At 43.1% G+C, this 64,201-nt stretch overlaps 4 protein-coding genes and 1 long non-coding RNA gene across 7 annotated transcripts in view; 2 read left to right on the top strand and 3 right to left on the bottom strand.

Annotated features, from left to right (window-relative positions):
• Nucleotides 1–4,590: 4,590 nt before the first annotated feature.
• LOC118372344 (uncharacterized) lies at nucleotides 4,591–14,176 on the bottom strand. The gene is made up of 5 exons (XR_004823201.2): nucleotides 14,101–14,176; nucleotides 9,653–9,828; nucleotides 9,394–9,529; nucleotides 5,235–5,389; nucleotides 4,591–4,892 (listed from the first exon to the last, which is right to left on the bottom strand). It is a non-coding gene; the product is annotated as an uncharacterized LOC118372344 (long non-coding RNA).
• Nucleotides 14,177–14,387: 211 nt separating this feature from the next.
• LOC118372342 (F-box only protein 30-like) lies at nucleotides 14,388–19,045 on the top strand. 3 transcript variants are annotated; one of them, XM_035758192.2, is made up of 3 exons: nucleotides 14,388–14,516; nucleotides 15,279–17,809; nucleotides 18,126–19,045. In XM_035758192.2, exons 2-3 carry the CDS (start codon nucleotides 15,305–15,307, stop codon nucleotides 18,324–18,326), a joined length of 2,706 nt encoding a protein of 901 aa, XP_035614085.1. In that variant the 5' UTR covers nucleotides 14,388–14,516; nucleotides 15,279–15,304; the 3' UTR covers nucleotides 18,327–19,045. The 3 variants fall into 3 exon arrangements, with proteins under 3 accessions (XP_035614085.1, XP_035614084.1, XP_035614083.2); XM_035758191.2 differs by having other exon boundaries at nucleotides 14,455–14,643; XM_035758190.2 differs by lacking the exon at nucleotides 14,388–14,516 and adding an exon at nucleotides 14,683–14,842.
• LOC118372343 (hydroperoxide isomerase ALOXE3) lies at nucleotides 19,006–27,669 on the bottom strand. Its single transcript, XM_035758193.2, has 14 exons — nucleotides 27,392–27,669; nucleotides 26,307–26,511; nucleotides 26,053–26,134; nucleotides 25,086–25,208; nucleotides 24,775–24,878; nucleotides 24,346–24,518; nucleotides 23,849–23,992; nucleotides 22,854–23,057; nucleotides 21,837–21,923; nucleotides 21,538–21,707; nucleotides 21,291–21,412; nucleotides 21,096–21,196; nucleotides 20,748–20,918; nucleotides 19,006–19,628 (listed from the first exon to the last, which is right to left on the bottom strand). Exons 1-14 carry the CDS (start codon nucleotides 27,551–27,553, stop codon nucleotides 19,434–19,436), a joined length of 2,043 nt encoding a protein of 680 aa, XP_035614086.1. The 5' UTR covers nucleotides 27,554–27,669; the 3' UTR covers nucleotides 19,006–19,433.
• Nucleotides 27,670–27,907: 238 nt separating this feature from the next.
• On the bottom strand, nucleotides 27,908–38,350 carry LOC118383601 (hydroperoxide isomerase ALOXE3-like). Its single transcript, XM_052523872.1, has 15 exons — nucleotides 38,059–38,350; nucleotides 37,488–37,652; nucleotides 32,793–32,997; nucleotides 32,606–32,687; nucleotides 32,352–32,474; nucleotides 31,932–32,035; nucleotides 31,643–31,815; nucleotides 31,023–31,166; nucleotides 30,536–30,739; nucleotides 30,287–30,373; nucleotides 30,038–30,204; nucleotides 29,755–29,876; nucleotides 29,552–29,652; nucleotides 29,197–29,367; nucleotides 27,908–29,012 (listed from the first exon to the last, which is right to left on the bottom strand). Exons 2-15 carry the CDS (start codon nucleotides 37,632–37,634, stop codon nucleotides 28,833–28,835), a joined length of 2,010 nt encoding a protein of 669 aa, XP_052379832.1. The 5' UTR covers nucleotides 37,635–37,652; nucleotides 38,059–38,350; the 3' UTR covers nucleotides 27,908–28,832.
• Nucleotides 38,351–50,483: 12,133 nt separating this feature from the next.
• epm2a (EPM2A glucan phosphatase, laforin) overlaps nucleotides 50,484–64,201 on the top strand; it is a 24,986-nt gene continuing 11,268 nt past the window's right edge. Inside the window, exon 1 of the mRNA XM_035758195.2 lies at nucleotides 50,484–51,013. Within this exon, the coding sequence (XP_035614088.1) occupies nucleotides 50,767–51,013 (247 nt within the window). The 5' untranslated portion in view covers nucleotides 50,484–50,766. The remainder of the gene's footprint in view (nucleotides 51,014–64,201) is intronic.

The raw sequence follows: 64,201 nt of genomic DNA, 5'->3' as shown, positions 1-64,201 counted from the left end.
ATTGATAAGTACTCTGGGTCTGTGGTTTGTCTCGATCAAGTTTACGAAGTAACTTTTAATATTTATATTTTTAGGCTACATCGGTACATCAGTCTGCAACCCGCGTGAGCATCCCACGCAGACCCTAGACAGATGCGACCCGGACCCTGGGGCATGACCGCGGCCTCCTCTTTACATTATAGGGTCGAGGTGTGAGTCAAGTCCGTCCGGCGCTCCACAACACAAATAAACATTTATGGAGACTAGACGCTATGAAACTGCAACTGCTGCTGCCCCAGGATCGTGAAGCTGATATTGATCCAGACTAACAGTGACATTTTGAGGGGTAGGGAGACGTCGGCAGTAGGTGCTTCGGGGGACCTCAGTGTTTATCGTAGAGTTCATTTGAGATATAAGTCGGACGTAGCCTAGATACAGATCCTATTATTTAGAAGGGTCTCCCTAAATATTCTCCTGCCATAGCTTGGGCTATATGTGGTCTCTGCAAGGTGCAAATTATGTCCATGGATAATAGCTAAGAGTGCCTTCATCAGGGAATGCACAACTGAATGTTATTGCCAAGCCTTGGTAGTGTTTTATCCCTCTACAATATTGATGTCACTATCATGACCGGACATTGTGACAAATGGTGTGATCTCATATCTCAAACCGAGTCAAATGTTGCCGATCTATGTTTCCGTGTGAAGTGAAGACCCATCAATCAACCGTTCACCTTTTGAGAGGACAACCCTTCATGTTCGGCCTGACGTCATTGGTGACAGCTGGAACTGTCTTGAAACGGGTGGTCTACACCCATCCATCAAAGTTACTGCAACGAGATTGATGGCCCATCAGAACTATAATGAAGAGTTTATGTAGCTTGTCATATAGAGTGAATTGGGATTTACAAAATGTAATGTATTTAAGAGGTTTACTTGAATTTCAATCAAAGATCCAAAATTACTTTATATCACACTGTAAAACACTTCTAGCCTAAATATGCAACAATACGAATGTTTCAGCACTGGCTACAATGAACAGCTCCGTTGCAATACAAGATATTGGAGCTGGTTAACTGCTGAACCAAATCGGCCTTTTATGGGTACTTTAGTTCCATCTCCAGAATAATAAATGCCCAAGTGACGGCCTGTTGCTCAAGCATCATGGCCAGACAGAACACGTACTGTGCTAGCTGCACAAGCAAGGAGTTGTTAGATCTAACCACCGTTTCGAAGTCGACCACACTTACCGCTGTGTCCCTATGTAGGCTGCAGTGACGTGTATTCATGGATGCCAAGGAAAGCCATGCTTCCACCCAAAAACTACGAATAAAAATGTAAACAATTTAAAAACATATCTTTCGTCTCACTGCGTTTCATAATTTCCCTTCAATTCGCAAGAGGCTGAATGTATCTCACCAGAGAAAGCATCTGTCTCTGCATGTGTAGGCCATATATCTGATGTTGTCTGGTCAAAATAAGTATGGTATTGAATGCAAGGGAAACCAGCGAGCATTTGGCCTCACTTCATAAAAAAGTATAAAATAATAGCCAGTCAGCATTGAGCTAAAATGAATGAGCTCAACTCTATAAACAGTCCTGGCACACCAAAATAGTGTCAAGGGAAGACAGTTTGGATTTGGCTTTACCCCAATCACATCAAGAGCCAAACATCATTGACTGAAACAACTTGAATTGTTGCACCTTGTTGTATTGTTGTCCTCCAGTGGATAGCTATCCAGCTAAAATAGGATATTTCCTAAATTAGCCATGGATGGAGATATGGATTTGGACTTGTTGTTTCACTACATTCTCCGTACTGGCCAATGATTATAATGGCTATTCTGGTCCAATCATTGTGCCCATGGCCTGGTAGGATGGAAGTTCAATATGTAGCTAAATGTAGAAGGCTGATGTTAACTAGCTGACTCAACTTGTACTGTATGACAGAGTCATAGACCGTTTCATCATCATGAAAAAGAGGAGGATGGCAATTGAAGTTTCTCTACAAGTAGAGTGAGTCAACATGTTTTTTTCTACTTGCACGAACGAACGCACACACACACACACACACACACACACACACACACACACACACACACACACACACACACACACACACACACACACACACACACACACACACACACACACACACACACACACACACACACACACACACACAGGGAGAGAGAGAAATCATAACCATGGACAGCCACATATTTACACTGAACAAAAATATAAACACAACATGTAAAGTGTTGGTCCCATTTTTCATGAGCTGAAATAAAAGATCCCAGAAATGTTCCATATGTACAAAAATATTATTTATTTCAAATGTTGCAATCAAATATGTTTATCTCCCTGTTAGTGAGCATTTCTCTTTGGTCAAGATAATCCATCCACCTGACAGGAGTGACATTTCAAGAAGCTGATTAAACAGCATGATCACACAACACAATGCAACAGATGTCTCAAATTTTGAGGGAACGTACATTTGGCATGCTGACTGCAGGAATGTCCACCGGAGCTGTTGCCAGATAATTGAATGTTCATTTCTCTACCATAAGTCACTTCCAACAGTTTTTAGAGAATTTGGCAGTACATCCAACCGGCCTCACAACCGTAGACCACGGGTAACCACGCCAGCCCAGGACCTCCACATCCGGCTTCTTCACCTGCGGGATCATCTGAGACCAGCCCTCGGACAGCTGTGGGTTTGCACAACTGAATAATTTCTGCACAAACTGTCAGAAACCGTCTCAAGTAGCTCATCTGCATGCTCGTCATCCTCACCAGGGTCTTGACCTGACTGCAGTTCCACTTCGTAACCAACTTCAGTAGGCAAATGCTCACCTTCAATGGCCACTGGCACACTGGTGAAGTGTGCTCTTCATGGATGAATCCCAGGATCAACTGTACCAGGCAGATGGCAGGCATGGTGTATGGTGTCAAGTGGGTGAGCGGTTTGCTGCCCCCAAAAAAAAAAAAAAAACCTCTATGTGAAGATGTCGAGCTGCATGAGACATATGGTGATCACACCAGATACTTACTTATTATTTTTTATAAAAGTATCTGTATGCCCAGTCATGTGAAATCCGTAGATTAGTGCCTAATTATTTATTTTGACCAATTTCCCTATATGAACCAGTAAAATCTTTAAAATTGTTGCATGTTGTGTTTATATTTTTGATCAGCGTAGCTTACGTAGATTAGACTAAATAGTTTTCGGTATCTTTTAGTTGTCACTGTATTAGACTAAACATTGGTGATTTGATGATGTTGAAGTTGAAATGGTCCTGGAATAGTGGAGGCAGCTCCTGTTTCTTTGTGACTTGGGGTAACTCTGTGGTTCTCAATCAATAGTAATTTAGTAGTTGGGAGAATGTCAGAAACGTTAACTTACTTGACCATGCTGTAGGTGATGTAACTGTTTGCTACATGCGATATGCTTTGTGGACTTCACTGGACAGAGGTTGCTCTCTGGTTTTGTGATGAAATAAAGGTGTGGTTGAATTTATTTTGCCACTGTGTCTCCTTATCGTCTCAGCCTTAGGCCAATATATCACGGTCGCAAGGCATTTGAACTAACAGGTAATAGAGCAAACAATGCAACTATCACAACACGTAAGTTGTCATATGTCTTTTTTTCTGGCTTCCCCACTTACCGCTACCGGTAGGTCTACCAGATACATTGTAACAGGATGAAATCAAAAGGAACAAATCCCCGCTGTGAAGTCATTATGCACGCGACCGCTGCAGTGACTACTGAAACGTAGCCTCCCTCCGTCAGTCAACTGAAAACTCAGCAATGAAATCAATGAAACGCTGTTGGCAAACCTAACATTTCAACAAAACCGTTCAGTGCAAGTTCGCATGAAGTCAAAACTTTAAAAAGTTGTTGGGAACTTTAGGAATTTCCTGTCAATGAGAATCTATAGGCTAGAGGCTATTTTAATCTAAGGCTATGTATATGAAAAGTACACACAATTAGAAAACCCTATATGGACATTCTGTCTCATTCATGGTAGTTATGCACTGATATCATGGACAGCCTTCCCTGTTCCTTTTGAATTAGCTGGTGGTGACAACATTCGATGCATTTTATAGTAGGCATACCACCTCTGCTTGCCATGCCAGAAAGTGCTCCAGAGGTACTGCCAGCTCTTTTGGTGAAACCGCCTTTCCTCCTAGTCAAGAGGACATGAGTTAAGCATTAAACATTTGTATTATCATATGCAAATGAAGAGTGAGTCAGTCTGCTCTTAGATTGGGACCATGGCGTCTGACGACATGAAGAGAATGCGTCATCTTGTTATGGGAGGAGGGGGAGATGAAGGGAGAGCAAAGGAGCATTACTCCAAGCAGTGGGGCCTGAGGGCAGGGCTGCTGGGCAAGCTAATTGCCTGGTCTCATCTGCTGTACGTATCCACAACAAATCCAAATTGAAAGGTGTTGTTTACAGTTGATTAGTAAACATCTCTAACATTCTGTGGATCACAATGAAAATTCACTCTGTGGGGATTTCTCAAAATCTTATTTGGGTAGTGCTTATAAATAATGCAATGTGTGTACACTGTACCGTAGAGAGGAGCACCATAAACCAAATCAGTACAGTACAATAAATACTTTATTTACAAAACTTAGGCAAGTAAAACAAATAAGTTGCATGAAATTGTATAGTATTTAAACAGTCTGAACTTAAAAAATATAAATGAAACGTCCTGGAAAGGCATATACTTTGTCACGATATCAACTATGTTTTCCTGAGATCATTGATTATAATGTTATCTGTCAAAGCTATGAATATGGCTTGATTAAAACCCTGGGTTGTAAAGAAATCCCCTCTTTCACTGTCTGCTTGATGATGTCCTTCTTGTTAGACAGGTCATACCGGGGGCACCTCTCAAACACCTAAGAGAGATCACACAATGGAAGATAGTGATTACACAAAAATATTTTAAGGACAATTCCACCCTTTTTCAACATCAAATTCATCATCTCCAGCACCACCCCAACATTAACATATCATATCTAGCACCACCCTAACATTAACATATCTCCAGCACCACCCCAACATTAACATATCTCCAGCACCACCCCAACAGCAGATTTCTGTTTTGGAGTAAAAAATGATAGAAGATAAGTGTTTTTGATAACATCATCCGGAGAGAAGGATTACATAATCTGGTGTGCAGCATGTGATTTTAAATTAGATCTGGAAATGTTAATAACGTTGGATATATGTCCTCTTACTCTATTGTAGATTTGCTTCATTGTCACATCCGCCATGTCTGTGTATTTCAGCAGTGCCTTCATTCTCTCGCTCAGCTGGCAGTCTGTTGGAGGCTTCCTGATCATCTTAACCAATGGCTCGTCGTCAGAGCTGTCACCAGACTCATCCACCAAGTCTGATTATCAAATTACATAATTAAATCAAATTAGATTGCAAATTCATAAATTGTAACAGTTTCTAAATCACAGGCCTAATCCTAATTCCTACAAAGCACGGCTGGCTCTGGCCTGGGATGGGACAAAGACAAAGTCCCCTTATTTGAGATTACGAGGGGGAAAATGTTAGATGGGATGGGCACTGTATTCTGACTGACACCGTGATATGTCAAGAGCTTGACATTAACGTTTTTAGCCACTTGTCCATCGGACAAGTAGGACAAAAGCTGAAGTTACTTGTCCCAAAGAAACAAAAGGTCTGTAATGCCAACGGCCAAAAGGGTGACTGAACATTAGTGAAGTACATAGGAGGGATCGGAAATCATTTTCTGTGCTTAGCCATTGACGATATTATTGCCTCTTGCGGCCATCCCAATTTTATTTGATTTCTGTACTAAAAGATGTTACATGTTACGTATGCTATCCTGCCTCTCGTGGGCTCGTGAAATACTCAACGAATTGTGTGATGGGTGGGAATGTGCGGATTTCACCATTCCCTTCTCCAGCCATTGTATTGGGCAGTTCAATGTCTCAGTCCCTGGAGCAAACACTTTGTGCTATCCAGGAGCACGAGTACAGAACATCAATAAGCAGCTCCCAAACACTTTAAACCAGCGTCAGGAAATGGAGTCTATCATAGTTCCTGTGGGATTCAATGACATTATGAAGGGCAGCTCAGAACAGCTGAAATGGATTTTAAAGAAGTGATTGGGCCACTACTTGACACCAACAAACGGCCCATAATATCGGTCTTGCTGCCTACATCGTGGCATTGAATGGTTCAGCAGACTTTTAGCCCTCTAACTGGCTTCGAGACGAGTTGTCATAATGCTTCAGCAAATGTACATTATCCCAGGTGCGTTGGAAGACACAATGTAAGTAACCTAATTTATTTCCCTGAATGCCTCTGCTGATCCCACAGCTTATGTATGCAGTAATCATGTGCCTATGAACCAGAGTGATACTGTTAGCACAGAGGCGGTGTGCCCTAGTAGGAAGTCCACTGTGTGCAGCTCACCCTGCACTAATGAAAATAACCTGAGTATGTCTGCCTCTGCTAAGCTTCCCAGTAAAGCAATAAAACAATCAAGCATCCAAGAAAAGTGCAACAAATAGCCCACGTTAACATATGTAGCTGAAGGAACAAGGTTCATGAAATCAATAATTTGCTAGTAACAGGTGACATTCATATTCGGACAATCTCTGAAACTCACTTAGATGGTACAGTGGTAGCAATACATGGTTATAAGAGTTACAGAAAATACGGAAATGCCAAAGTTGGAGCTGTGGCCGTTTATATTCACAACCACATTTCTGTAAAGCTTAGAGAGGATCTCATGTTAAATACTGTTGAAGTAATATGGCTACAGGTTCATCTGCCTCGCCTAAAGCCCATTCAGGTGGGAAGCTGCTATAGACCACCATGAAATGCTTGATAAGGTATCTGATATCAACAGAGTTATATTATCTGGGTGATTTACATATTGACTGGCTTACATCTTCAAACTGTAACTAGTACCTGCAACCTGGTTCAAGTTTTCAGTGTACAAACAGCACAGGAATTAAATCATCAACATGTATTGATCACATCTTTACTAACGCTGCAGAAATCTACGTTAAAGCAGCATCCAAATCCATCGGATGTAGTGATCACAATATAGTCTATGAAAACCAAAGGCTGAGCCTAATATAGTGTTTAAGAGGTCATACAAGTTTTGTAATGATTCCTATGTTGTAGATGTAAAGAATATGTGTTGGTCTGTGGTGTGTAATGAAGAGCAACCAGACGCTGCACTTGACACATTTATGAAATTGTCGTGAGGTTGTGTGTTTGAATCTCATCATGGGCAACTTTAACGTTTAAGCTAATTAGCAACTTTGCAACTATACAAATACCTTTAAACTACTTTGCAACTATTTAGCATGTTAGCTAACCCTTCCCCTAACCTTAACCCTTTAATTAACCAAAGCAACAATAAACTGGAATTCGTAACATGTCCTACGTTTCACAAATTTAGCAGAATGTATACGAATGTAACATAATGTGCGAATTTCTATTCGTAACATATCATACGAATTGTAATCACAAGTTAATACATACCGAAATGAAACATATCACACTAAATCAAATGTTTCGGATTTATGTACAGAATGATACGAAATGCTCTGAGACCAGGTTGCATTGGCTATCTGTGTGTGTGTGTGTGTGTGTGTGTGTGTGTGTGTGTGTGTGTGTGTGTGTGTGTGTGTGTGTGTGCTGAAGAGGTCGCAGATGGAATGAGTGAGTCACAGTCAACGAGCCTCTCTGGTTGTGTGTGTTATGGGTTGTCGTGGGCTGCAGAACAATTGTGCTGTCCTCAGAACTGGATAATTATAAATTTATTCACATGTTTGCCTCGGCTACTATATGCGTTGTAGGTTGCCCATTGACAGAATAATATGAAAATTGGCCTAGCCTAACTACGTATAATTTATTTCATAAGCTTTCGTCAGCTGTAGGCTAACTTTTCTTTTGACTCATTTGATTTTTCCCATCTTGGTATCATTTGCTCAATTTCACGCCTTGTGGCCTAAAATATTGCTAATTCAAAATAAATCTGATTGAGAATAGTATAGAATCGGACTTTCATTATTATTCCCATTTTAAAGCTGCAACTTTAGGATATTAAACACTGTATTAGAATAGTTTGGAAAATACTCATCATTTTAATTGTCTTAATGATTTTATGATATTTTAATTAGTAGGATTAGGCTTTTGCTCGGTGGCAAAAGGAGGATTTCTTTCCCGGCCTCGCATGCATGCATCATTTGTGTTATAATGCTTTGCTCACAATACGGTTTGTAAAAATGTCTCATTTGATTTCTATAACTTGCTGTTGTTTCTTATATCCCTTTCATTATTACCTTAGGGCTCCCATGTTTTTGGGTTATTCAAAAACAACTTCAAACTTGTTTGATCATGAACTAGCGCGGCAGGAAAAGTCTAGAATGCCTTAAACTGAAAGAGTGGCTTAACAGGCCAAGTCATATTCATATAAAATGGAGAGAAAATATAAAATGTGGGCTTCTATAACAATAAAACACCAGAGTGTCTGCTATAAAAATAGATTTTGGCTATTGGCCCAGATCATCCAACATTCTAGAGAGCGAAAAATATATATATATATTTTCTGACCGGATATTCTGCGCTGCTTTGGTGAGACTCTTAGTATTTACATCCTTCTCTTGCCTTGTGTAAATATAACATATTTATTTAAATAGGCTATAGCAAATAGGAATATAAGCAATTTAGTAAGAATGTCAGAGCAGTTTACCGATCACTGTACCTGTACACAGCCAATCTGTAAATAGCACACCCGACTACCTAATCCCCATATTATTACTTACCCTCTTGCTCTTTTGCACCCCAGTATCTCTACTTGCACATCATCATCTATCACTCCAGTATTAATGCTAAATTGTAATTATTTTCGCCTCTAGGGCCTACTTATTGCCTACCTCCCTACTCTTCTACATTTGCACACACTGCATATAGATTTTTCAATTTTTCTTTTATTTTGTGTTATTGACTGTACGTTTGTTTATGTGTAACTCTGTGTTGTTGTTTTTGTCGCCCTGCTTTGCTTTATCTTGGCCAGGTCGCAGTTGTCAATGAGAACACAAAAAACATGCACTGCCCTGATGTGTGCTGCCTTTTCCAATTCTGATCAGAATTAAAAGCATTAAGAGGGTTTGATATTGTAATTTTTTAAAACTTGTCCATTTGGACATCTGAAATCCATATTCTGGTTGTCCGACAGGTTTTTAAAATTGCCCCGGAGAAGTGGACAAGCCATAATGTCGAGCCCTGTATGTATTGTTGACTCACTTCTTGTCAGCATGAAAAAACTATATTTGAAGCACAACTTAAATCTCCGTAGTAAAGGCATAGATGAGCTAAAAATTCAAATGAGACCATTCTAACCTGTGTTTCTGTGGTTAGACACTTAGATTGGGCCCAATAGTGCAATTAAAAATGTTTCACCATGAGGTGACTGTTTCTCTGGCAGCAGTGACTTTGAAGATGCTTTTCCTCTCACAGCTTGTGAAGTTTCAGGTAACTGCAACAAAACAGAGATAAACACGTGTATGAATGAACAGAGGCTACATTCTCCCCCTGTTTTACAATAGATTCTGATGTTGGTCTTGGAATTCTGTTCCATATCAGGCCAAATGATAAGTACCTCTTCTTCTTCGTCAACGTATTCTAAATCTGTTTGATGTCAAACAATTCATCAGGGCCGTCTGATAAGTCTGAAGAATCCTCCGTTATCTCCTGGGACGCTTCCGATATATCGTCAGGGCCCGAAGTCTCATCCCATCTCTCAATGGAGTCATGGCTGTGATCTCTTGGAAAATACTGCAATGAAGTCATCAGAACAGAAAAATTATGAAGGCTTCAAAGTAAAACTTCTAATTACAAACTGCTAACATACTAGAAATGCTAAACGCACTTCAATTGAACTATAGCTGGCTCTTGTGATCAGGGTGGGTATACAGTATGAAAAGTGGAGCATGACAGTTTTTCCTTGATAATGATCATCTAATGTTGATTATTGGCATTATTCAAAATATTTGGGTCTATTGCAGATATGTCTGACAACATTCAACTCCTCCTTAATTTCCTCCTATTTTTTAACCACCACATCTAATATCTCCTTTCTTAACAGACTCTGATGGCAGAGAAACTGGCAGAAACGACCCAGGCAACACCGGTTTGGCGTCAGATTCCACCTGTAAATCATAAGATCAACATGTACCAATACAATGGTGACATGACATTATATTAATTTTGTGTAAATTAATCACGGGATATTCCCGAGACTCAAAGTAATTGTTATATAGAGAACTTGCCTTTAATGCCTTCTTATTGTCATAAGAACTGTCTGTCACACTTGTCTGTCACAAGTTCGGGTCGTTTTTCCTTTGGCCCATCATCACAGGGTCCAGCAGAACTGAACTCGGGCCTCATCTTTTCCCTCCCACACCATACGGACCTAGCCATGACATGGTGGTCAAATAGAAAGATACCTGTCCTCCCGAACCCATCCTTCATAATCCTCTCAGTTTCAAAAGCATCCTATGTCTGCTTCAACACTGTGGAAACTATGTGCCTAAGGACAAAGTCCCTATAAAGAGGGGGGATGTCACAAGCATCCCTGAAAAACTCAGCCTTGAAGAGCCCAAAGATCTCCATGGTTAGTGGCTGCAGGACAGGAGGAAAGTCTGGTGGCAGGTAGATACTGAACAATATCACACCATCACTGCCTGCTTCATTGATAATATCAGAGTCAAGTAGATCTGTTTCTTCTTTGACAAACAGCACAAGCGGACGGTCCTTCACGGGAAAATAAATGAATAAATGATACCACCCTTTGAAAAACGTTTTGTCCAAATCCCCAATTTCAGATGAGTAGTGGAACACTTCATAATGGTAAGCTGAATCAAATAAGTTGAGGTTAGACATTTGGTCTGACCCTTTGAAGAAGACGATGGAAGGTATAGCATCTGCAGCAGCGTTGTAGCTGGATGGTATAGCATCTGCAGCAGCGTTGTAGCTGGATGGTATAGCATCTGCAGCAGCGTTGTAGCTGGATGGTATAGCATCTGCAGCAGCGTTGTAGCTGGATGGTATAGCATCTGCAGCAGCGTTGTAGCTGGATGGAAGGTATAGCATCTGCAGCAGCGTTGTAGCTGGATGGTATAGCATCTGCAGCAGCGTTGTAGCTGGATGGTATAGCATCTGCAGCAGCGTTGTAGCTGGATGGTATAGCATCTGCAGCAGCGTTGTAGCTGGATGGTATAGCATCTGCAGCAGCGTTGTAGCTGGATGGTATAGCATCTGCAGCAGCGTTGTAGCTGGATGGTATAGCATCTGCAGCAGCGTTGTAGCAGGCCATTAGTGAACATTTGCCCCGCCTGTTTTACCTCTGCCCATCTGGAGACAACATACTTTACAGCTATAGATTTGTTTTAGCTTGAAATTGTATGACTCTAGGGCCACATAAAGGGCTATGAAGTAGCAGGTGACTAGAGGAGAGGTAAAGAGTGCTTCGTCCCTTGAGCTAACAGTAGTCATACTATAGTACTTCCCACAATCGGTCAACTTAAGATATTTCCTTTAGGTGCAGTGTGCTTTCTTTCTGTAATGTAACGTAAAGTCTATTAAAACAATAATCAACAACCCCAAGTCATAAAATAACCATATACCTCAAATACATAGCATGGAGTTATAGAGGCGGCAGATAGCCTAGTGGTTAGAAAGGGTAGAAATGTTGCTGGATTGAATCCCCGAGCTGACAAGGTAAAAAATCTGTCGTTCAGCCCCTGAACAAGGCAGTTAACCCACTTATCCCTGGTAGGCCGCCATTGTAAATAAGAATTTCTTCTTAACGGACTTGCCTAGTTAAATAAAGGTTCAATAAATAAATCAAATAGAATGACTTGCAGAGATTTAATGCAGTGATTTAAAAAATATATATATATATTGTTATTTTACCTTTATTTGACCAGGTACGTTAGTTGAGAACTAGTTCTCGTTTACAACTGCGACCTGGCCAAGATAAAGCAAAGCAGTGCGACACAAACAACAACACAGAGTTACACATGGAATAAACAAGCGTACAGTCAATAACACAATAGAAAAAAAGAAAGTCTATATACAGTGTGTGCAAATGGCGTGAGAAGGTAAGGCAATAAATAGGCCGTAGTAGCAAAGTAATTACAATTTAGCAAATTAACAATGGAGTGATAGATGTGCAGATGATGATGTGGAAGTAGAAATACTGGTGTGCAAAAGAGCAGAAAATTAAATAAAAACAATATGGGGATGAGGTAGGTAGATTGGATGGGCTATTTACAGATGGGCTATGTACAGCTGCAGCGATCGGTAAGCTGCTCGGATAGCTGATGTTTAAAGTTAGTGAGGGAAATATAAGTCTCCAGCTTCAGCGATTTTTGCAATTCGTTCCAGTCATTGGCAGCAGAGAACTGGAAGGAAAGGCGGCCAAAGAGGTGTTGGCTTTGGGGATGACCCGTGAGATATACCTGCTGGAGCGCGTGCTAAGGGTAGATGTAGTTATCGTGACCAGTGAGCTGAGATAAGGCGGAGCTTTACCTAGCAAAGACTTATAGTTGACCTGGAGCCAGTGGGTCTGGCGACAAATATGTAGCGAGGGCCAGACGAGGGCTATATCTGTTCCTGGTTCTAAATTTATTGAATGGGGCATGCTTATTTAAGATGGTTAGGAAGGCATTTAAAAAAAAAAACAGGCATCCTCTACTGACGGGATGAGATCAATATCCTTCCAGGATACCCGGGCCAGGTCGATTAGAAAGGCCTGCTCGCTGAAGTGTTTCAGGGAGCGTTTGACAGTGATGAGTGGAGGTCGTTTGACCGCTGACCCATTACGGATGCAGGCAATGAGGCAGTGATCACTGAGATCTTGGTTGAAAACAGCAGAGGTGTATTTAGAGGGCAAATTGGTTCAGATGATATCTATGCGGGTGCCTGTGTTTACGGCTTTGGGGTGGTACCTGGTAGGTTCATTGATAATTTGTGTGAGATTGAGGGCATCAAGCTTAGATTGTAGGATGGCTAGGGTGTTAAGCATGTTCCAGTTTAGGTCGCCTAGCAGCACGAGCTCTGAAGATAGATGGGGGGGCAATCAGTTCACATATGGTGTCCAGAGCACAGCTGGGGGCAGAGGGTGGTCTATAGCAAGCGGCAACGGTGAGAGATTTGTTTTTAGAGAGGTGGATTTTTAAGTAGAAGTTCAAATTGTTTGGGTACAGACCTGGATAGTAGGACAGAACTCTGCAGGCTATCTTTGCAGTAGATTGCAATACCGCCCCCTTTGGCCGTTCTATCTTGTCTGAAAATGTTGGTTTTCTATAAATAAAGTAATTTCAGTAAATAAAGTAATTTTTTCAGTAATTTCAATAAATGGTTATTGAAATTCTCGATTATCGTGGATTTATCGGTGGTGACAGTGTTACCTAGCCTCAGTGCAGTGGACAGCTGGGAGGATGTGCTCTTGTTCTCCATGGACCTTACAGTGTCCCAAAACTTTTTGGAGTTAGAGCTACAGGATGCAAATTTCTGTTTGAAAAAGCTAGCCTTTGCTTTCCTGACTGACTGTGTGTATTGGTTCTTGACTTCCCTGAACAGTTGCATATCACGGGGACTATTCGATGCTATTGCAGTCGGCCACAGGGTGTTTTTGTGCTGGTCGAGGGCAGTCAGGTCTGGAGTGAACCAAGGGCTATATCTGTTCTTCTCTGGAGGTGGTATTGCTTATCACGTGGTCTGGTATAACGCTACTAAACAAAAAAAAGATAGAATGAGATGTTTTAAAATCCAATGGCTATTCTGAGATTTGACTATGAAAGTCTGCAATTGGTCTGCTGGCTTTCCTGAATTAGCTCGCTCGACTAACGTTTAGCAGACAGACTAGTTCTCAAGACTATAGAAAGCTGCAGGCTCTCGTATGCAGGCTCTCGTATGACTGTAGATCTAGCCTTTATTTTTTCTAAATCCTTGTAAATTAATTTATGTGTCGGTAGATTGATAGTTCGACATGCATTTTTAAAAAGATTTTGCAATGTATAATTCATTGATCACTGTACTTACATCGCAAAAAGCCATGCCCGCTCCTGAATCGGATGTTGACGATTTTATCATTACGTGCCTGCTGCGTGATGACGACATCAACTAGCGTCTCAGCTAAGGATATCAAAATGATACAAATTGCTAATTTCAAGTTGCTAATCAAGAATCGCATTACTACCTAATATAAAAAAGTGGTATGAAGATATGGTATACGATTACATAGAGATGTAATAAGAGTAGTTTTATGAAAACTTCACAGGCCAAACTTCCTAGGTTGAAGATTAATTCATTTTTTTGACCTATCTCGCAAACTTCTATAAGAAGGAAGGAACACCCCGACCCACATGACAACCATTGTCCAATGGGAACACACATCCCTAGGATCATCTCTCAGTTTAGAATAGAGGGAGAAGCAACAGCGGACAACGCATAGGGAGGTTGGTTGAAAGACAAGAGGGGAGATGTATAGGAAAAAAGTTGTTTACATCCATTTGTAACTGTAATATGAACGGACACGTAGCTGGATTGCTATAGTCGTTGAGTTTGAGCCACGTCAACGCTACGGTAATTAGCCAATAATTGAAGTTTCTTTCTGAGTTGTTGTTCATGGGACAGCTGAAAGTTAGTGGCTCTTTCGTCACTCAGACTGCGACACGGTCTTCTTGCTATGTTAGGAGTTGTCTCAACAGCTACACCGAATCCCACCATCAGCATGACCTGTCTGTGAAATCAGTCCTTCAAATAGTATTTCTTCATTCATTAGGTTTGCTTTTGGTTTATCAAGCTGAACCTTAATAGCTGGCTTGTTTTCCTTTGCTAACAAAGCTGGCTAGATTGCGGCTAACTTAGGCTAAGTAGCTGGTCAGCCAAGTTATTATTAGGCTATTGGTGTTACAATGACTCAACATAGCTAAGCTAGCTCGCTGTTTAGCTTAGGTATTGAACTGAGCTAACCTACTGTAGATTCATCATTTCCTATCCAAATTATTCCTTGCTACACTGTTGCTACTTGAGGAATGAATGGCTGGGTTTGATATTTTTCAACCAAATTGAAATGACTAGTGTACTGTATTGTATACACCCGCTTGTACACACAAATTAACATTCATTCCTGTGTATATTGTCTCCTTTTTCCTCTGTGTTGTGGACTCTCCCCTTCCTATCACCACAACTCCCTGCTCCACCTTACACCCCTCCAGAAACTCTACTCCCCCTCTTCTTAAAGATGGCGCTGCAACATACCCACTGTGTGACCTGCCTGAGTCAGAGGTGCATGACCAGGCCTGAACCTGGTATCTCCTGTGACCTGGTCACCTGCCCCTTGGTCTGTGGGGCCATTTTCCACACCTGCAAAGGACCCGAGCACCGCCTCCTCTGCCCCCTGGAGAGGGTGCCCTGCCTGAACAGTGGCTTTGGCTGCCCTGCCACCCTGGTGCGGACCCGGATTCCTGCGCATCTGGAGGTGTGCCCAGCGGGCGTGGTGTGCTGCACCATGGAGTGGAACAGGTGGCCGATCAGCTGCCTGGACTACACCTCATACGAGAGCCTGAGCTGGGGGGTGGAGGAGACAGAGCAGCTGGACATGGCGCTCGCCCTGCAGGACCAACACACATTGATCGAGTCCCTCAAGGTGGTCGCCATGGCGCCCACGGTTGAAAGACAGCCAACGGTTGTCGCCGTAGAGAGCGAGAAGGACACTGCTTCGGACTCGGCTGTGCTGGTGGTGGCCGACACTATAGCTGCCACTTCTGAGTCACCGCCACCATTGACGCCGCAGTCACCACCACCACCACCATTGACGCTGCAGTCACCACCACCAATGACAACGCATTCACAACCACCATTGACAACGCAGTCACCACCACCATTGACACCACCGCTGGGCTCAGCAAAGGATAAAATTGCCAATGGAATAAACGGTTTGAACGAGGAGCGGTATAGCAAGCTGTACGAGGCCACAGTGGAGACGGCAAGGAGCCTTGCCGCCGCGTTGGACGTCCTCAGCAGCGCTAACAACACCTCTGACAACAACACAGAGCAACACATCAACGGAGGAGCAGTGCTGGGGCCTCAGCATAGCGAGAACAGCAGTGACAGGAATGAGGAGCTGCTGCTTCACAACAGACTGGAGGTCAAAGGTCCTGTAGCTGAGGGTGTGAATTTGAAGGAGTGCTATGGACAGCTGCACCAACTCCACCAGGCTACAGTCCAGCTAAGGAGGAGCCTGGTCACAGCCCTGGGTGACCTCGGCAACACAGTAAAATACACAGACCCAATCAACGGAGCCCCCTCTCACCTTCAGGCAGAACCTAACAGCAGCTTCCACCAATTGGAAGATGCAGACTCAATTAATGTTGAGATGAAAGATGCTGAGGCAGGATCATCAGTCGGACTGCTGAGAGTGGTCAGCAGAACCGACAGTGAGGTTGCCATGAATGTTGTTGATGATGGCAACATGCAGATGGAGCTTTTAGGTAGGGCCTCAAAGAGTGTTGAGAGGATGGATGGACATAGCCTATGTAATGGTTGTTTGAGTGGGGAAGGCTCCCAGAAGAGGCCACAGGAGCAGGTCTTAGGTTCAGATTCAGCAGACCAGCAACAGCCTGGAACCAGTTGGTCCACCAGTGAAACAGTATGCCTAGTCAAGGTGCAAGATGACTTGAATCTGTCAACTGTGCCTCAAGGGTCCTGTGTGTCTCAGTCACAGACACAACCCCAGTCTCACCCAGACCCACCACTAGCACCACCCTTGCATATCCACCAGGGTATTGCACACAGGGCCAGCCACGTGGTCCTAGAGGACAGAGGGCTGGAGAGGAAGTTCCAGAACCACCAGTTGCTCAGAGGCTTGGGCCAGTTTGCTCTGTCCAATGGACGAAGGGTCCGGGTTAGGTTTAGACCCAAAATGGAGGACAAGGCAGTGGATACATCAGACCTGGAGCAGGAGGACGACCCCATGGGCCTGGGGGAGATCGACCTGATCACAGCAGCCCTCCTCTTCTGCCTGGAGGAGTCTCGCAAGTGCCGCAGGATATCTGAAACGACCTATGTCGACGGCTTCCACGTCGACTTCGGCACGCAGACCTTCACTTTCCCAGCGGCCATCTTGGTGACCAGCACAAGGGTGGGCGATGTAGCGTCTGCGGCTGCCTGCGACCACGCGCCCCAACTATCCTACCCCAGCCCCTTCCGCACCCTCCGCCTGGACCTGGTTCTAGAGGAGGTTCCACAGATCCGGAACATGCCATGTAATCGTCTCCAGCAAATGTTCTCCTTCGTTTGTGGCCAGCTGTTCCGCAGGGATGAGTACTCCTCCCACTTCAAGAACGTCCACGAGGACATCCACGCGGGCCTCAATGGTTGGATGGAGCACCGCTGTCCCCTGGCTTACTACGGCTGCACCTACTCCCAGCGCAGGTTCTGCCCCTCATCCCAGGGTTCAAAGGTCATCCATGACCGGAACCTTCGGTCATTTGGGGTGCAGCCAAGCCCCGTTGGGGGGGAACCATTGGGCGAGTCCCAATCAGACCAGTTCAGTGGGCTTCCCTTTGAGGTGCTGGAACATGTGGCCCGCTTCCTAGACGGCTTCAGCCTGTGCCAGCTGTCCGTGGTGTCGCGGACCATGAGGGATGTGTGTGCTAGCCTGCTGCAGTCCCGGGGGATAGTGGAACTACGTTGGGAGAGGAGGCAGTACCCAAATGGAACCTTCTCATGGCAGATCAAAGACAGGGTAAATAACTCACATTTGTTGGCTGAAACTGGACCACCAGGTGTAAGATGTGCAAAAGTTAGATTTTTAGACCGCCAGTATAATAGTTTACAGCCATATTTACAACCACATCTGAAGATTTACATTCCCAGTCTGAGATTTTAGCGTGCCACTGCCACGATAGGGTCTTCTTATTTCGGCACTGACACATGTACAATAGCACTGATGTTAAATCCCTTACCCTATACCCCATTTAAATGTTTGCATGTATAGGCTAATACTACTGGATTGAACTCTCTTGCCCTCTTATCAATACTCTCTTGTTCTGTTTGGGCAGGTGTGGAGATTCAGCACTGCCTTCAGCCCCGTTATCGAGTGGCGGTTCGCCGAAGTCTCCAGCATGTCCGACCATCTGAGGACGTGCCGCTACAACACCATCGAGCGCAAGATGGAGGCCGTTCCACTGCCGTCCATGTGCACCGCCAGAGACAGATCCCTCCTCTCCATCTTGAAACTCCAGGAGCAACACATGACCTAACCTCTGTTAGCTACACTGTGTAATTTAATACCATAGGTTTTGATGTTACATGTATTTTTTATATTGAAAAATAATGTGGGAGAATCTCAATTGCATACTACTTGTGTCCTCTCCCCTCCTTCTCAAAACCCATTGGAGGAGAAAGTCAGAGAGGAGGGACCTCTGGCTTTCTCATCCAATGGGTTTTGAGGAGGAGAGGATATCGGCAGTATGCAATTGTGATTCTCCCTGTGTCCCGTGTTGTATGACGGTTGAAGAAGAGCCTTAATGTATGAAATAATACTTGATCTGCTTGACACACGGTTACAGTAGGTTTCTTGACCTGCAGTGTATCCATACTAGATGTAAATTAGTACTATTTAACTTGCATGGTTTGTTGGTGTTTAAATTGTGCCCCTATTTTGGTAACATGATTTTCTTGGACAAATACTGACTATACATAGAAAGAAATATAAATATTTTCACTGTCTTGCATTTCAGCAAGTTATTTTCCATAGCACTTTAAAGGAATATGCAAGTCCCTGGTCACTCTTATACCAATGTACCAAAAGCATCAATATGTGATATGTGCAAACTGGACTTGAAGGACCAGTGGGTTGGACCAGAAAGTGACCACAACACACAAAACAAAGGAAGAGAAGTCATGCGTGGTCACATGGAGCTGTCCCAACAATGCATGTGATTTTGTTGCTGTTTAATAAAATGAATCTTCAATAACACCTTTCATGATCTTCCTTGTGTTTGTCTAGCTCTTTGATATATTTTTATCAGCACCATAGAGCTTCTCAGTGAATCAGACAAACATTAATTTATTTGATCATTAAAAGTACATAAAGCTGCTCACTACCACCTGTTAACTTGAGAGCAAGTGCAATAAAACATGGTTATTGAGACCAAAGAAGATGAGATGGAGTATATTTACATTCTCCATCTTTCCAAAGGTTACATAAAATGTTCACTTTGATGCTCATAATTAGTAACAGATTTGCATAACTCTGGTTATTGGCAGCAGGGTATACTGTATTCCTTGGACACACTACTATGCCCTGTACTACAGGGCTTGCGAGCAACTTTGCATGCTCAGTCATTATGGTAACATGAACCGGCTCACATAGATACACTATTCTCCATCTCGGCAGGGTTCAGGTAGTTATAAGGTGGTGTAAATATGGAATTCCTCTCAGTGATTGACTCACTGAGGTAGGATAACTCAGCCTGAAAGTGCTTCATCATCTGCTTGGTCACGTCAAAGTATCCATCAGTCTCGTCAAAGTATTGATTTGGGTATGAGCCAAGGGGGATCTGAGGAAAACAGACAATATTCCAATTTATTACTTTGTGGGAGAAGAAAATCTCCAGATATAAGAAGAAGCAAATGAGTGAGTTATGTATTTGTGATGATTAGGCCTGTCGGGTCATTGGAGCAGTGGGGTAAATTACTTCATTAGGAATACTTTAAAGTACTACTTACAGTAAGTTGTTTTTTGAGGTATCTATACTTTACTTTACTATTCATATTTTTGACAACTTTTACTTTTAGTCCACTACATTCCTAAGGAAAATAATGTACTTTTTACTCCATACATTTTCCCTGACACCCAAAAGTACTCGTTACATTTTGAATGCTTAACAGAACAGGAAAATGGTCCAATTCACACACTTATCAAGAGAACATCCCTGGTCATAACTACAGCCTCTGACTTGGTGGACTCACTAAATACAAATACTTAATTTGCCTATTATATTTAGCAATTACATTTACTTTTGATACTTAAGTATATTTATACTTTAAAATTCTTACTCAAGTAGTATTTTGCTGGGTGACTGTCACTTTTACTTGAGTCGTTTTCGATGAAGGTATCTTTACTCAAGTATGACAAATCTACTTTTCCCACCACTTCATTGGTGTCAGGTATAGACTAGACTTGAGCAACAATGTCCCTGTTTGAATACTTTCAAAATGCACCCTTCTTTTCTTATTTCCTTGAGGAAATAGCTGATCTGTAACTGTGAGATTGGTGAAAGCAATGGGGAGGAAACCAGAGGAGGCTGGTGGGAGGAGCTATAGGAGGACTGGCTCAATGTAATGGCTAGAATGGAATAATTGGAACAGTATCAAACACATGAATCATATGCAAACCACATGACTCTGTTCTATCCATTCCATTCCAGCCATTACGATGAGCCCATCCTCCTATAGCTCTTCCCACCAGCCTCCTCTGGTGGAAACAATGTTTTCACCTAACCCACACAGAGACCTGTGATTACCTCAAGCAAATAGGGTGGGAAGGGAGAAAGGAAGGACGCAATTGTATTCGAACAGGGTCAATGACTGCAGCAACAGTGACCACAGCACATCAAAGATATGACTCAAAAAATTCCCATATCTAAGAGGGTCAAATCATTGAGGTCAAAACTCACAAAGTCTGAGTATTTCTTGCTGAGCAGCCATGTGGAAGCCATTCCCCTCACTGTTGAGCCGACATCTGGCAGTGTCTCAAAAATGGTGCTCATGCTAGAGCACCCCTTAGTGGTGGGAGGAGCTTTGCATAGAAATATGGGGCTGTTGGGTACCCAGCTGCAGTAGTCAAACTAGGAAAGAGAAAGTAGTCATATGTAAACAAAACAAACAAAAAATATAATATATATATATATATATTATGTTTTTTAAATAAAAATACATATTTTATATATATATATATATATATATATACTTATCAGTCCTGCAATGTAATTTGTTAACTTGTTTTGCTCTCTTCCTCATCTCACTTGTCCCATGCTGACAGCAGAATGTTGTGCTGACACAGTGAAGATCACCATGGTGATGAATTTGATGACTTCCTTCACTGTGTCAAAACGTTGAGGGATTCCTGGGAAGGTGACATCAGTGGATGAGGAGAAGGATCTTAAACAATAGAACTACAACAGTGACATTTCATCTGTTCATTTGATGAGTCATCATACCTGACTTTCCGTTTCCAAGGAACCCATGGATGAAGATCTCGTGGATCCAGTCCTGAAGCTCAGAGTCCCTGGACACTTCACTGTCAGAGGAGTAGAAGTGCTCCACCATCCCCTGGACAAAGCTTCACATCACAACAATTAAGCACTTATATATGTTTGTGTTATTTTTTACAATACAATGATTTAATTGGGCATTAAGGTTACTAAGGTATTACTGATATGTCCATCAGTGTAGCCATAGCTCCACCTGTTGATGATGTTCCACAGCTTCAGGCCGTCCTCCCTGTAGTAGAAGTTGGGGATGGACTCCAGTCCTCGTGCAACAATGTTCTCCGGCAGACAGAGGGAGCTGTAGGTGATTTCTGAGTGTGCCCTTTTCAAGAGTTCCTTCAACCCCTCCAGTCCTAAAGTGGTGTCCTGGATAAATGTTCACTTTTTTGTAATTTTTCGGGACACTTCAATAAAATATGCATTTGTTATCGTTAGGTTAGTAATGTCTATTGGGTTAGCTTTTAAGCTGTGTATACTTTTACTGTATTTAAATACCTTAGTTAAGCCTTCTTCAGGTCCAAAAAGTATTTCACGGCTAATGGTATTTACCGGCAAGGTATAACGGAAGTGGGGAATCAGCAACTGGACCGAGTACAGGCAATTAGGAAGAGGGAAGTAAAGAAAGTTACAAATATACATTGAAAAATCTTTGTTAAAAACGTATTCGGGATCGGTGTCGGTGAAAAAAAGGGGTCCTTAAGAGGTCCAATGCAGCCATTTATATCTCAATATCAAATCATTTCTGAGTAATAATAAAGTACCTTACTGTGATTGTTTCAATTAAAATGGTCAAAAAGAAACACAAGTAGCTTCTTAGCAAGGAGCAATTTCTCAAGCAAGAATTTTGCTAGGACTGTCTGGAAGCGGTCTAAGTGGGAAAGGGGAAACTAAAAACTAAAAAGGCTTGGAACGCTCTTTCTTATTGGTCTATTAATTCATTTACCACTTGATGATGTCACCAGGCAGGTCGAAACTCCTTCCCATCAAAACAAACTGAAATTTCAGTCTGTCTTTTCCAACACCTCTTGCACTTAAAGTGAATTATCACCATGTTCACAATATCACTGTATTATTTCAACCTCATAGTTTGGAAAAATATATAAAAGACAGGATAATCATGTTTTTCACTGCCCCGGGTCATGTTTAACATATTGATATCCCATTATTCTAACATAGTAAATTGAAGTAAAAAATTGAATCATTAATGGTGAAACTGCCACATCCGTTTGGGATATTATAAAAACAAATAAGTTACTGCAAACAACGAACACTGTGTTTTTCCCTTGAATATCATTGCACACGTGACAGAACAAGAGAATATGTACTGCAATTTGTTTTACCACACTGATCGACGCAGTTCACGTCCGTTTCATCCACACAACAAAAACAATAACAAAGGTGCTGGAGCGGACAATGGTGCTATTTCCCCTAATGAGGATTCCATCTTGAAACAAGACACTTTTTGATAGTTGATTGTTTGGTGGGACCCCAGTCTGTGTCAGGTTGTCATACCTTGTGGAGAGGGTGCATGATAGGAAGGCTCCGGAGGGTTGCCATAGCAAAGGCTTCAGCCAGTAAATGAGTGCCCAGCAGATTATAGCTATTCTGGTGTTCAATGAAATCTGCGTTCCTCACAAACATCTTGGCTAGCAGCCAGTCGTGCTCAGAGTCGCTAGGCAGATATATGGGGTTCTGCTGAGAGGGCTGCTGCTCCAGCTGTGAGGTCAGAGAAACCCAGAACCAAAGGAATAACTTTTATGACAACATTGTTCAGGTACAATTCTCAATACACAAACATGTAGCATTTTGGCAAATAAACTTATTAATGTCATATCAACATTCAAATATGGATCCAAACATGGACTGACTCTCCCTTCTCAGATCTATAATTTAAATAGCCTTGAATACTGTACATACATGACATTGATTAGGGGCTGTGATGTAATGATAACTGTGGAAAGTAGCTTTGTTTTGAGAAGAAGCGTTTAGCATGTTTTTTCCTTTCTTTTCTGTTAACAAGACATTCTTTCTCTTGTTTATAAATTATTTTTAAATTGTTGTTTAATGGTTGTTTTATTCTTCTTTTTTTCTAATGACATTTGGTTGAGCTTTGTGGAACAGTTAGGATGGTATTACAGATGTAGGATCTTAATTTGAGCGAGTTTGCTACAGGAGGAAAATAATCCTTCAGCAACAGGAAATGTGAATTATTAAGTGGATTATAATTAATGGACATTTTTGTAGGGTTTTTATACTTTTTTGGTAAGGGAAAATCCAGTCTGAAATTTCAAAGTGGAAATTACAAACTTCAGAAGTCCCTTTAAACCTCAAATATACTAAAAGTTTTCCTGCAACAGGGTGATCAAATTAAGACCCTACATCTGTATTTTTTTAGCTTTATGCTGAATTGTCTAGAACATTTTCTGAAGACAGCTGCATGTTTTAGTTTACCATTTGACCCTAATGTCTATGTCACTTAAGTATGCCATTGGTGCAGGTGTGTGTACCTGGATGGCGATAGGTGTCAGATTGTCCTCTGGGTTATTGTAGAACAGGCAGAGAGCAGCAGTGAGAGGCAGTGGTTCACCGTTTACCACCCGGGTTGGCACACCCTCAAGCCTCTTATAGTCGCAAATAAATATGTTTCCTTTCTGTAGGGAGGACAAAAGAAGATGGAAGTTAAGGCTTGATGGAAGTTTGTGGTCTAATTTAATTTACTTAAAGTAGTTATAGTAGCTCATGACGCTCACACAATGGCTCCTACTAGCAGAAAGACAAAATATACGATTTAAGGTATCAAGGGGTTGTATAAGGGAACAGCAGGGGCACAAGCAATGAACCCTGTGCAACACCAAATTACATTTTACCACCAGTTTAGGGGAAGAAACCCTTCCTCTAACTCCATTGTATTGTTAACTAGCACCACCCACCTGTGATAAAATACAAATCTATACAGCATATTTAGAGATCCAAGGCGTGGCTAAGACCAACTTGTTTTTTATACCTTCATCTCCGTCGCCAGGGAACTCCCGTCCTCCAGGAAGGGCTGTACCATCTCGTCTGTGACAGGGAAGTTGGGGGGAAGCGTTGTGCAGCGCTGGATCACATTGGGGTTGGTTCCATTCAGAAACTGGGACCCAAAAAAGTCATCCTCCTTCCAGTGCTCAGAGACATATTCTAGGATGGAGGTATTATGTCCGTGTAAGCTTAAAACACATCTCTAGATTGATTCAACAAACACGTCTCACTAGGACAGAGTTATGGCAGTATGCACTAGTCTAATAAGTGTATGGTTTAGAAGAGCAAGGGCATTTGGTATCATTTTTAAGCTGGTAGGGCCCACTGATGTAAGAGCAAGTTGCTGTTTGCTGCAATTACATCTAATAATGCACCCTATGTTTGATGTTTTAACTTGAGGGGTCTGCTCTTTTACCTGAGATGGGTGTCTTTCTGAACCAGAATACTTTTTTCATCTTATCCAAGTCTTTCCACTGCTCGGTGGAGTCTGCAAGACCCTTCAGTTTGAGCTCAAACATTCTGGAAGAGGGTAGATGGGGTTGAAGGCAAAAGGTGAAAGGTTACAGGGATATTTCCTTCATGTTATGTCATTACCACCTCACAGTCTTAGGGATGGTTTTGTGTTTGCATCTTTAGATGGAAGAATGCTACACTGGTGGGTTTTGGTGGGTTTTATGCACTGGTGGGTTTTATATTGGTGGGTTCTATGCACTGCTTTGAACCTACCCTGATTCTCTTGTGTAGATGGTCTCTACCTCTTTGGAAAAGGAAAAGAGAACTTCAGCAGGAAGGGCTGAGAGTTCTTTGGCACTGTTAATGTGGGGAAGTCCCTCAGCAAACTCATTCCACCTGAGGGTGGGACAAGAACACGCACTTATTGAAACAAAGAAATGTGAACAGTTACAGAGACATGTGTACATGTGCTCACAGTAATCTACAGCATTATACAGATGGACAGTTACAGAGACATGTGTACATGTGCTCACAGTAATCTACAGCATTATACAGATGGACAGTTATGTCAGTGTGTTGATACAGTTACAGAGACATGTGTACATGTGCTCACAGTAATCTACAGCATTATACAGATGGACAGTAATGTCAGTGTGTTGATACAGTTACAGAGACATGTGTACATGTGCTCACAGTAATCTACAGCATTATACAGATGGACAGTTATGTCAGTATGTTGATACAGTTACAGGGACATGTGTACATGTGCTCACAGTAATCTACAGCATTATACAGATGGACAGTTATGTCAGTGTGTTGATACAGTTACAGAGACGTGTACATGTGCTCACAGTAATCTACAGCATTATACAGATGGACAGTTATGTCAGTGTGTTGATACAGTTACAGAGACATGTGTACATACGTAGAATGTATGCACACATGACTGTAAGTCGCTTTGGATAAAAGCGTCTGCTAAATGGCATATATTCATATATTCATACATGTGCTCACAGTAATCTACAGCATTATACAGATGGACAGTTATGTCAGTGTGTTGATACAGTTACAGAGACGTGTACATGTGCTCACAGTAATCTACAGCATTATACAGATGGACAGTTATGTCAGTGTGTTGATACAGTTACAGAGACATGTGTACATGTGCTCACAGTAATCTACAGCATTATACAGATGGACAGTTATGTCAGTGTGTTGAGCTGGGAAGTGAAAAACGCACTGGAACAGTTTCTTGTGATGCTCCAGCTCCTTTTTACGATGGTGCACCAGTAGAGGGAGCTCATCCTCAAAAACCTTCCTGGCTGTGAAGTGGAGAGGCATAGAAGGATGACAGAGGATGAGCAAAGTAGGCAAATGTATCACATCTTAGCTACATTCTTGTAATATAAGTTATACAGCTATGCAGAACTTATATGATAAATAACATTGACTAGGGTATTATATTCCCTGAATAAATGCTGATTCAGGGCACACCTTTTCCTCCTCTCAGCTCCACAACCTCCCCTCTGGACACCCATTTGTAACAGGGGAAGTAGATGACATCATGCTCAGGTGTCGTCACGACAACCTTGGAGCAGAACCACTTGTTTTCTGGCAGGAACAGGTACTGCTCTTTCTCCAGTTTAACCAGGAGGAGTTGCCCCAGAGACGAGGGGTTGGTCACAGTGTAGGTCCCTGTCTGTAGAGAATGGAGATGTGTTTAAGCCTACATAAGGCAAGTCATTTTGACCAAAATATTTTTTATTTTGCCCAAAAGCTTTTTTGTCCAACATGCCATTTTTACAGCAGAGCCAAACAGTGTAAAAATCCACATGAGCAAAAAAGTTCACTTTTGGGGCTGTCAAGGTGGCACCTGGAAGTGAACTAACCTTTTAAAAATACTATAAAAATATTTTAGGAGACTATCCTCCTTGAGGCCTGTCACTTTGTACATGTCACTACTAGTATAGAATGCCATCATCCTCGAGACTCTACAGTGATGGTGAGTGAATATGAAAAACACTCCAACTCACTTGCATGACAATCTTAATTTCCAGTCACGGTTAGAGAAAACGGCTGATGCAAATGTCCCACATGTGCTTAAGATACCCAAATGTCTCACCTTATCAATATTTGACATACATACTACACTCTACCTCTCATGAATGAACATACAGCATGATATTGCACACCGTGTTAGTCTCCAGCAATGTTGCCAAAATTATTTGACCAATTCTGTGAACATCTTCATATCGACATTATGTATAATCCTGTATATTGTTTGAAGTTGCCAGTTTTGTTTTAGGTGACATCACACTTTTAAAAGCAGCCTTGAAAGTGATATTTTAGAAAAAGAATCTGCCTTCTTCATGGTGCCTCTACCACAATCAGTCGTGTATACTTTGAGTGAAGGGCTATTACACATATTTGCAATTCTTAACTGCAACAACTCAGTTATCGATTCGCTTTTATATTTGTTTCACTGCAGGGTTCAAAAAAATACATGCAAAAAAGACAGACAAAAAAAAGACAATCTGTCACTGTCAAGCAACGTGAGGTACGCAAAGCTCAGAACTCACCTTTCCAGTCATGACATCTAGGACACAGTTGGCCAAGTTTGTGCGCTCACTTGTCCCGTCCGTTCCGATCAGTGTGGCATATATACTGTCAGAGGTAGAAGAGTGCAGAAAGTCACCAGTACTCAGATATATTTTGTACTGGTGTTGTACTAGTATTGCCATGCTTAGTCAACGGCAAAAACAAACAAACCTGAGATAGGCCAAAAATGTACTAGAATATATACCACTCTTTAGTGAATGTAGACAAGTGCAGGTGGAATATGTTTCTCTTTTGCTCTCTTTTTCTCTCTCTCTGAACATTCATTTGACTATCTTAAGGGGGTGTGTCTATGTCTGAATCAAACAGGAGTATGGTTCCATGCAAGTGGACAGGGCAAATTATAGCATGAGGATTATCTATTAAAACTTTCCATATCTTCAATGTCCTTGGGATTTAATCATCATTCATCTCAAATAGGGGCTGCATTCTGATGAACAATACAATGCGACTCAGTATGGAATGAGATACAAAGAGGATTTCATTTGTAATCCACTTTATTAATGCATTCTTTATAAAGACAATTGCAAAGTTCCATTTTCTAAAGTTGGTAGCCCTTTCTTGCGAATCCAGGACTCTGTGGTACTCAGTGACTTCAGGACTTCAGCTGCCTTCTAGATCTTCAATTTGGTTAGCCATTTTGGCTATCATTGATGATTGAAGTGATGCTCCAGAGCCTTGGTATAATTTCAGCCAGTAGTTTTGAAAGAGGTGCTCACAAGACAAAACAGGTCCCATTTTTTGTGTACTCTGTCATCAAATTGTTTACTACGCCATCCATGTAGTATGATATGTTATGTTTTGTACATTTAGTATGATATGTTACGAATCCAATTCGTAAGATGAAAGAAAGTCGCACACTCCCAAACATTTAATGTGTATAGCAACCAGTGCCTTCTTCTTCAATATAATTTGTACTGGTACATTCTAATTCTCAGAGTAAAAACTCTACGGACACTAGAGGATCACTAGAGGATCAATACAGCTGCATTAGACAAAAACCTTTTCACACAAGCACTGATATTTAACCCTTCCTCCTAGGCTGAGTCTCCTCCTACCCATCTGTACAAACATCGTTCTTTACTGCTAGGCAGGACACTAAGTGCTAAACTTGTATTTCTCCCTTAAAGTGACCTGACCTAGACCCCCCTTCATCACTAATCCATGTCTCTCTCCCCTTATCAATGCCTGCCACATGTGATCACTTCCCTGCACTCAATATTTCAATAGGATACCTTATATAATGTTTACGTTATACATTACCCTCTCTCCCTCAGTGACATGAATAAGTATATTTCATTTTCTCAGAACCCAACAGTACAATATGTTATTAATTTGTTAAGCTTAAGATCCCAGACTGCATCTTTAAGTAAACTGTAATAATTTGAATGGGCCTAAGCTCAATCATATGGATACACTATTCTCCATCTCGGCAGGGTTCAGGTAGTTATAGGGTAGTGTAAGTAGTGCATTCCTCTTAATGATTGATCGACTGAGGTAGGACAACTCTGCTTGGAACTGCTTAATCATCTGCATGGGGACAGCCTCATCAAAGTGTTGATCTGGGTATGTACCAAGGGCAATCTAAGGAAGACAGAACAAACATGATTTAAGTGACGTATATTTCAGATTAGAAGTGAACAAATCAGACTCGTATTTATTAATGGGTTTGTCAAAAGCAACAGTGACTGCACCATATTACAGACATGACTCTAAAAACATAGCGGATCTTGACTTACAAGGTGAAACAATTAGGGGACAAACTCACTGTGTCTGAGTATCTCTTGCTGAGCAGCCATGTGGAAGCCATGTTATTAACAGTAGTGCTGATGTTTGGCAGTACTTCCAAAATGGTGTTCATGCTTGAGCTCCCCTTCGTGGTGGGAGGAGCTTTGCGCAGTAACAGGGGGTTGTTGGGTACCCAACCACCATAGTCAAACTAGGAAAGAGAGACATCCTTGTATAAACCAATGGTCAAAAGGCAAAATAAGTACATTTGAGTTTAAGTAACATAGTTCTATTAAAACAAAACATGAACTATGTGATTATAGCCTAAATTAAATTTTTGATGAAATTCTATAGTGTGTAGCTGGCTACTTTAATTGCTCTCTTCCTTAACTCACCTGCCCCATATTGAGGGCGCAATGTTGAGCTGACACAGTGAAGATAATCATGGTAATGAATTTGACAACTTCCTCCACTTTGTCAAATCGCTTAGGGATTCCTGTGGAGGCAACATCAGTGGATGAGAAGGATAGGTAATACAACACGTCATAACAGTGTAGCTTTCTTGGTTTTATTGACTGATACTTCATAAGTAACGTACCAGACTTGTTGTTTCCAAGGAACCCATGGATGAAGATCTCGTGGATCCAGTCCTGAAGCTCAGAGTCCCTGGACACTTCACTGTCAGAGGAGTAGAAGTGCTCCACCATCCCCTGGACAAAGCTTCACATCACAACACATTTTTAATGGCATGTTCAGTAAACCAAGCTAGCTACTAACAGTATTGATATCAAGCTTCAGCCCATACTGTTGTGTTATTTAGAATAATAGGGAAGTGTTATTCAAATTTTGCCACTAGGGGTTATTCAAATAAATAGCTCCACCTGTTGATGATGTTCCACAGCTTCAGGCCGTCCTCCCTGTAGTAGAAGTTAGGGATGGACTCCAGTCCTCGTGCAACAATGTTCTCCGGCAGACAGAGGGAGCTGTAGGTGATTTCTGAGTGTGCCCTTTTCAAGAGTTCCTTCAACCCCTTCAGTCCCATAGCACCCTAAAGAAAGGAAAAGTTTACGTCAATACAAGTGGTAAACATGGAATTGTATCGGACAAATCAATGCATTTAAGGTACGTACATTTGCTAAGGGTCCATCAGGACTAATCAGTCTTTTTCGCGCAAGAAGGTTGATCTGCAGGGTGTAACGGAAGTGGGGTATCAGCAACTATGCAGAAACAGAGGGGAAATCGAAAGAACAAAAGAAAAATGAGCAAAGAGAAGGTGAACAATTTGTTTTATGACTGAATTTACAGCTCAGGGACTATAACGTGCATTTTCTTGCTCTTCATTGTTTGGTGGGACCCCAGTCTGTGTCAGGTTGTCATACCTTGTGGAGAGGGTGCATGATAGGAAGGCTCCGGTAGGTTGCCATAGTGAAGGCCTCTGCCAGTAAATGAGTGCCCAGTAGATGGTAGCTGATCTGGAACTCGGAGAAATCTGCGTTTCTCACAAAGATCTTGGCTAGCAGCCAGTCGTGCTCCGAGTCGCTAGGCAGAAATATAGGGTTCTGCTGAGAGGGCTGCTGCTCCAGCTGTGAGATAATATATGCCATTTAGCAGAGTCATGTGTGCATACATTAGTCATGTGTGTATATACACATTAGTCATGTGTGCATACATTTCACATATAGGTGGCCCTAGGAATTGAACCCACAACGCTAGCGGTGCAAGCGCCATGCTCTACCAACTGAGCCATACAGGACCAGAACAGAGAAACCCAGAGGTCAGAAGTAATCATCACTTCTGAGGAACATATTTACTAAGCATTTGCAACATTGTAACATCTGCCCCTCTTTCCAGGTATGTGTACTGTACCTGGATGGCGATAGGCAGCAGTTTGTCCTCTGGGTTCTTGTAGAACAGGCAGAGGGCAGCCGTGAGGGGCAATGGTTTACCATTGACCACCCGGGTTGGCACACCCTCAAGCCTCTTGTAGTCGCAAAGGAATATGTTTCCTTCCTGTAGGGAGGATAGGAAACAGAGGTGAAGACTTTATGGGAACATGGAATTTAAAGTACCCACTGGACAAAAACTGGTTGAATAAATGTTGTTTCAACTAAAAATATTCAGTGGGATGACATTGAACCAACGTGAAAAGTCATCAACATAGGGTATTTTTGTATTCTTTCACCCAACTTGCAACTTAAATCCAAGGACATGGTGAAATTGTTTGTTGATTTCACGTTAGTTGATAACTCAACCAAATGTAAATCAAAAGTAGAAGTTGAACTGACGTCTGTTCCCTGTGGGTGGTTAAGCAGTAGCTCATGCTATTTACAGGACAAAGAAAAAAAAGGACGGATGTTCACGGATGATGTTACAAAAGGATAGCATGTATAAAGTGAACAGAAGGGATCCAAGCCCTGAACCGTAGGGAACATCACATTCCACTTCAGAGTTGCAAGATAACTTACAATCTAATTCATAATTCATACCTGCATCTCCGTCGCCAGGGAACTCCCGTCCTCCAGGAAGGGCTGTACCATCTCGTCTGTGACAGGGAAGTTGGGGGGAAGCGTTGTGCAGCGCTGGATCACATTGGGGTTGGTTCCATTCAGAAACTGGGACCCGAAAAAGTCATCCTCCTTCCAGTGCTCAGAGACATACTCTAGAAGGAAGGGATTTTTAAAAATGAATCCCCTATTTTTGTAGGAGTTACTTTTTACTGATGTCTCAAAATTACCCTTATAGTTGATATCCAATTCAATGGATCAGGTCTCTTACCTGAAATGGGTGTTCTATTTTTCCAGAAAACAGTTTTCATCATCTCCAGGTCTTTCCACTGCTCGGTGGAGTTCACCAGGCATTTCAGTTTGAGCTCAGCTATACTGGTAGGGAAAGACGGGAAGAGACAGGTTATAGGCCATTCTTATTCCCTCACAGTCATAGGAAAGGTTCTGTGCATCTGGATGAGCATCGGCGGTGGCACTTCAAATCAAAGGATGGGCTCATAGTAATGGCTGGAATAGAATGAATCAAACACCTGGTTTCCATGTGTTTGATACATTCCATTCACTACATTTCAGCCATTATTATGAACTGTCCTTCCCTCACCAGCCTCCTCTGTCGAACATACAGTATGTTACACTGGTACTGTTGTGGGAATTTAAACTGCTTTAGGCGTGCCGTCTGCTTTGAACTTACGCTGCAGCTTTGGTGTAGATAAACTCTGACATTTTGGAGAAAGAAAATTTAACTTCAGAAGGGAGGGCTGAGACTTCAGTGGCGTTATTGATGTGCGGGACTCCCTCGGCATACACAATCCACCTAATGGTGAGACAAGAAGACACACACACACAATCAATCTAAAAGTGTTGTACAGACAAGTTGACTGACTGTTGTCTGCTGTGTGTTGAGCTGCATACAGTCCTACAAAAACAACTGGTAAAAACACTCACTGGAACAGTTTCTTGTGAAGCTCCAGCTCCTTTTTACGATGATGCACCAGTAGAGGGAGCTCATCCTCAAAAATCTTCCTGGCTGTGAAGTGGAGAGGAGGACAAGATGTATTACACACTTATAGTAGGAGCAGGATTATAAATAACATTAGAGTATCCTCGGAACAAATGTTGAATCAGGACACACCTTTTCCTCCTCTCAGCTCCACAATTTCCCCTCTGGACAACCATCTGTAACAAGGGAAGAGGATTACGTCACCCTCAGGTGTCGTCACGACAACCTTGGAGCAGAACCACTCATTTTCTGGCAGGAACAGGTACTGCTCTTTCTCCAGTTTAACCAGGAGGAGTTGCCCCAGAGACGAGGGGTTGGTCACAGTGTAGGTCCCTGTCTGTAGAGAATGGAGAAGTACAGGGTGTTGAATAGCTAGCTAGATGCTTGGGCTGAAGAGCAAGATCACATTCATTATGAATATCCCCTAAACATTAAATGGAATGTTTAGGGGGGTAATGTACAGACAAGGACATATACAGGTAAATTGACAGAAAGGATTTCAAGTGTTTTTTTTAACAATCTGGACCAACGAATGTTCTTAAAAGGGAAACCAGTGAGCAGGGTAAACTGGTTCTGCTGGTCCTCAAAGATAAGCCATAGCACCTCAAGATAAGGTCACTTCAAAATATCTATTCACATGTAAATATCCCTAGAATGTGCTCAGTGCTGACAGTAGCGCTACCGCCCCAAAACAACACATTGCTCCAGGAGGCATGGGTTGAAACACAGACTGCACAGCTTTCCATTCTACGTTCCATTCTTTCCATTCTATGTTCCATTCTTTCCATTCTATGTTCCATTCTATGTTCCATTCTTTCCATTATATGTTCCATTCTTTCCATTCTATGTTCCATTCTTTCCATTCTATGTTCCATTCTATGTTTCGGTCTGTTATATCTGGAGTACTTCTCCTGTTCTATCCGGTGTCCTGTGTGAATTTAAGTATGCTCTCTCTAATTCTCTCTTTCTTTTTCTCTCTCGGAGGACCTGAGCCCTAGGACCATGCCTCAGGACTACCTGGCATGATGACCCCTTGCTGTCCCCAGTCCACCTGGCCATGCTGCTGCTCCAGTTTCAACTGTTCTGCCTGCGGCTATGGAACCCTGACCTGTTCACCGGACGTGCTACCTGTCCCAAACCTGCTGTTTTCAACTCTCTAGAGACAGAGACAGCAGGAGCGGTAGAAATACTCTCAATGATCGGCTATGAAAAGCCAACTGACATTTACTCCTGAGGTGCTGACTTGTTGCACCCTCGACAACTGCTGTGATTATTATTATTTGACCATGCTGGTCAGCTGATGTAAGAAGGGCTATATAAATACATTTGATTTTATTTTGATTCTATGTTCCATTCTATGTTCCATTCTCTCCTCATCTCAATCATTTATCAACTGTATCTATCGATAAAAAACACAAAATATGTAAATATATTTACAGTGCATTCAGAAAGTATTCAGACCCCTTGACTTTTTCCACATTTTGTTGCATTACAGCCTTATTCTAAAATGGATTACATACTACATCTTGCTCATCAATCTACACACAATACCCCATAATGACAAAGCGAAAATATGCTTTATGAAATGTTTGCAGAAAAATCATATTTACATACACTACACTTTTATTGTTAATTTAATCAGCACAACAGTTTTCAGCTGTGCTAACATACTTGCAAAATAGTTTTCTAATGATCAATTAGCCTTTTAAAATGATCAACTTGGATTAGCTAACAGAACGTGCCATTGGAACACAGGAGTGATGGTTGCTGATAATGGGCCTCTGTACACCTATGTAGATATTCCATTAAAAATCAGCTGTTTCCAGCTACAATAATCATTTACAACATTAACAATGTCTTCACAGTATTTCTGATCAATTTGAAGTTATTTTAATGGGAAAATAAATAAAAATCTTTCAAAAACAAGGACATTTGTAAGTGACTCCAAACTTTTGAACGGTAGTGTAAGTATTCAGACCCTTTGCTATGAGTCTCGAAATTGAGCTCAGGAACATCCTGTTTCCATTGATCATCCTTGAGATGTTTTTACAACTTGATTGGACTCCACCTGTGGTAAATTCAATTGATTGGACATTATTTGGAAAAGCACACACTTGTCTATATACAGTAAGGTCCCAGAGTTGACAGTGAATGTCAGAGCAAAAACCAAGCCTGAGGTCGAAGGAATTGTTAGTAGAGCTCCGAGACAGGATTGTGTCTAGACACAGATCTGGGGAAGGGTACCAAAAAATGTCTGCAGCATTAAAGGTCCCGAAGAACACAGTGGCCTCCATGATTCTTAAATAGATGAAGTTTGGAACCATCAAGACTGTTCCTAGAGCTGGCCGCCCAATACAACAACACTGAATGAACACTTTTATTTTAACTTAATATAATACAGAAATAAACATCTATTTAGTCTCAAATAAATATTGAAACATGTTCAATTTGGTTTAAATAATGCAAAACCACAGTGTCGGAGAAGAAAGCTAACGTTTAAGTTCCTTGCTCAGAACATGAGAACATATGAAAGCTGGTGGTTCCTTTTAACATGAGTCTTCAATATTCCCAGTTAAGAAGTTTTAGGTTGTAGTTATTATAGGAATTATAGGACTATTTCTCTCTATACCATTAGTATTTCATATACCTTTGACTATTGGATGTTCTTATAGGCACTATAGTATTGCCAGCCTAATCTTGGGAGTTGATAGGTAGGCCTGATCACTGACAACGATGAGACAGCCTATAGGGAGGAGGTCAGAGACCTGGCCGGGTGGTGCCAGAATAACAACCTATCCCTCAACATTACCAAGACTAAGGAGATGAGTGTGGACTACAGGAAAAGGAGGACCGAGCACGCCCCCATTCTCATCGACGGGGCTGTAGTGGAGCAGGTTGAGAGCTTCAAGTTCCTTGGTGTCCACATCACCAACAAACTAGAATGGTCCAAACACACCAAGACAGCCGTGCAGAGGGCACAACAAAGCATATTCCCCCTCAGGAAACTAAAAAGATTTGGCATGGGTCCTGAGATCCTCAAAAGGTTCTACAGCTGCAACATCGAGAGCATCCTGCCTGGTTGCATCACTGCCTGGTACGGCAATTGCACTGCCTCCGCCCGCAAAGCACTGATTATTTGCAACGCAGGACAAGGTAGTTAATCTAGTAATACCATCAACCATGTGTAGTTAACTAGTGATTATGTTAAGATTGATTGTTTTTATAAGATAAGTTTAATGCTAGCTAGCAACTTTCCTTGGCTCCTTGCTGCACTCCCGTAATAGGTGGTCTCCTCGTGGAGTGCAACGTAATCGGCCATAATCTGCGTGCAAAAATGCAGATTAGAGATTGTTATGAAAACTTGAAATCGGCCCTAATTAATCGGTCAGCCTCTACTCCAGAGCGCTCAGGACCTTAGACCGGGGAGATGGTTCACCTTCCAACAGGACAACGACCCTAAGGACACAGCCAAAACAATGCATGAGTGGCTTCGGGACAAGTCTCTGAATGTCCTTGAGTGGCCCAGCCAGAGCCCAGACTTGAACCCGATCTAACATCTCTGGAGAGACCTTAAAATAGCTGTGCAGCGACACTCCCCATCCAACCAGAGATTACTTTAATGTATTTTTATTTTACTAGGCAAGTCAGTTAAGAACAAAGTCTTATTTTCAACGATGGCATAGGAACAGTGGGTTAACTGCCTTGTTCAGGGGCAGAATGACAGATGTTTAGCTTGTCAGCTTGGGGATTCAATCTTGCAACCTTTCAGTTACTAGTCCAACGCTCTAACCACTAGGCTACCTGCTGCCCCAGCTTGAGAGGATTTGCAGTGAAGAACGGGAGAAACTCCCCAAATACAGGCGTGCCAAGCTTGTAGCAATCATACCCAATACGGCTGTAATCGCTGACAAAGGTGCTTCAACAAAGTATTAAGTAAAGTGTCTGAATCATTATCTAAATAAGGTATTTGCAAAAATGTCTAGAAAACTGTTTTCACTTAATCATTATGGGGTGTTGTGTGTAGATTGATGAGAATATTTTTTTTAATCCATTTTCAAATAAGGCTGTAACGTAATAAAATGTGGAAAACGTGATGGGGTCTGACTTTGGACACACCGACTCACTCAAATGTTTTTCTTTATTATTACTATTTTCTACATTGTAGAATAATACTGAAGACAACAAGACTATGAAATAACATATGGAATCATGTAGTTACCAAAAACGTGTTAAAGAAATCAAAATATATTTTATATTTGAGATTCTTCAAAGTAGCCACCTTTTGCCTTGATGACAACTTTGCACACTCTTGGCATTAAATGTCCAAACTTTTGACTGGTACTTTATATATCTATATATTTTGAGGGGATACATTATTATTAATCAATGAATTGATACTTTATTATAAATATTTATTCATTAACTATATTAAAGGTGCACTACGAATAAATTGCTATCCATTTCCTGGTTGCTAAAATTCTAATAATTCACCTAATTTAAGTTTATGTGAAAAAATAAACATAGATAATGTAGAGAATCATTGTACTGTCTAAACCGTGGTGAAATATATTTTCAATAACCAAAAATATAGTATTTTCAGCCTTTTTAAGCTGGTGTACAACACAGAGTAAAAGAGGCAAAAACTAAACTTAAGAACGGGAAGCATAGAAATAGAACATATGGAACACATCTACTGCTTCTTAGACTTGCTTTCAATGAGAATGACAGATTTAGAACTCACGTTTCTATGTGCATTTGGTCAGGTTGGCCAAAAAGTTACATATTGCAGCATTAAGCATTTCCCCTCATTGCTCACTGGTAACTTACCATCCCAGTCATGAAATCTAGGCCATAGTTGTCAAGGTTAGTGCGCTCACTTTCCCCCTCTGTTCCAATGAGTGTGACATAAATGTAGTCAGATGAGCCAGAGAATAGAACTTCCCCTGTAGTCACCTTTACTTTATATTCAACCATGGTGAGCCAAAGGGAAAACTGGAAAAGGACAACAAATACTTTACACAGACAAAGGGGTTCTATCGTTCAAAGCATCAACACTTTTTTTCAAACCATATAATGGTTACAATATTTTCTGAGATACTGGATTTTTGTTATAGAGGATACCACAAGCATTGTTTTCTATATAATATTCTAAATGAAGACGTCCTCTGAACCCCCAGACGTTTCACAATTTTATTGTAGCCCTGAACTAGCTCACCTGATTCACTTAGTCAAGGACTTGATAATAAGTTGAAAATTTTAACCAGATGTGTTAGCTCTGGAGTAGATAAAATACATGGGGTGGCTGTGGGTTCTCAGGAGAAGTTTGAGAACCACTGGCCTATGGTATGGTTCTAGATACAAGCTTTTAGCAATATACAATATCTTAAAGTCAGCATACCTTATCAAACGAATGGAGATGATGGAGTCTCTCTCGCTCTCTCTCTCTCTCTTTCTGTATGGACTTTGTCTCACCGGTTACCTGTACTGTATTTTAAGGGCTGCCCCCTTACCTTGGTCTAACAGGTTCCTCGGTTAGAACCAGCCGATTGCCTTGGTCAAACAGGTTCCTCAGTTAGAACCAGCAGATTGCCTTGGTCAAACAGGTTCCTCAGTTAGAACCAGCAGATTGCCTTGGTCAAACAGGTTCCTCAGTTAGAACCAGCAGATTGCCTTGGTCAAACAGGTTCCGCAGTTAGAACCAGCGGATTTTGTGTGCAAATGTTGATAATGTACAAACAATCAACAATCCATCTATTTTTAAATCCAGAATGTAGCATATCACCAAGACCAGAACAGAAAAACAATGCGTATTGAGCTCATCACCAATACAGGATGTAATGATGGGTACAGCCAAATCCCTTCGGGGATGTGTCCTTCCTCTATTGCAGTATTTCCAACGGTTTTAGGTCTTGCAGAAACAACTTCGTCTTGTCTGGGCAAGTGAGTTGTGTTAGAGAATTCTTTAAATAATGGTGTTCAGTTTCCTTTACTAGCCTGCTGTTGTCACTTAATGCTGGTGGGTAAATCCTGAACAGGGGCTTGTGCAAGCATCATGAAACAATTACACTACCGTTCAAAAGTTTGGGGTCACTTAGAAATGTCCTTGTTTTGAAAGAAATGCAACAAAAAAAAGTCAATTAAAATAACATGAAATTTATCAGAAATACAGTGTAGACATTGTTAGTGTTGTAAATTACTATTGTAGCTGGAACCGGCAGATTTTTTATGGAATATCTACATAGGCGTACAGAGGCCATTATCAGCAACCTTCACTCCCATGTTCCAAAGGCACGTTGTGTTAGCTAATCAAATCAAATCAAATGTATTTATATAGCCCTTCGTACATCAGCTGATATCTCAAAGTGCTGTACAGAAACCCAGCCTAAAACCCCAAACAGCAAGCAATGCAGGTGTAGAAGCACGTAGCTAATCCAATTTATAATTTTAAAAGGCTAATTGATCATTAGAAAACCCTTTGCAATTATGTTAGCACAGCTGAAAACTGTTGTCGTGATTAAATAAGCAATAAAACTGGCCTTCTTTAGACTAGTTAAGTATTTGGAGCATCAGCATTTGTGGGTTTGATTACAGGCTCAAAATGGCCAGAAACAAAGACCTTTCTTCTGAAACTCATCAGTCTATTCTTGTTCTGAGAAATGAAGGCTATTCCATGCGAGAAATTGGCAAGAAACTAAAGTGCAAACTGGCCATAACCAGAATAGAAAGAGGAGTGGGAGGCCACAGAGCACAACTGAGCAAGAGGACAAGCACACTAGAGTAGGCTACAGTCCTTAAGGATAGGTTTCCTTACCCTGTTAGATGTCTATGGACAAGTTATGACAGCAATCCATGCTCTAGTGTAGTGTCCTTGGCAGTACGTGTTTCCACATGCTAATGGCACAAATCCCATTCAAGTCATGGGACCGAAATGAGCATTTTTCACACATCATGTTCAAAATAGTGACTTTGTTGAGCTTCACAATTCATTTGAGATACTTTCGGATAATTTAGACATGTTGCGTAAAAATTCTAACATTGGTCCCATGACTTGAATGAAATTTGTGCCACAAACAGTTTCAGGGAAACTAAAACAAAGCATGGATTACTGTCATAACTGTTCACAGGGTAAGGACACCAAAGTGTTGTTTTTGTAATTTGGGTGAACTATACCTTTAAGGACTGTAGCCTATTGAAAATTGAAGCGAATGTAATACAAATAGGTTAATGATTTTATATATATATATATATTTAAATATATACACCGAGTGTACAAAACATTAGGAACAACCTCCTAATTTTGAGTTGCACCCCCTTTTGCCATCAGAACAGAATCAATTCGTCAGGGCATTGACTCTGCAAGGTGTCAAGCGTTCTACAGGGATGCTGGCCCATGTTGCCTCCAGTGCTTCCTACAATTGTGGCAAGTTGGCTGGGTGTCCTTTTGGTGGTGGACCATTCTTGATACACACAGGAAACGGTTACGAGTGGAAAAACAGCAGTGTTGCAGTTCTTAACACACCCAGGTGTGCCTGTTGTATCATGTACAAATATTCCCAGTGTGAAATAGTTCCCATCCAAATGACTGTTATTATTTAATTATTTATTGGCCTCTACTTTTATTTATTTTTTTACAAATCCCAAATCACTATTGCAGGGCTGACCAACTCTGTTCCTGGAAAACTACCATCCTGTAGGTTTTTGCTCCAACCCCTGTAACAACTAACGTGATTCAGTTTATCAACCAGTTAGTTAGGTGCGCTAGATAAAGGTTTGAACAGAAACCTACACTCTCATTCAAACCCAGAATCCTATACTGGATTTCTCCAGACTTCCAACACAATTCATTGAGACAAGATTTGGAAGGATGGCCACGCAAGGCTAGTGTTGAACATATCAACTACCCACATACCGGTGGTGTTCCTGCCCAGTGTTGCCAACTCATTTTCAGGGGAAGTTGCTAGAGGCAGGTTGATTTGTTGCTAAAAGTTGCTAAATGACGTCATTACGTAGAATATACAATAATGTTACTCAAAGTGACTGGCCATCTCGGCAAAAAATACGATTTGACATTTGTCCAGGTACAGACTCCCACTCTATTCTGTACTTCTGGCTGTGCAATTTTGATTGACTCATGTTGAGTTATGTTGTAAGTTCTGTTCAAGATCAAACATTCGTGACCAACTATATTAATTGGCTTTGGCTCGTCGAATCCGTACTACTGCTGCTGCAGTCAGCCAGCAATGCACTTTTGCATCCAGGCACGTGTGTTGTTACTGAAAGTGTGACAGAGAATATCGTTTTTGTGTCATTTAGAGGGAAAATGCGTGCATTTTAGCGTTTGAGTCACTTTTCAAAAGTTGCTAAAAGTTCCAAATACATTTTTAAAAGTAGCTAAATTTGTTGCTAGGTGCTGTTTGAAAGGAAAGTTGCCAGGGTAGTCTGAAAAGTTGCTAAATCTAGCACCAAAATTGCTAAGTTGGCATCACTGTTCCTGCCTGATTACATGGAAGACATTGCATTGCATCAACTAATTGTTGTGCGCCACGTCATTGACTATCGGGCATTACATCACTATATCATATGATGTGGTTAGCTGATATGTTATGTGATGTGTTCTGTGATGTGTGTTTTGTCCTGTATTTTTCTTTTTAATCCCAGCACCCGTCTCCGCAGGAGGCCTTTTGCCTTTTGGTAGGCCATCATTGTAAATAAGAATTTGTTCTTAACTGACTTGTCTAGTTAAATAAAGGTAAAATAAAAAATAAACACCTATCCAAGCTTTGCGAGATCTGGCAGGTGTCTGGAATGTAGTCCGGCAGGAATGCCACCCATATGATATAGCGTATAGCAGTCTAATGCTACTGCACAGTTGATGACCTGGCATGCAAATAACGTACTATGTAACTATTGGTTGATGCAATGCATTATCTGCAATGTGGTCAGGGCCTGAAACATGGCCCTCAACTAGTTGAATCAGGTATGTTAGTGTAACCGATGTGAAATGGCTAGCTAGTTAGCGGGGGTGCACACTAAAGCGGCTTTTGTGGCGTGATGGGTAACGATGCTTCGTGGGTGTCAGTTGTTGATGTGTGCAGAGGGTCCCTGGTTCAAGCCCAGGTAGGGGTGAGGAGAGGGACGGAAGCTAACCTGTTACATTAGGTTAGGGTTGGACTGAATACCCACAGGATGGTAGATCTCCATAAAGAGGGTTAGGTAGCTCTATTGTAACTTATGGGGTGGCAGGTAACCTAGTGGTTAGAGCGTTGGATTTGTAACCGCAAGATCGAATCCCAGAGCTGAGCTGACAAGGTAAAAATCTGTCGTTCTGCCCCTGAACAAGGCAGTTAACCCACTGTTCCTAGGCGTCATTGAAAATAAGAATTTGTTCTGAACTGACTTGCCTAGTTAAATAAAGGTAAAATAAAAAATAAATTATGTAAGTACTAGGTTGTATTTATTGGTGTGGACCGTAGCAAAACTCCCTTTTGCAATGGAAAACTAAAAACATATAGGACAAGTTCAGGTAGTCCCTTGCAGTTTCAGTCCGTTTTCATTCTGTTTAGTGCTTTGTGAATACAACCCTGTACGGCCTCCAACCAAGTCCCAGGCTTTTGTGGACACACTGCCCCACAATGGCTCATTTGCACTTCTACACTTTCAGTTTTGTTTTTGTGTAGAGAGCAGTCTCCCGCATTGGTCGTTGACCGACCCAGATTGAACTTTATAAATTCAGACAAGATTGCCACTGCTCACATGAACGATAAAAAGGAATGATGTGACGGACTGGTTGTGGTCTCCCATCTCGTCTGTGTGTAGTATCTTTAGATTTGTCTGTTACACTGGTCGCAGCAATACTTTATTGCCAAACAGAGTTCGTGGTAATTACTTTTGGTACAGCATGATAGGCAAAAACTCCCACAAAGTTTGAATTTATTAGTAGACAAGTAGAACATTTTTAGGCACATTATGAATTGCATAGACTCTTGAATTGCAAGAGGCAAAACAATATAGAACAGCAACATGAAAAAAAACAGACATTATACAGCTGTGCCAGGAAAATAACTTTTCCCTCAACGTCAACTAAACAAAAGAGCTAATTGTGGACGTCAGGAGACAGCAGAGGGAGCACGCTCCCATCCACAGACGAGACCGCAGTGGAGAAGGTGAAAAGCTTCAAGTTCCAAGGCGTACACCTCAGTGAAAATCTGAAATGGTTCACCCACACAGCTGATGTGGTGAAGAATGCGCAACAGTGCCTCTTCAACCTCAGGAGGCTGAAGAAATTTGGCTTGGCCCCTAAGACTCTCACAAACTTTTTCAGATGCACCATTGAGAGCATCATGTCGGGCTTTATCAGTGCCTGGTACGGCAACTGCACCGCCCACAACTGCCCAACACATCACTGTGGGCACACTGCCTGCCCTCCAGGACACCGACAGCACCCGAAGTCACATGAAGGCCAAAAAGATCATCAAGGACATCAACCACCCGAGCCACGGCCTGTTCACCCCGCTATCATCCAGAAGGCAAGGTCAGTACATGTGCATCAAAGCTGGGACCAAGAGACTGAAAAACAGCTTCTATCTCAAGGCCATCAGACTGTTAAATAGCCATCACTAGCCGGCCTCCACCCAGTACCCTGCCCAGAACTTAGTCACTGTTAGTAGCCGGCCTCCACCCAGTACCCTTCCCTGAACTTAGTCACTGTTAGTAGCCGGCCTCCACCCAGTACCCTGCCCTGAACTTAGTCACTGTCGGTAGATGTCTACCACAAGGTTACTCAACCCTGCACCTTAGAGGCTGCTACCCTATGTACATAGACATGGAACACTGGTCACTTTAATACGGTTTTACTCATCTCATATGTATTTACTGTATTCAATTCTCCTGTATTTTAGTCAATGCCACTCCGACATTGCTCATCCTAATATTTCTTAATTCCATCATTTTAATTAGATATTTGTGTGTATTGTTGTGAATGGTTAGATACTACTGCACTGTTGGGAGCTAGGAATACAAACATTTCACTACACCTGCAATAAGATCTGCTTAATAAGTGTATGCAAACAATAACATTTGATTTGATTTGAATATATCATAGAATCGTGTAGAAGTTAAATGTATCTCTACCAGTATGGTCTGATAGCAGAATGTAGGAAATAGTTGGAATGGCTTTGTCCTATAGCAGGTGGAACTGAGAAGCTGTGAACTGTCAGTGCTCTCTGAGTGGAGGGAGGTCGTGAAGGTGGTGCGGTGGATCTCTCATGTCTTTGAGGAGTAAAAATGTGGCTTCATATCTACATTCCGTTAAAGTTACCATCCATTGCAAAAAACGTGAGGGTAGAGCTGGGGAGCAGGGGGGCAAAATATAGCCATCTGCATTGTACTCACTCAGATATTACTGCATGGTCGGAACTAGAAGCACAAGCATTTCGCTACACTCGCATTAACATCTGTGTCACGACTTCTACGACTTCATTTTCCATTGGTTTTGTCTTGTCTTCCCACACACCTGTTTTCAATCCCATTCATTACCTGTTGTGTATTTAACCCTCTGTTTCCCCTCATGTCTTTGTCAGAGATGTATTTGTTGTCAGTGTAGTGTGATTGTTTGTATAGGTGCGCGTCGGGTCCTCGTACCCATGTTTTGTTTGTTTGTACATTTATTGTTATGGAGCATACTTGTGGAACTTTATTAAAAGACTCCATATTTACACTCCATTTGACTCTCCTGCGCCTGACTTCCCTGCCACCTATTACACCTATGCATGACAGAATCTCTGACCAATATATATGAAGTCAGCAGGAGAAGACACTATACCCATGGACCTGGAGGAACGCGTTCAGGAACAAGCGAGGGAGCTTGACTGTATCAGCTCCGTCATGGAGCACATTGTCCAGAAAATGGATCGCTGGGAGAGACTGGGAGTTTCTCCAGCGCCACCACCACCACAACCGGAATCTCCCGTGAACGTTTTTTCCTCTCCAGAATCGAGGATCCATTTATCACTACCCACGGGATACAACGGAGATACTGCCGGCTGCCAGGGTTTCCTCCTCAAGCTAAACGTATATCTAGCCACGGCCTCCCCAGTACCATCTGACCGTGAGAAGAGTTACGCCCTCGTCTCATGCCTCACCGGGAAAGCCCTGGAATGTGCCAGCGCTGTGTGTAGAAGGGAGGATGCGGCGTTGGACCATTTTGAGGAGTTCACCCGCCAGTTCCGGATAGTATTCGATCACCCACCTGAAGGCAAAGCAGCGGGTGAGCTCCTCTATCATCTGAGGCAGGAGACGAGGAGTGCACAGGATTTTGCTTTGGAATTTAGGACCTTGGCTGCCGGCGCTGGATGGAGCGACAGGGCCCTGATCGACCATTACCGTTGTAGTCTACGCGAGGACGTCCGTCGGGAGCTGGCCTGTAGAGGCACCACCCTCACCTTCGACCAGCTGGTAGACATGTCCATCAAGCTGGACAACATGCTGGCTACTCGTGGACGTCTAGATCGGGGTCTGGTTGTTCCATCCTCCCGCACCCTCTCTCCCGAACCTATGGAATTGGGAGGGATGGTGCGCAGGGAGACCGGAGGGGGTTCCCGCTCGAGCACCATTCATGGTCGCAGAGGGCACACTGCTGGTCGGTGCCGGGTTGGTTCCTCTGGGAATAGAGAGGGCAGGCAGGGCATTCTGGCGTCACCCCAGGTGAGTAGGCACCATCCTCATCCAGAGCCCTCTGCTGCACTAATGTTTGTCTCTGTCTCTTTTCCTGATTTTTCACTGCATTCCCAGTATAAGGCACTAGTTGATTCAGGTGTGGCTGGGAATTTCATTAATAAAAGTATAGCTCATAGTTTAGGGATCCCTATTGTTCCTGTGGATATGCCTATCCCTATTCATGCCTTAGATAGTCGACCATTAGGGTCAGGGTTTATCAGGGAGGTAACCGCACCTTTCTGTATGATAACGCAGGAGGGTCACAAGGAGAAGATTAGTCTTTTCCTTATTGATTCTCCTGCGTATTCTGTGGTGCTAGGCCTACCCTGGTTAGTTTGTCATAACCCCACTGTTTCTTGGCCACAGAGGGCTCTCACGGGGTGGTCGCGAGAATGCTCAGTTAGGTGTTTAGGGGTTTCCGTTGGTGCTACTACGGTGGAAAGTCCAGACCAGGTCTCCACCGTGCGCATTCCCCCCGAATATGCCGATTTGGCTCTCGCCTTCTGTAAAAAGAAGGCGACTCAATTACCACCCCATCGACGGGGGATTGTGCGATAGATCTCCTGGTAGACGCTGCATGTCCCAAGAGTCACGTGTATCCCCTGTCGCAAGCGGAGACGGAGGCTATGGAGACATATGTCTCTGAATCCCTGCATCAGGGGTTCATTCAGCCATCCATTTCACCCGTCTCCTCGAGTTTCTTTTTTGTGAATCAAATCAAATTTATTTATATAGCCCTTCGTACATCAGCTGATATCTCAAAGTGCTGTACAGAAACCCAGCCTAAAACCCCAAACAGCAAGCAATGCAGGTGTAGAAGCACAAAGCACGAAGCATGAAGAAAAAGGATGGCAGTTTACGCCCGTGCATTGATTATCGAGGTCTTAATAAAATCACAGTGAAATATAGCTACCCGCTACCTCTGATCAATACGATTATTGAGTTAATGCACGGGGCACGTTTTTTCACAAAATTGGATCTCAGGAGTGCGTACAATCTGGTGCATATTAAGTAGGGTGATGAGTGGAAGATGGCATTTAGCACTACCTCAGGTCATTATGAGTACCTGGTCATGCCATATGGGTTGATGAATGCTCCATCAGTTTTCCAATCATTTGTAGATGAGATCTTCAGGGACCTGCACGGGCAGGGTGTAGTGGTGTATATCGATGATATTCTGATATACTCTGCTACACGCGCCGAGCATGTGTCCCTGGTGCGCAGTGTGCTTGGTCGCCTGTTGGAGCATGATCTATATGTCAAGGCTGAGAAATGCTTGTTTTTCCAACAATCCATCTCCTTCCTAGGGCATCGGATTTCCACTTCAGGAGTGGAGATGGAGAGCGACCGCATTACAGCCGTGCGTAATTGGCCGACTCCAACCACGGTAAAGGAGTTGCAACGTTTTTTGGGGTTTTCCAATTACTACCGGAGGTTTATCCGGGGTTTTGGTCAGGTGGCAGCTCCCATTACCTCACTGCTAAAGGGGGGGCAGGTGCGCTTGCAGTGGTCGGCTGAGGCGAACATGGCTTTTGAGCACCTGAAGACTCTGTTTACCTCGGTGCCTGTGCTGGCTCATCCGGATCCCTCTATGCCATTCATAGTGGAGGTGGACGCATCCGAAGCTGGGATAGGAGCAGTGCTCTCTCAGCGTTCGGGTACGCCACTGAAGCTTCGCCCCTGTGCTTTCTTTTCGAAGAAGCTCAGCCCAGCGGAGCGAAACTATGATGTGGGGAACCGAGAGCTGTTAGCTGTCGTAGAAGCCTTGAAGGTGTGGAGGCATTGGCTTGAGGGGGCTAAACACCCTTTTCTCATCTGGACTGACCACCGCAATCTGGAGTACATCCGGCAGGCGAAGAGATTGAATCCTCGCCAGGCAAGGTGGGCCATGTTTTTCACTCGTTTTGTGTTTACTCTTTCTTACAGACCAGGCTCCCAGAACATTAAGGCAGACGCATTGTCTCGGGTGTATGACACAGAGGAGCGGTCCATGGATCCCACTCCCATACTCCCAGCTTTGTGTCTGGTGGCGCCGGTAGTGTGGGAGCTGGACGTGGACATTGAGCGGGCGTCACATGCAGAGCCTTCTCCCCCTGAGTGTCCAGCTGGTCGTCTGTACGTTCTGTCTGCTGTCCGCGACCGATTGATATATTGGGCTCACACGTCACCCTCCTCTGGTCATCCTGGGATAGGTCGGACGATGCGCTGTCTTGAAGGAAGGTACTGGTGGCCCACTTTAGCTAAGGATGTGAGGATTTATGTTTCTTCCTGTTCGGTGTGCGCCCAGTGCAAGGCTCCTAGACACCTGCCCAAAGGTAAGCTACAACCTCTACCCGTTCCTCAACGGCCATGGTCGCACCTGTCGGTGGATTTTTTGACTGATCTTCCACCTTCACAGGGTTACACCACGATCCTGGTCGTTGTGGATCGGTTTTCAAAGTCCTGTCGTCTCCTCCCTTTGCCCGGTCTCTCTACGGCCTTACAAACTGCAGAGGCCCTGTTTACACACGTTTTCCGGCACTATGGGGTGCCTGAGGATATAGTGTCTGATCGGGGTCCCCAGTTCACATCAAGGGTCTGGAAGGCGTTCATGGAGCGTCTGGGGATCTTGGTTAGTCTTACCTCAGGTTTTCACCCCGAGAGTAATGGGCAGGTGGAGAGAGTTAATCAGGATGTGGGTAGATTTCTGCGGTCTTATTGCCAGGATCGGCCGGGGGAGTGGGCGAAGTTCGTGCCCTGGGCAGAGATGGCTCAGAACTCGCTACGTCACTCCTCCACTAACCTTACTCCCTTTCAATGTGTATTAGGGTATCAGCCGGTTCTGGCTCCTTGGCATCAGAACCAGACCGAGGCCCCTGCGGTGGACAATTGGTTTCGGCACGCTGAGGAAACCTGGGAGGCAGCCCACGTCCACCTTCAGCGTGCCATAAGGCGCCAGAAAATTGGCGCAGACCGTCGCCGCAGTGAGGCCCCAGTGTTCGCACCAGGGGACAGGGCCTGGCTTTCGACCCGAAACCTGCCCCTTCGCCTGCTCTGCCGGAAGCTGGGTCCGCGGTTTGTGGGGCCGTTTAAAGTCCTGAGGAGAGTGAACGAGGTATGTTATAGGTTACAACTACCCACTCATTACCGTATTAATCCCGCTCCAGGAGGCTGAAGTGCGTGATGTTCCTCCGCCTCCTCTAGACATCGAGGGGGTTCCGGCGTACTCTGTTCGATCCATTTAGGATTCGAGACGTCGGGCGAGGGGCCTTCAGTACCTCGTGGACTGGGAGGGCTACGGGCCGGAGGAGAGATGCTGGGTTCCGGTGGAGGACGTGTTAGATCCTTCCATGTTATCAGAATTCCACCGTCTCCATCCGGATCGCCCTGCACCTCGCCCTCCGGGTCGTCCCCGAGGCCGGTGTCGACGCGCAGCTGGAGCAGCGCGTCAGGGGTACTGTCACGACTTCTGCCGAAGTCGTTGCCTCTCCTTGTTCGGGCGGTGCTCGGCGTTCGACGTCACCGGTCTTCTAGCCATCATTGATCCTTTTTTCATTTTCCATTGGTTTTGTCTTGTCTTCCCACACACCTGTTTTCAATCCCATTCATTACCTGTTGTGTATTTAACCCTCTGTTTCCCCTCATGTCTTTGTCAGAGATTGATTTGTTGTCAGTGTAGTGTTATTGTTTTTATAGGTGCGCGTTGGGTCCTCGTACCCATGTTTTGTTTGTTTGTACATTTATTGTTATGGAGCATACTTGTGGAACTTTATTAAAAGACTCCATATTTACACTCCATTTCACTCTCCTGCGCCTGACTTCCCTGCCACCTATTACACCTATGCATGACAATCTGCTAACCATGCGTGTGTGACCAATAAAATTTGATTTGATTTTCAAGCTCCTTCTCTAGCTCTTTGGTGCAACTCACAAGTTGATCATCACCCTACTCCAAGTACAACATACTTGAATACATACGCCCTTGTAATATTGTTATAATGTTCTTATAATCTATATACTGTATATCAGCACCATGTCACCAGGTCAAATTTGTGTTTGTTCAATGTTCTGATTTTACAGCCCATTGTTACAAGTTATTTACCAACAGAAGCAAAATCACCATGTCAATAACAACACAGTAACAGAACAATATTGTACCGCCTCAGCCAACATATCATGGAAACTTACCTCACTAGTAAGTCCTAACAAAAATAAGTGGAGTAGGTTTTTAGTGTGTTAATGACTAAGATCACAAAGCGTATACTGAAACATGCCTTATTGCATCTATGCCTGGATGTGAATAATGTGAATTCAGTATCATCTGCCAATGTACCATCTAATACTTGCCTAGTCCAGCGGTTCTCAACCTTTTTGGGTTATTGTAGGCCCAATCACATCTTGCTCTGCCCATATTATCCCCCCATATGCATTTTAAATCTAGGCATATCATATGAAATTAGTCTTTCTAAGTACCCACTTTGGATATTGGTTCCTGGTTATTTGAATGGTGTAAGCATTGGCTGGAGAGTTTAAATCCATGCAAGAAAGTGAACTCGTGCTCACATCGGTAAAAGTATGAAGATTTATGAGACAGACAGGAGACGCAGCAAAATAATTTAGACGCAGTTTAGCACCTAAAACAGTTAAATGACACCGTGCCATGGTTAAGCCGAAAAGACTGCTAATGCAAAATTGCAAATCCTTTTAAATTGATAATATATTCAGATCGAATTGCACTCAATAAATATTCTCCCCTACTATGGGTCATATTTGCGGGCTATCCAGAGGTAAACATGTATTTTTAAAGTCATTACATTACCTTTGTAAATCATGTAGAAAATATTCTAGTTTTAGTTACACGTTTTAGTTGCAGCACAATAAAAAGGGTCATTACCGCCACCAACGTTTACGGGGGTGTAAAACAGCAGTGGTTGATGCTTTTTGTTTACTCGGAAAGTACGATATGAAACGTTGATTTGAATCTTCTGACCAACTAGTATGTCAAGCGGCGCCCCACACTGTCTGATTCATATCGCGTGGTTTCTGATTATAGTTCTAGACTATATCGACTGATTGGTTCTGTATGCGGTGCATGCTCCTTTACGTGACACAGCGCACCAAGGAAAATTGTCCTCACCCAGCCACTGTAGATAGTCCCAGCTGTTTTTTTTCCAACCTAGGTTTATTTTTAGGGCAAATGAATATGATAGTCTGCCCACAATTCAACGCAGTGGTAATGTCAAGTAAAGATAGCCTACACGTTGTAAACTATTGTACGCAATGGCATTGCTGGGCAGCCTTTATCGCAAAGGGAGTGAGCTATGAAAGCGCTGCGATTTAGCCTAGTAATTTACCAGTAGGCTACTAAACCGCGACAATATTGTATCTCGTAGTGACCTTTTAGTTTAGGGCGATGTTATACAGATTCGGCGTCATTCTCACTCCGGAGTGCCCGGATGTAGAGGTGTTTGTGTTAGGGTCCCGTCCGGAGATGGGTCACTGGGACCCAAACAATGCAGTTCTGATGAAACGGACGCAGGTGGTTTTGTCCATGCGCGAACCTTGCCTCTGGATCGCCGACGTGCATCTGGCAGAACCGTGCCAAGAGAGCCTGTGGTTGAAGTTCATCAAACGAGTGGGGGGCAATTTCATCTGGGAAGGTATTATACAATGAATAGTTAAAATTTAGTCAGTGATTGGGTTTATAGCCAACACAACTGTTTTTGATAATCGAATTACTTAGGCTACTGTAGGCCATGCTCAATGCTGAACTATTTCCATCTGTTTCCATGCCATTTACCTTGACCGAGGTAAATTTGGTTTTATACTGGATATTTGCTGAATATTCGATTCTCTCGCGTCAATAGCCAAACTAGAGGAGAGGGTAACATACCTGCGGAGATCATTGTAGCTCAGTCGGCTGGGAGACGATGTAGGGATGAAAATATTTCAGTTGTCCCTCAGATTATTTAGAAACTGTTGACTTTCTGCTTTGTATGAGTTAGCCTAAACCTACCCATTGTATTAAATGTACATATTTTTCGCATAATTCACACACAATCAGAATTTGCTGCTTCAAATTCAGTAGCCTCTTTCCTCTCCTAATGGATCGAGGTAAAGGCAGTTTCAGGTTGGATATTCGACGGATATTCGCCTGTAGTTTTCCTTAAGTCCACCAACAGCAGTTAGGGACCGTCAACATAGTAACAAATCAAATTGTTCAAATTTCAATAGCTCTTTAACCATTACTCCTAACACTTTCAGAACTGGTTGTGGCTAACACAACCCTTTAGTTTGTCAATCTTCATCTCACAAAATTTTACATTAATTTTTCAAAATGTAAAATTTCAATAGCTCCTTGGTCATGTCAATTACACACCTAAGAAGCGTGCAGTGGATATACACCCATATTGCATAACCTCTAGTCATGTACCTTCAATATTGTTGTACATTAATATTAGTTTGACAATTAGGGGGTTCAGTCCAGTGTTGTGTTTACCCTTTTCTTTAATATTTATCTGTAATAATTGGTAGTTCTAAGTACTTATTTTCCTTGTTTTTTATTTTTCCACTGTTTTTAGCAATTGGAGATAAACAGATAATATCTCCTTTCGTTGTTAATATCAACCATAAAGGAAAAGGGCAAAGTACGAGAGTCATGCTATTAATTATCCAAAGCAGGGATGGAGAGTGAGTTAGTAAGGTAGACTGCAGTGGGTTTGTTGGTCGATACATATACTGAACATGTAACCACAGTAATGGTGGCCAGTAAATCAATTAATAAAAATGTAATATTGACAAATTAAACAGAAATTGTAGATTTTTAGTCTTTTCCAACATGTCACCAGACACTTAACTTCAAATAAGTATGAAACATTTCACAATGTTAACTTTCTCTTTGTCCCTGGTTGATGTACATTTCAGAGCCTCTTCAGTGTGGATGTGGTATAGCATACATTTTCAACAACAAAGACTGCACTTCCAGTTTGTGTTCTTTCCTCTGTTGAACTCTTTTGTCTTCATTTCTAGGTGTAACGGATGTGAAATAGCTAGCTAGTTAGCGGTGGTGCGTGCTAAATAGCGTTTAAAACGGTGACGTCACTTGCTCTGAGACCTTGAAGTAGTGGTTCCCCTTGTTCTGCAAGGGCCGCGGCTTTTGTGGAGGGATGGGTAACGATGTATGGGCGAGGGGACGGTTTATAGTTATACTGTTACATTGATGCTGTTGACCCGGATCACTGGTTGCTGCGGAAAAGGGGGTGAGTGTAATGAATGTGAAATAGCTAGCTAGTTCGTGGTGGTGCGCACTAAATAGCGTTTCAATCGGTGACGTCACTTGCTCTGAGACCTTGAAGTAGTGGTTCCCCTTGCTCTGCTGGCTTTTGTGGAGCGATGGGTAACGATGCTTCGTGGGTGACTGTTGTTGATGTGTGCAGAGGGTCCCTGGTTCGAGCCCGGGTATGGGCGAGGGGACGGTTTATAGTTATACTGTTACATAGGCAGAGTACATGGAACCACCGTTGGCATGCAAAACATTCAATCTAAAACAAAACAAAGCGTAACACGTTATAAATAATATCAAATATCAATGCAGTATGATGAATGACGAATTAGCCATCCATTGTGTTATATCATAAATGGTCTTACATGCCATCACTGTTGTCAAAAGATTATAAACATGTTAAATAAAGTTACTAACCCAGTCAGTCTTTGGGCCACATCCAGGTTCTTTATCAGTGGCACACATGAAGCAATTGTTGGTTTTGTTGAACTGTGAAATCATAGGCATGAACTGAACATATGGCTGTCCCACACAACTACAGAAAAAGAAAGAATTTACATTTACTTTGAATTAAATGTCATTACATACCAGACATTTTTAGTATATCATCAGCCATTTATTTTCGCAGAAGGTTCCATATCAATTTGGGAGGGGATGTTGGAAGTTCTGTGAAACTTTCTTGGCCATCTACACCAAAAAATTAAATAGAGTTTTTGACCTAATTGTCACATAACAGCTTACCATTCATTATTGAAAATATAACTATCTAGCGTGCATTACAAAGACCCTGCAGCTGAAGGTGTCCTGCTGCATGGTGGGAGTTATTTCCCCCCCTTTCCACTTTATGTCCACTCAGTCGTCTTTTCCATGGCTGGATCTTCTCATTTGGAAGTATTATTTTTTTTAAATGTAAACATAATGGAATTCTGATTAGTTATAGGCAGATGAATACACAGGCCATATTTGTATGCTTTTTTCCTTATCACTATAATCTAGTAGTAATTTAGTAGTAGAGGTAATTTCCTTTATGCCCCATTCTACAAACAGCCTCAATTATAGGCACTGAACCAACCCTATCACAGAGTGAATAAATGTAGAGTGTTTGTAGACTGTAAGAAAAAAATATTAAGAGACAGTTTCCTCAGTACGTGAAGTAGAGAATTCAGGCAGCTTTTCGCAGCTTTTTGTTAAAAATCGCGCAACATTTCAGCGCCGTGCTATTCATGCCAGGAATATAGTATATGCATATGATTAGTATGTGTAGATAGAAAACACTCAGACGTTTCTAAAACTGGTTAAATCACGGCTGTGGGTTTAACAGAACGTGCGTTTCATCGAAAAGTGCATGAAAATATGATCACTGAAAATGGAAAAAAAATATCCATCCGCGAATTCAAGGAATTGTTCAAAGTGAACCGAATTAAAGTAGGCCGAGGTTTCACTGCCTACAGCTTCCACACGTTGTCTAGAGTCTTGTCATTTGATTCGCAATTGATTCTTGGTCTAACCGAATCAGGGGAACTCCTTCCCTCCCGTCTCCGACCGGATGTTTTGGTCGAGCTCTCTTCGGCCATGTTTTATACACCGAGAGCAAAATAAATTACATCGCCTCCTGATGAATTTTATCGCTTATTAACGTGCACTAATACCTAAAGTTGCATTAGAACAGTATTTCGAAGTGTTTTGTGAAAGTTTATCGTCGACTTTTTTAATTTAAAAAAATGACGTTACGTTATGAAACGCAATTTTTTTCCGTTTATCACACAGTATTCTTAGATCGATATCTAGGCTATATATGGACCGATTTAATCGAAAAAAGACCCTAAATGATGTTTATGGGACATCTAGGAGTGCCAAGAAAGAAGCTCATCAAAGGTAATGAATGTTTATATTTTATTTCAGCGTTTTGGTTTGCGACTGATAACGCAAAATCGGTCGTGTTAGGTGACGTTGCAGTATTTTGAGGGTGCATGGTATCAGATAATAGCTTCTCATGCTTTCGCCGAAAAGCATTTTACAAATCTGACTTGGTGGATAGATTCACAACGAGTGTAGCTTTAATTCAGTATATTGTATGTCAATTTTAATGAAAGTTTGAGTTTTATCAAAAACTATACGTGGCGCACTTGAAATTTCCGCTGATATATGTTCCGACCACGGGACCACTGCCCTAACAAGTTAAAGAAAGTCATTTCACAAAGATCACAAAGGACAGTGCCCACCAAATCTATGACAACAGAGAATGAATTGTAAGCACCAAAGTGTTCGTCAACATAATATCTGAAAATCTCAGTTGTTGAACATAATACTTCTATTTGCAATAACAATTTATTATATATGCAGTTGAGGAATATTCCATGTACCAACACTACATGTAGGATGGACATTCCCACATACAGTAATACAAAATATATTTCACCTTTATTTAACCAGGTAAGCCAGTCGAGAACAAGTTCTCATTTACAACTGCGACCTGGCCAAGATAAAGCAAAGCAGTGCGACACACAACAATACAGAGTTACACATGGAATAAACAAATTTACAGTCAATAACACAATAGAAAAGCCTATATACAGTGTGTGCAAATGAAGTAAGATTAGGGAGGTGAGGCAATAAATAGGCTGTAGTTGCAAAATAATTACAATTTCACAAATAAACACTGGAGTGATAGATGTGCAGAAGATGAATGTGCAAGTAGAGATACTGGGGTGCAAAGGAGCAACAAAACAATATGGGGATGAGGTAGTTGGATGGGCTATTTACAGATGGGCTATGTACAGGTGCAATGATCTGTAAGCTGCTCTGATAGCTGATGCTTAAAGATAGTGAGGGAGATATGAGTCTCCAGCTTCAGTGATTTTTGCAATTCGTTCCAGTCATTGGCAGCAGAGAACTGGATGGAAAGGCGGCCAAAAGAGGAATTGGCTTTGGGGGTGACCAGTGAAATATACCTGCTGGAGCGTGTGCTGCGGGTGGGTGCTGCTATGGTGACCAGTGAGCTGAGATAAGGCGGGGCTTTACCTAGCAAGGACTTATAGATGACCTGGAGCCAGTGGGTTTAGCGACGAATATTAAGCGAGGGCCAGCCAACGAGAGCATACAGGTCGCAGTGGTGGGTACTATATGGGGCTTTGGTGACGAAATGGATGGCACTGTGGTAGACTGCATCCAATTTGCTGAGTAGGGTGTTGGAGTCTATTTTGTAAATGACATCGCCGAAGTAAAGGATCAGTAGAATAGTTTTATGAGAGTATGTTTGGCAGCATTAGTGAAGGGTGCTGTGTTGCTAAATAGAAAGCCGATTCTCGATTTAATTTTGGATTGGAGATGCTTAATATGAGTCTGGAAGGAGAGTTTACAGTCTAACCAGACACCTAGGTATTTGTAGTTGTCCACATATTCTAAGTCAGGACTATCCAGAGTAGTGATGCTAGGCGGGTGGGCAGGTGCGGGCAGCGATCCATTTAGTTTTACTTGCATTTAAGAGCAGTTGGAGGCCACGAAAGGTGAGTTGTAGCTCATCTGGAGGTTAGTTAACATAGTGTCCAAAGAAGGGCCAGAAGTATGCAGAATGGTGTCGTCTGCGTAGAGGTGGATCAGAGAATCACCAGCTGCAAGAGTGACATCATTGATATATACAGAGAAAAGAGTCGGCCCGAGAATTGAACCCTGTGGCACCCCCATAGAGACTGCCAGAGGTTTGAGGCTTCTCTATCTGAGAAGTAGTTGGTGAACCAGGCGAGGCAGTCATTTGAGAAACCAAGGTTGTTGAGTCTGCCGATAAGAATGCTATCACGCCTTGGTCTTAGTATTTTGTGTTTTCGTTTATTATTTGGTCAGGCCAGGGTGTGACATGGGTTTATTTTGTTGTATTTCGTATTGGGGTTTTGTAGTTATTGGGATTGCGGCTGAGTAGGGGTGTTGCATAGGCTTGGCTGCCTGAGGCGGTTCTCAATCAGAGTCAGGTGATTCTCGTTGTCTCTGATTGGGAACCGTATTTAGGTAGCCTGGATTTCACTTTGTATTTCGTGGGTGATTGTTCCTGTCTCTGTGTAGTTTCACCAGATAGGCTGTAATTAGGTTTCACGTTCCGTTTGTTGTTTTTGTATTTAGTTATTTCATGTATTGTCGTTTCTTTATTAAAGACATGAGTAACCACCACGCTGCATTTCGGTCCGACTCTCTTTCGACAAACGAAGAACGCCGTTACAGAATCACCCACCACACACGGACCGAGTGGCGTGGTAACAGGCAGCAGGAGCAGCGAAGGGAGGACGTTATGGACAGCAGAGGTATGGAGTATACTACGTGGGAAGAAATAGACAGGTGGGCGGTCGACCCAGAGAGAGTGCCGGCGCCCGCCTGGGATTCGCTGGAGCAGTGCGAAGAGGGCTATAGGCGAATGGAGTTGGAGAGGCTATCACGACGGCGCAGAGGGAAGCCCGAAAAGCAGCCCCAAAAATGTATTGGGGGGGGGGGGCTCAGGGAGAGTATGGCTGAGTCAGGAGATAGACCTGAGCCAACTCTCCTTGTTTATCGTGAGGAGCCAAAGAGGAGACCAGAACCAGAGCCGGTGTTAGAGGTGAGCGAAGCAGAGACTGTGAAGGAGCTAATGGGAAAAGTGGAGGAGAGAGTAATGAGGGAGTTGCTAGTATGGTGCTATAGGTACGATATTCGTCCGACGGAGCGTGTCGGGGATTTGATGGCACCTGGGTTAGCGCTCCATAATCGTCCTGAGGTGCATGTTAGTCGGCTGGTGAAAAATGTGCCAGCCTCACGCACCAGGCCTCCTGTGCACATCCCTAGCCTTGCACGTCCTGTGCCAACACTGCTCTCAAGATCTCCAGTACGCCTTCACGGTCTAGCCCATCCTGTGCCACCTCCACACACCAGCCCTCCGGTCGCAGCTCCCCGCACCAGGCTTCCTGTGTGTGTCCTCGGCCCAGTACCACCAGTGCCAGCACCACGCATCAGGCCTACAGTGCACCTCGCCTCTCCTGCGCTGCCGGAGCCTCCTGCCTGTTCAGCGCTATCAGAGCCTTCCTCCTCTACAGCGCTGCTGGAGCCTCCTGCCTGTTCGGAGCAGCCTGAGCTGTCCGTCTGTATGAAGCAGCCAGAGCTGTCAGTCTGCATGAAGCAGCCAGAGCTGCCAGTCTGCAAGGAGCTGCTAGTCTGCAAGGAGCTGCCAGTCTGCAAGGTGCTGCCAGCCTGCATGGAGCAGTCAGAGCTGTCAGCCTGCATGGAGCAGTCAGAGCTGTCAGCCTGTATGAAGCAGCCAGAGCTGTCAGTCTGCATGAAGCAGCCAGAGCTGTCAGTCTGCAAAGAGCGGTCAGTCTGCAAGGAGCTGTCAGCCTGCATGGAGCAGCCAGAGCTGTCAGTCTGCAAGGAGCTGTCAGTCTGCATGGAGCTGTCAGTCTGCAAGGAGCTGCCAGTCTGCAAGGAGCTGCCAGTCTGCAAGGAGCTGCCAGTCTGCAAGGAGCTGTCAGTCTGCATGGAGCAGCCAGAGCTGTCAGTCTGCAAGGAGCTGCCAGTCTGCAAGGAGCTGCCAGTCTGCAAGGTGCTGCCAGCCTGCATGGAGCAGCCAGAGCTGTCAGCCTGCATGGAGCAGCCAGAGCTGTCAGTCTGTATGAAGCAGCCAGAGCTGTCAGTCTGCATAGAACAGCTAGATCCGCCAGTCAGCCATGATCTTCTAGATCTGCCAGTCAACCAGATTCTTCCAGATCTGCCAGTCAACCAGATTCTTCCAGATCTGCCAGTCAACCAGTCTCTTCCAGATCTGCCAGTCAACCAGAATCTTCCAGATCTGCTAGTCAACCAGATTCTTCCAGATCCGCCAGCCAGCCAGGATCTACCGGAGCCTACTACCTGCCTGAGCTTCATCTCAGTACTGGGCTTCCTCTCAGTACTGGGCTTCCTCTCAGTACTGGGCTTTCTCTCAGTACTGGGCTTCCCCTCAGTCCCGGGCTGCCCCTCAGTTCCGGGCTGCCCCTCAGTCCCGGGCTGCCCCTCAGTCCCGAGCTGCCCCTCAGTCCCGAGCTGCCCCTCAGTCCCGAGCTTCCCCGCAGTCCCGAGCTTCCCCTCATTCCCGAGCTGCCTCAGTCCCGAGCTGCCCCTCAGTCCCGAGCTGCCCCTCAGTCACGAGCTGCTCCTCAGTTCAGTGGGGTTCTGGGTGAGGACTATTAGGCCATGGTCGGCGGCGAGGGTGGATTATCCCAGGACGCGAAGGGGAGGAACTATGACATTTATGGAGTGGGGTCCACGTCCCGAGCCGGAACCGCCACCATGGACAGACGCCCACCCGGACCCTCCCTATGGTTTTGAGGTGCGTCCGGGAGTCGGCACCTTAGGGGGGGTTCTGTCACGCCTTGGTCTTAGTATTTTGTGTTTTCGTTTATTATTTGGTCAGGCCAGGGTGTGACATGGGTTTATTTTGTTGTATTTCGTATTGGGGTTTTTGTATTATTGGGATTGCGGCTGAGTAGGGGTGTTGCATAGGCTTGGCTGCCTGAGGCGGTTCTCAATCAGAGTCAGGTGATTCTCGTTGTCTCTGATTGGGAACCGTATTTAGGTAGCCTGGGTTTCACTTTGTATTTCGTGGGTGATTGTTCCTGTCTCTGTGTAGTTTCACCAGATAGGCTGTAATTAGGTTTTACGTTCCGTTTGTAGTTTTTGTATTTAGTTATTTCATGTATCGTCGTTTCTTTATTAAAGACATGAGTAACCACCATGCTGCATTTCGGTCCGACTCTCTTTCGACAAACGAAGAACGCCGTTACAAATGCGGTGATTGACAGAGTCGAAAGCCTTGGCCAGGTCGATGAAGACGGCTGCACAATATTGTCTTTTGTCGATGGCGATTATAATATCGTTTAGGACCTTGACGTGGCTGAGGTTCACCCATGACCAGCTCGGAAACCAGATTGCATAACGGAGAAGGTACGGTGGGATTCGAAATGGTCGCTGATCTGTTTGTTAACTTGGCTTTCGAAGACCTTAAAAAGGCATGGTAGGATAGATATAGGTCTGAAACAGTTTGGGTCTAGAGTGTCTCCCCCTTTGAAGAGGGGGATGACCGCGGCAGCTTTCCAATCTTTGGGGATCTCAGACGATATGAAAGAGAGGCTAGTAATAGGGGTTGCAGCAATTGCTGCAGATAATTTTAGAAAGAGAGAGTACAGATTGTCTAGACCAGCTGATTTGTAGGGGTCCAGATTTTGCAGCTCTTTCAGAAAATCAGCTATCTGGATTTGGGTGAAGGAGAAATGTGGGAGGCTTGGCAAGTTGCTGTGGGGATGCAGAGCTGTTGACCGGGTAGGGGTGGCCAGGTGGAAAGCAAGGCCAGCCGTAGAAAAACGCTTATTGAAATTCTCAATAATTGTAGAGTTTCCTATCCTCAGTGCAGTGGGCAGCTGGGAGGTGGTGGTGCTCTTATTCTCCATGGACTTTACAGTGTTCCAGAACGTTTTGGAGTTTGTGCTTCAGGACGCAAATTTCTGTTTGAAAAAGCTAGCCTTTGCTTTCCTAACTGCCTGTGTATTTTGGTTCCTAACTTCCCTGAAAAGTAGCATATCGCGGGGGCTATTCGATGCTAATGCAGTACGCCACAGGATATTTTTGTGCTGGTCAAGGGCAGTCAGGTCTGGAGTGAACCAAGGGCTATATCTGTTCCTGGTTCTACATTTTTGGAATGGGGCATGCTTATTTAAGATGGTGAGGAAAGCACTTTTAAAGAATAACCAGGCATCCTTTACTGACGGAATGAGGCCGATATCTTTCCAGGATACCCGAGCCAGGTCGATTAGCAAGGCCTGCTCGCTGAAGTGTTTTAGGGAGCGTTTGACTGTGATGAGTGGAGGTCGTTTGACCGCGGACCCATTACAGACGCAGGCAGGGATCGCTGAGATCCTGGTTGAAGACAGCGGAGGTGTATTTTGAGGATAGGTTGGTCAGGATGATATCTATGAGGGTGCCCGAGTTTACGGATTTTGGGTTGTACCTGGTAGGTTTCATGATAATTTGGGTGAGATTGAGGGCATCTAGCTTAGATTGTAGGACGATCGGGGTGTTAAGCATATCCCAGTTTATCCCAGGTCACCTAACAGTACAAACTCTGAAGATAAATGGGGGGCAATTAATTGACATATGGTGTCCAGGGCACAGCTGGGGGCTGAGGGGGGTCTATAACAAATGGCAACAGTGAGACTTATTTCTGGAAAGGTGGATTTTTAAAAGTAGAAGCTCAAACTGTTTGGGCACAGACCTGGATAGTAAGACAGAACTCTGCAGGCTGTGTCTGCAGTAGATTGCAACTCCACTCCTTTGGCAATTCTGTCTTGTCGGAAAATGAATACACATACATAGAGGCATTGTTCAGCTATGATTTTACCACTCAGAATCCAGAATGGATATGACAATGGGGCAGCACAGGATGTAATACACCCTTACAACAATCTACTTTTTGTTCTTCTTGACTTATCTGGTAAACTGCTACTGTGTGTCAAGAAAAGAGCCCCAATTAGGGGTTAGTGTACTCCAGTAAAAAAGGGCTGGTTTAGATTAAAAACTATTTTCATGTGTCCCCGTTCATAGGGGCATGAAAGACTAGTCAGTGGTAGAATTGAGTTGGCACTTTATTGGCCCAAACACCCACAGACCCACAAGGTGGAGGTTACTCATGGACAGTAATTAGTCTTTTTATTTTTTATTTTGCATTGATGCATTGTGTCTTCTAACTGTCCAAGAATAGGATCCAAAGTGTTAGGGAATATTTGTTCCCATAAATACAAAGCAGGATGTCTCTCCTCATACCTCTGGCACTTTAGTCAGACTGCCAGACTGTGCACCACAGAGCCAATCAGGAGAGAATACATATACCTCTGGCACTTTAGTCAGACTGCCAGACTGTGCACCACAGAGCCAATCAGGAGAGAATACATATACCTCTGGCACTTTAGTCAGACTGCCAGACTGTGCACCACAGAGCCAATCAGGAGAGAATACATATACCTCTGGCACTTTAGTCAGACTGCCAGACTGTGCACCACAGAGCCAATCAGGAGAGAATACATATACCTCTGGCACTTTAGTCAGACTGCCAGACTGTGCACCACAGAGCCAATCAGGAGAGAATACATATACCTCTGGCACTTTAGTCAGACTGCCAGACTGTGCACCACAGAGCCAATCAGGAGAGAATACATATACCTCTGGCACTTTAGTCAGACTGCCAGACTGTGCACCACAGAGCCAATCAGGAGAGAATACATATACCTCTGGCACTTTAGTCAGACTGCCAGACTGTGCACCACAGAGCCAATCAGGAGAGAATACATATAGGTCAAAGTGTCTGTGCCTTTTGGATTTCTCTTTCTTTACAGAGAACCCCTGTGGTTCAAGTCAAGAGCTACCCTTCCCTTTTCAGTCTGCTCTACGCATGTCTGAGAGTGACAGAACCAGCAACCAAGAGTTTTTCACAGTATGTCCTAAAGAATCATTACACTTATGAATGTATGTCAAAATGTATTAGATCCAGTACAATGGAATAACTAAGACCTGAATTTGAATGCAGTGTTTTAAGAGTCCTCTTCTCTCTTTCAACCAAAAACACTTGGCCTGATGGTTCATACAGATACTGGGGAAGCAATATAGAAATGTATTGATCCCTTAAATGATTTTACTATTAAATGACCCATATCACAAGCCTCATACCTCTTCACAAAAATGTACCTAAATCAATTTTGGAAAAAGGATTTTACTCACAAAAACGTAGGAATTTATTTTTCCAGTTAGAAATAGTAGGCCATGCATCAAATAACTATTTTCATCAGAAAAACAAACCCTCAAATGCATTTTGTAAGTTGTCTGCAGGTGGCTTGTTGTGAATGCACTCAAATATCAAGTCATTATCAGGTTATGTAAACTGCGTTCTAATTCTCAACGTAGAAGGATTTGTCTTAACGTACAGTATATGAAAGTGATGCTATGAAAATGATTATTTCATGTTATAAAGCTCACTGTGACTGACAAATCACTGTCACAAATCAATGAAGGCCTGCAAAGCTTACAGATTTAGGTCTAATAGCATGAGATGAAAGTAGACAAACATCAGAGTGTGCGATATGAAGGTATAGTCGGTGGACATTCTGAACCTTGTTTGAGGTAGGTCACATGACCAAGGAGCTATTGAACTTTTACATTTTGAAAAATTCATTTAAAATAATGTGAGATTTAAAAAATCGTAAGTTTTTTTTAAACATTTTTGCAAATGTATTAAACATAAAACACGTATATCACATTTACATAAATAATCCGACCCTTTACTCAGTACTTTGTTGAAGCACCTTTTGCAGCAAATACAGCCTTGTGTCTTCTTGGGTATGACGCTACAAGCTTGGCACAACCGGATATAGGGGAGTTTCTCCCATTTGTCGCTGCAGATCCTCTAAAGCTCTGCAAGGTTGGATGGGGAGCGTCGCTCCACAGCTATTTTCAGGTTTCTTCAGAGATATTTCATCGGGTTCAAGTCCGGGCTCTGGCTGGGTCATTCAGAGACTTGTCCCGAAGCCACTCATGCATTGTCTTGGCTGTGAGCTTAGGGTTGTTGTCCTGTTGGTGAACTTTCTCCCCAGTCTGAGGTTGTGAGCGCTCTGGAGCAAGTTTTAATTGAGGATCTCTCTGTACTTTGCTCCGTTCATCTTTCCCTCAATCCTGACTAGTCTCCCAGTCCCTGCCGCTGAAGAACATCCCCAAAGCATAATTCTGCTAGCACCGTGCTTCACCATAGGGATGGTGCCAGGTTTCCTCAAGATGTGACGCTTGGCATTCAGGCCAAAGAGTTCAATCTTGGTTTTATCAGACCAGATAATCTTGTTTCTCATTGTCTGAGAGTGCTTTAGGTGCCTTTTGGCAAACTCCAAGCGGGCTGTCCTGTGCCTTTTACTGAGGAGTGGCTTCCATCTGGCCACTCTACCATAAAGGCCTGATTGGTAGAGTGCTGCACAGATGGTTTTCCTCCTTGAAGGTTTTCCCATCTCCACAGAAAAACTCTGGAGCTCTGTCAGACTGACCATCGGGTACTTGGTCACCTCCCTGACCAAGGCTCTTCTCTCCCGATTGTTCAGTTTGGCCGGGCGGTCAGCTCTAGGAAGAGTCTTGGTGGTTCCAAACGTCTTTCATTTTAAAATGACGGAGACCACTGTGTTCTTGGGGACCTAAAATGCAGGAGACATTTTTTGGTGCCCTTTCCCAGATCTGTGCCTCGACACGGCCTGTCTCGGAGCTCTATGGACAATTCCTTCGACCTCATGGCAGCACAGACCTCTTAACCAAGCCTGCAAGGACTATGAAGATGGCATATTCTGAAACAAGAGTGGATGCAGAACAATCCACACTGAAAAATATATAATAGTAATAATAATAATAATTTGATTTTGGATTTCAATCTTCAATTGCTGTTACATAAAATGTGCCAGGAAAATGACAATTATATATTCTGAATCAGGGAAGGTTTATCAGGGGATGCGTAACTGGTGGCAGGGAAGTCAAACGCAGGAGAGCAGAAATTGGT

The sequence above is a fragment of the Oncorhynchus keta genome, chromosome 8 (genome assembly GCF_023373465.1).
Source record: "Oncorhynchus keta strain PuntledgeMale-10-30-2019 chromosome 8, Oket_V2, whole genome shotgun sequence".
Lineage (NCBI taxonomy): Eukaryota > Metazoa > Chordata > Actinopteri > Salmoniformes > Salmonidae > Oncorhynchus > Oncorhynchus keta.
Note: the sequence above shows the minus strand (reverse complement) of the source record. Positions and strands in the feature narration are given on the sequence as shown.

Bases quoted from the DNA above. Each gene is read 5' to 3' on its own strand.
- LOC118372343 (XM_035758193.2), bottom strand. From the start codon at position 27,553: ATGGCAATACTAGTACAACACCAGTACAAAATATATCTGAGTACTGGT. The intron at 26,135-26,306 runs GTGTGCCCTGAA...TCCACTTCACAG, and splicing joins GGAGCTGAGAGGAGGAAAAG to CCAGGAAGGTTTTTGAGGAT. The intron at 25,209-26,052 runs GTGCGTTTTTCA...TCCCACCCTCAG, and splicing joins CATCACAAGAAACTGTTCCA to GTGGAATGAGTTTGCTGAGG.
- LOC118383601 (XM_052523872.1), bottom strand. From the start codon at position 37,634: ATGGTTGAATATAAAGTAAAGGTGACTACAGGGGAAGTTCTATTCTCT. The intron at 29,877-30,037 runs GTGGAGCTATTT...TGTGATGTGAAG, and splicing joins CTGTGGAACATCATCAACAG to CTTTGTCCAGGGGATGGTGG. The intron at 29,013-29,196 runs GTGAGTTTGTCC...TGTCTTCCTTAG, and splicing joins GCAAGAGATACTCAGACACA to ATTGCCCTTGGTACATACCC.
- LOC118372342 (XM_035758190.2), top strand. From the start codon at position 14,686: ATGGGACAGCTGAAAGTTAGTGGCTCTTTCGTCACTCAGACTGCGACA. The intron at 14,843-15,278 runs GTTTGCTTTTGG...ACACCCCTCCAG, and splicing joins AGTATTTCTTCATTCATTAG to AAACTCTACTCCCCCTCTTC. The intron at 17,810-18,125 runs GTAAATAACTCA...CTGTTTGGGCAG, and splicing joins CATGGCAGATCAAAGACAGG to GTGTGGAGATTCAGCACTGC.